The sequence below is a fragment of the Podarcis filfolensis genome, assembly GCF_964270895.1.
Source record: "Podarcis filfolensis genome assembly, chromosome: 3".
Lineage (NCBI taxonomy): Eukaryota > Metazoa > Chordata > Lepidosauria > Squamata > Lacertidae > Podarcis > Podarcis filfolensis.
In genome coordinates, this window is record NC_139606.1 from 15,763,622 (window position 1) to 15,835,710 (window position 72,089).

The 72,089-nt window shown below is 43.7% G+C and overlaps 2 protein-coding genes across 10 annotated transcripts in view; one reads left to right on the top strand and one right to left on the bottom strand.

Moving 5' to 3' along the window:
• Positions 1–8,879: 8,879 nt before the first annotated feature.
• Positions 8,880–39,151, top strand: ISM1 (isthmin 1). Its single transcript, XM_083607314.1, has 6 exons — positions 8,880–9,347; positions 28,013–28,252; positions 30,639–30,912; positions 31,551–31,694; positions 34,336–34,425; positions 36,209–39,151. The coding sequence occupies exons 1-6, from the start codon at positions 9,225–9,227 to the stop codon at positions 36,724–36,726; spliced, it is 1,389 nt and encodes a 462-aa protein (XP_083463440.1). The 5' UTR covers positions 8,880–9,224; the 3' UTR covers positions 36,727–39,151.
• Positions 39,152–71,536: 32,385 nt separating this feature from the next.
• TASP1 (taspase 1) overlaps positions 71,537–72,089 on the bottom strand; it is a 67,170-nt gene continuing 66,617 nt past the window's right edge. For all 9 annotated transcript variants that reach the window (XM_083607350.1, XM_083607351.1, XM_083607355.1 and 6 more), the window contains one exon: positions 71,537–72,089. This exon is cut by the window's right edge and continues 840 nt beyond it. The gene's annotated coding sequence lies outside the window, so the exon portion shown is untranslated.

Consider the following 72,089-nt stretch of genomic DNA (forward strand, 5'->3'; position numbering starts at 1 on the left):
ATGTCACGAGGTGAGGAAGAAATATTCTTGATGGCTACTTAGAGCCTACCATTCAGAAGGAAAACGCAGTTAACCTGTAATACATTTTCAAGCTCTGTTTATTTTATTATAGCAGGATTAAAACGTGCTTAACTTTATCTGAATTGCATCTTCCTTCTCGAAGTCTGCATGCCTGTAGGGGCACTTACCCAAGAACATCCGTCTGCAGACAGATTAGTTACCCCTTTGGTGCTGACCTTCTGGTCCAGATGTTCAAAATGGTCTTCCCCATGCAGTGTTATCAGAAAGTGATTCAGTCACATGGAGAATGTGAACTGAGCTGCCCCCCCCCCTTCTGGAGTTCCAGCTTTATCTTCAACCTCCTTGAGTAGCTTTTCATTAGTCTACGTTTTGTAGCTTGCTTTGCACTTCAGATACGTTCAGCTCAAAGCACCCCGTTCAAGTGTAACTTAAGTGCACGTGCTGAGTTTATCCAAGCATTCACTTAGCTATCCATGTGTTTTGGATGTCTCAGTTCCACTCAGTTAAATGACTCATACACTTAAGTAATCATAGAGAGAGAAAATAAACAAAGAGTTTTATAGTCAACAATAATATTGCTTTCATCATCCTTCTTCTCTCGGGGCTAGGTTCCAAAGACATTTACTTCTGTCTTCTTTCAGCGAGGAGAGGGGAGCAAAATGCGAGCTTTCCTAGTAAGATACATTTATGAATTGCAGAAGGATATTCAACTGAGTGGGGATTTCCCCGCTCTCTGTGAAGTCTTAGAGCCGCTTCATGCATTATACAAAATGATAAACTGTGGTAACAATGTCTTTATAGCGTACTGCTTCAGATTGCAGGTGGGAATGAATGTCGCATATTTCAACAGCATTTAGTTAGAAACTCCTTGCCTATATTTAAAAAAGGTAAAGGTAAAGGTCCCCTGGATGGTTAAGTTTAGTCAATTGTGAAATTGTGGGGTGTGGCGCTCATCTCGCTTTCAAGTCAAGGGAGCCGGCGTTTGTCCACAAACAGCTTTCTGGGTCACGTGGCCAGCATGACTAAACTGCTTCTAGCACAAAGGAACACCATGATGGAAACCAGAGCGCACGGAAATGCCATTTACCTTCCCGCCACAGTGGTACCTATTTATCTACTTGCACTGGTGAACTTTCAAACTGCTAAGTTGGCAGAAGCTGGGACAGAGCAATGGGAGATCACCCCATTGCGTGGATTTGAACTGCTAACCTTCCGCTCAGCAAGCACAAGAGGCCCAGTGGTTTAGACCACAGCGCCACCCACTCCCATATTAAACTAGCACAAAACGGGGAAGTGGCATTCGCAAACATAGGCCTGGTCTAAACTCAGAGCGGGGGCTCTCTTCCACACTTCTGCTTGCTCCTCTGAGGAAAGCTGCTGTTTACCACTGAATCAGATCAAACATCAATCGGGTTTCCTCTGATTTAGTGCTAAAGTGTGGGTTTTCTGGGGGGAAACAGCAAGGCAAAGGCAGAACCACTCAGACCCATACCTAGAAGCACACAAGTGGGAAACTGCCCAGACTTGTGCTTTCCAGGCACGGAACAAGAGGAAGTGTGGACGAGCCCCAAAATGAGGTGGAAATGACCAAAGCACTTTCTGCCCCTTCTCTCTGCCACCCATCTCACACACAGTACCCAATATGTTTTAATGTGTTAAAACATTTTTTTTCAAAAAATGGTGCTTTCCCATCTGTAATCTCAACTGGTACAGTCCACCTGACTACTTCATGCTTTCCTCACTTCATTTGGCTCCAGATTTAACTTAGGCCATATTATAGAACAATTGCAAATGAAGGTCATGCTGGCTTGTATAATTTAATTATTCTAATCCAAAGAGAATGTCTTCCCACCTTTTAACTTAAACCAGTTCCTGCTCAGCCACCCCCAAGTAATATATGAACACAAACCAAAACTTCTTCTTCTCCTTCTTAGAATTTATATACCGCTGTATACCCAGAGGTCTCAGGCCACTTCACAGAACAAATTCAAAATATAAAACCACAAAATATGAGTGGCTGGGGAAACCCAGCCAGATGGGCAGGCTATAAATAATAAATTGTTGTTGTTGTTATAACATATATGAACATGATCTAGATCCTCTGCAAATATTTGTGGTGACACAAGCATAGCCTCTCTCTTAATTAAGGATCACATTTTTGCACAGAAAGAATATTCAACAGGCATCTTTCTACTGAAATGATGGTGTGGGTTGCTGATGCAGCAAGCTGCTGTATTTGCAGGTATTTTGTTGCTACAGGCTATGGCCTAGTTCAGACGTCATGGAAAACCATACTTCCCCACTCTGTGAATGAGCTGCAGCTGGCCATGGTTTGCCCCCCAGCATAGTCTTCCCTCTTTTGCAGCTTTAAGCAACGAAGCTTTGGCATTTGCTTTTAAACAAATGACTGTTCCCTATAACATCCAAAATGGGGAAACTGTGGTTTGTTTAAAACAGGGTTAGTATATGATGCCCTCCAAATGTCATTGGACTCCACCTCCCATCAGCCTCAGTCAGCATGGTCAGTAGTGAGGAATGATGGGAGCTGGAGTCCAACAACATCAGGTGGTTGGTAGGGAACCAGGTCGGCTGTCCCTTGTTTAAGCAATGGATTCATAGGAAGCCATAATCTGACACCATGCTTTGATCATGGTGGCGGCATGAAATGTGTAAAGATCCGCAAACCTCTTTACTCTAGAAAGCTCACAGCTTAGCATGTCCAAAAGTAATACAGGCAGTGTAACCAGGGACATTAGAACACGTGGATTTATCTTAATTTAATCCAAGGTGCTGGACTACAACTCCCATCACCCCTGACCATTGCACATGCCTGCTGGAGCTGATGGGAGTTAGAGTCCCACAGCATTTGGAGAGCAACAGACCCCTCATCCCTTTACTCCCATTGGTTTAAGAGTCAAACGAAAGGTGATGTTACGCATGTCTTTGGATCCTGTGCTTGGGATTCCTCTGCTCAAACAAATAAGTAAAGTAACAGGAGCCGCAGAGAGCCATTGCGGATCAGGGCTGCTACAGCAGGGGACGTTTACTCATCCCTGAACCTGGTATTCACTGCAAAACCGCTTCAATCCAATACTCCACTTTAACTGGCACGCAGACAGATTGCAGCTGCAAAGAATCAGCTAAACTAAAACGGAGGGTCTCTTGGTTTTCGTTTTGTTTTGGGGTTGTTGTCCCCACCCCCCACCCCCACACGCCAGGAGCAAAGGGGCACAACTCCTTTAAACAACGGTCTCTGGTCCATCGATTTGTGTCAATGAACTCATCTGGTGTGTGGCTTTTGATTCCGAGTCAAAAGCCACCATGTGTGGGCTTCGCAATCGGCAACAGAGCAGGCTTTGACTGTTTATGCTGTGTCTTGTTGCCTAAGTGCTTTTCCATTTCTCCCCAGTCAACCTTGCAACGCCGCTGGCACCGCATCTACAAGAGAACTCTTTTTAAAAAAAAAACCCATATATGCATATAATAACAATAATGCTTTTGAAACAATGTGAAGTCATTCTTTTTCCGATCATAAGAGAATCCCGTTTCAAACTGCCTGCTTGACGCTGCCGGCAGTAGGGCTCTACAGCAACTTTACTGCTGTTGCACAACATCTTGACACATAGAAGTTAATGTTGCATCCGGAAGTGCATGCCAAATACAGGCCTGCCTCAGATGGATTAAAGATTTTATTTTTTTAAAAAAACAACCATGGCATCATGGTGAACTTACATTACCCAGAACCCAGCTGCAGCTCATATGTGTGAGGTTTCTTTCTTTTTATTTCACCATGCTGTCACTTAAGCTGGTGTGCATTAGGCTCTTTCCATCATCCCTACCCACCAATTTGTAGCCTTAAAATAAAACGTAACACATACCGAATTGTTTCCCCTCCCAGCCCAAGAACTCAAAAAAAAATCTACCTTTTACGCTTTCAGAAAAGACCTTCCTCAAGGGTTCCTTTCTGGCATGGTCTGTTTCATGGCCAAAGTACAACTATTTTGCCACTCCACAAAATTATGGAGAGTTCAATTGGCTAGAGTGTGGCACTCATAATGCCAAGGTTGAAGGTTCAATCCCTGTATGGGACAACTCTAGAATTCTACAGTTCTATGATCTCGGAGCCCTTTGGCACTAAATTCAGGAGTTGGCACTTTTGCTTCATTGCACAATGTTAAGAAGTTCCACGCTCTAGCCCAGCCTTTCTCAACCTGTGGGTCCCCAGATGTTGTTGAACTACAACTCCCATCACCCCTAGCTAGAAAGGCCAGAGCTCAGGGATGATGGGAGTTGTAGTCCAACAACATCTGAGAACACACAGGTTGAGAACCGCTGCTAGTCTAAAGTAGAGGTGGGAAGCCTTTTTGAGGGCTGTATTCAGTTGGGGAAAGGTGATCTGGGGCTGCATATTGGTGATGGATGGGACCCAAAGCAAAACATGGGCACGGCTAAAGTGAAAAGTGGACAGAGTCTCTCTCTCTCTCTCTCTCTCTCTCTGTCATATATCCAGTGTGTTTTTTCTGGGGGACACACAGAGGTATGCATACCCCATACCATTTTGTGAATCTAAGTTTGGCCTCATTGAGTGGCAGTATTTCAATATGAGTAGGAAAATGAGAGTACCCCTAAACATTTTTTTAGAAAAAAAGCACTGCATATATCCATCCTCTCTCTTAGTCTCTCTCTCACACTAGCTAGCTAGCCGCCTTCTGAGACCCTCAACATCTCTCCTTTATTCATCCATCACCCATATTTGTATAATTCATATTCTTTGTGTCACTCACAGACACACACACAGAGATTCACACAAGCACAGATACATGGGGTTCTCTCCCCAGCCAGCCAGCTCAACTCCTGTCTGCCTCCTTCTCTCCCTCCTCAGATGACACAGGCTGGTTACCAGTGGACTAAACTGGGCTCTCTGTGGCTGGCCCTCCGAAGGTGATCTGTCTGAGAATGGTTGAAAAGGCATGGAAGTATGTGATTGATTGGATGCCGGTGACTTAACAAATCAGATTCCAATAACTAATAGTGGAAAATGTTGTTTCGTAGCCAGTCCGTTGTCTTTCATTCTACGTCAATCCACTGACCGAGCTTTTTTTCCTGGATGTTGTTTATATCAGTGAACTACAGAAGCTTCATCCCTAAACCTCAAATTCATTTAAAAAAAGACACAATGCTTTGAATTGGGCTTGCATACAATTGAGTTTTTCTAGGCCTGTGTCCTTTTCAGAACTATCATAGATGATTTTTAAGCTGCCAGTGGAGCCATGTGTAGTTTCTGTTATAAAACTTAACTCAGTCAGTCAAATCTAACTGCATTTGCTGGTTCACATTAATATCTAAACATGTTAGATATTAACCACAAAGTAGATTATTTTTACTCCTCCAAATCAAAGCTTTCAAAGGGAGGGTAACATACACTGTGATCTCAATGGCTTACAGGTCTTATGTACCACAGTGCAGTAAAGATTTACTGCTGGTGCCACGAGGATTCAAAAAGCCTGGCCTGTGTTTGATAGCTGCATTGTCAACGCCATTCACACCCATGCAGCCTAATCCTGTTCATATTTACTCAGAATTAAACCCCACAGGCTTAAATGGTATTTATTTCCATTCTGAGTGGGCATCTGTAGGGTTGACCTGTGAGGCAGACATGTAAGCAACTCACGTGGCTCTCTCTGACCCCAGATCTGGCCTGATGAACACACATCCTGGGATGACCATAGTCAGTGATGAGCACAAGTGCAATATCGCACACAGCAGTGGCATCTCTAGTTAAAAGGAGCAGGGAGCTCCTTTTATTTTTCACTTTGAAATATATATTATTCTTTTCTACCCCGCTCTTCCATTATTAGTCGGCAAAGCAGAAACTGCACATGCTATAGAGGGAAATGAGGGGAAGGGGCTCATCGACCTGTAAAAGTAGCCCACCTAGAAGAAGGAAAACTCTGGTCTTAAATCTTCGCTGCCTTGCAGCTATACTCAGTCATGAGAAAGGCTCCTGGAGTAAAACCCGAGGAAAACCCACACCCATGGCCTTATGGGACAGATTTGAGAGAAGACAGCAAATTCGGAGTGGAGTCCCAAAGGCAGTTGGATAGCACCTTGTACTTCTGGCAGCTCATGCAGCCAAGCTGGTACCAAGCACATTGCTCTCCTTTCCTTTAGACCACACCAGCAAGGATGGGCAGCCCTGGGGAGCTATATCAATGTTGCTAACACAGCGAAAACAACGCAGGAGGCAGCAGCTACGAATTACCGGTCTCTGCAGCCACAGCAGGCGCTGTGATTCTCCAGCGGTTTGGTTTCATCCCCAGGGGCACAATCCACCGTCTCTTGAAGCAGGCAAATGCCAACAATAAACCCCACTCTCCACAATGGTCTCATTCCCAAGTAAATACCTTTAGCATCAGGGCAACAGAAGCAAACTCCATTTTGTTCCAGTAGTCATGATAGTGCTGCGATTCAAGTGAGTCTTTAAAATGCAAATGCAAAAGTTCTGAGTGTTCTGAGTTCTGAGTGTTTCTTTGTGTGTGTTCTGACATACATGAGGAATGTAGAAGCAACTGTAAAGCACGGGATGGTGATGTAGGGGAGGGAGATATGTTAATTGTGTGATTCACAACAAAAGTAATACACATGGCTGGCTAAAGACGAGCTCCTGTAAGACCAAAAAGCTAAGGCATCAAGCTACCCTGCTGCACCATGGCTGAGACCAACCATGTGGAACTACTGCAAGTCAGAGCAGATGGACAAGGCAAATTCCTATGTGCCTACCTTCTCTTCGCACTTTCTGTGGAAACCACCAGAGGCTACATTTTGTGCAAAGAAGCCCTCCCTGAACCCGCTTAAAATGGGTACAAAGTCATTTGAGTGACTTTGGTTTTTACTTGTACATCTGTAAATAGCTCTTGAACTTTCTGTTGACATGTCATTTCGGGAAAATCATATTTTCTCAGGAAACAAAAGGCGAAATAAGAGCTTGGTCTTAACATTTAATGGTGTCAGACAAAGGGGATGTAAACATGACCATTCTGAATTGTTACTGTTTAAGAAGAAATGTCTTGGGGGGAAACTGGTTTCTGGTTTGTTTATGGGGAGGTTAGATGATGCGTCAAAATCAAGTGCCGTCCCACATTTTCCAGTGCATTTGCCCATCGTGTTCTTTATCGCAAAAAGCCTAATCTTTTGGGGAAGTAAGTGTGTTGCACAAGACCTTTCAGCAAACTGAATTTGCACAAGGAGAAAGAAAGAAAGAAAGAGGGCATCTGGATTAAATGAAGGGAGAGATATGGGGCGGCAATTTTGATGAAGCCGATGTCGTGTGGATGCTGCGAAAAACTTGTACACACAAGCAGTGCCAATTCCACAATAAACTCCGGTCTCCAAGCACCCATAAGGCATTTCCAGGCTGTCATTGTTTTCATGTGGGATTCAATCTGGGGCAGCGAACCTACTTTCCCCAAATGTGAGCCTTTTGAAAGAAGGAGTGAAGAGAAAATGCAGGGCAAAAGTGTGGGCTAAGGTTGCTTTGAGGCAACATTATCTAACATCACCACCACCCTGCAAACCTATCAGAATCAATGCTCAACAAAAGCCTGTGTTTTCTGATGTCCAAAACCGACTTGGAGTGTCTAGTTCCGTATGACATGGTTTGCTTGGTCCGGGGTCTTCTGTCCACAGGCAACAACCTACTTCATGAAATACAGGAAACCTACTAGGGCATCGGTGTCCGCTGCTGTACTGGCCTGTAATTATCCAAGTTGGCAGTTAGGGGCAAGTAAACAGCAACAGGGAGTTAAGCAAGGAGGGGGGGGGGAGAGAGAGAAGCTGCTCTGACGAGATCAGAAGAAATAAAACTTTACGAGGAAGGGGGGTTGGGGAGGGAGAGAGACAGCAGCCATGCAGAGGAGGGAAAGAGCGCGGTATAAAAGCATGAGACCCACGCAATGAGAAAGCCTGGCGGGACGGGGAAGAGAGGCAGCCTCTTGCAAGCGGAGACACACCGGCCAGCAGACGGGGGGGATTCGCACACAAACTCTCCGCCGTTGCCGTCTTAGGACCGGGAACAAGTTCTCCAGCGAGTGGCCCCTCAAAGACTTGGACGTTTCCTGGTTTCCCTCCGAGAGGATTTTACCCCCAGGAAGGGAAGAGGTTCGGGAGCCACGCCGAAGACCCCGGGGAGGACCTTTAGCCTGCAAGACGCGCCGAAGCCCCGAGGGGGCGGCCGGAGCAGCCCCCACCCGCACCCCTCTGACAGCACCCAGCCCAGCCCGGCTCATGGGCTGAAGAAAACAGGCGCCCGCCGACCGTCCCGGGAGCCCTCGGGTGGGCTGGAGACCCCCGTAGACGCCCCTGCGAAGGCGCCCGGTGGTGGGCACGGGCGGGGAGCATCTGGGTGGCTGGAGAGTGGAGGAGAAGTCGCCTTTCCCGGCCTTGGGGGAAGCAGTAGCCCGAGCTAGAGACGAGAGAGGAGAGCCCTCCGATCGGGGCGCTCCCTCCGGCCGCCAGCAGGGGCGGACGCCGCCCCCGCCTCGCATGCTGCCTTCGAAGGCAGGCCGGGCACCTCCAGCGCAAGGCGCGCTCCCTCTCCACCTCCTCGCCTTCGTCGTCCGCAGGCGCAGCGCCGACGGCTCTCGGCTGCGCTGCGCCACGAGGGCTGCCCCGCCGCCGCCGCCGCTGCTCCGGCTGCCTCGGAAGCGCGCTCGGGGCCCGACGAGGCGGCGGTGGGCGGGCAAGAGGCCGGCGGCAGCTGCTTCCCGGTGCGCTCCTGCCGGCGGGCGCGACCCCATGCGGGCGCCGGGCTGCCGGAGGAGCAGCGAGAGCAGCGCCCCCTGCAGCCGGACCCGCTCCCTGCCACGGCCCCGCTGCCGTCGGGCGGGCGCCCGCAGCCTCCTCGCGCCGCCGCCTCGGAAGCCGCCTCCCGCCCCGAAGTGGCTCCGCCGGGGTGGTGGCGGTGCGGCAGCGGCGCGGGCTGCAGCAGCAGCAGCTCCTCCTCCTCCTGCTCCCCGTCGTCGTCTGCCGGCCCGGTTGATCCCGAGAGCGGCGCAGGGAATCCGGCTGCTGCCCCACTAGACGCCGCCGGCGCGGCCGGGGCTGCTGCTGCTGCTGCTGCTCCTGCCGCCGCGGCTCCTCCTCTCGCTGCTGCCGCTGCTGTGCCGTCGCCGTCGCGGAGCCCTAAAGCCGCCCGCTGCAAGAGGATGGTGCGCCTGGCGGCCGAGCTACTCCTGCTGCTGGGACTCCTCTTGCTCACCTTGCACATCACGGTGCTGCGGGGCAGCGAGCCCGACGCCGCCACGGGAAACCACAGCCAGCGCCAACCGGTGAGCAAGCACCCTTGCAGCAGCCTCCGCCGTTACCGGCGAAAGTTGCGGGTTTACATTCTGGGGGTGGGAAGCGAGAGGATTTACCAAGGAACCAAGGCGTCCCTCTGCTAGCCACCCTCTTAATTCGCTCCCCTACCCCCCTCTCTTCTTTTACTTCCACCCACTGGGATCGCTGCATATATGGGTGCATGAAGTTGCTCATAGAAGGCTCCCCGGGGGTCATTTTAGTCCAACCCCCTGCAGTCTTTCACACAGTGTGGAACTCGAACCCACAACCCTGAGATTAAGAGTCTCATGTTCTATCAACTGGAGCTATCAGGTTGTTAGTTCAGTTAGTGTTTCTCTCACCTGGTTCCCAAGCTGTTACTGGACTACAACTATAATCCCTATCAAGTAGGACCAGTGGTCAGGGGTGATGGGAGTTGTAGTCCAACAACAACTGAGGACCAAATTTGAGAAACACTGCAGGGAGAAGGGTTGTGGCTCGATGACAGAGCATCTGCTTTGCATGCAGAAGGGCGCAGGTTCAGCCCCTGGCATTGGTTGGGATGCCCCCCCCCCATCTGAAACCCAGGAGAGCTGCTGCCAGTCAGTGTAGACAGTGCTAAGCTAGATGGATCCAGTGGTCGTGACGCAGTATAAGGCAGCTTATAAGGTTCCCCCGGACTGGGACTGACTCTTCATTGTCTTGGGTGGAGAAAGGTCTTGCCCATCCCTTCTCATCTTCTTGGAGGAGCACACACTCTGGATGCCAAAGTTCCCAAATTTGGTCCTCAGCATCTCCAGGTAGGACTGGGAATGCCTTCCCTTGGCTGAAAACCCCGGAGAGGCTCTGCCACTCCACATAAACAACACTGAGCTAGATGGAACAAACCTCCAAAGAAATACAAACGTGTTCTGTGCTTCTCCTTTTAATTTGAGATGCTGGAGATGGAACTCAAGAACGTCCGCATGCAAAGCTTGTGTTTTTCAATAAGTTACCGTATTTTTCACTCTATAACACGCACCAGACCATAACACGCACATAGTTTTTAGAGGAGGAAAACAAGAAAAAAAATATTCTAAACGAAATAGTGGATATATGATTTTTGTGGTTCATGCTGTGGCCACAGACATGTGATCTGACAGTGAGTTTGGAGTAGCCCAATGCAAAAATCCTGAGGATCCATGTGGATCCATGCTTTGTAACCACGGAGGAGGGAAGGATGGGGAACCATGGATCCTCTGCTCACGACTGCAGCAGATCCCCTCCGCCACCCGCAGGCATTCGCTCCATAACATGCACAGACATTTCCCCTTACTTTCTAGGAGGAAAAAAGTGAGTGCAAAAAATACGGTATGTTCTTTTGGTTTAACTAAGGGTGTGTTCATGTTGCCGCTTTAGAGCACAAAGAAGTTGCCACCCCCCTGGCAGCTAAGTGTTCACACTTTGACTAGAGATAATTAGTAATGGTTCAAGGACTTGGCAGTTTGGATAGCGTTGTGTGAGCATGGATTAAAAACTCAGCGCCACAGAAATGCAGCGAGTGCACACAGCAAACAGGAGTCCTGGGAAAAAAATACCTTGCACTGTATCCAGTGTGTGATTTCAGGCTATTTCCACCAGCATTTTAGAAGACGGGGTTGGTCCTCCAGATTTTGCTGTACTCTTAACTCCCAGCACCCCTGACCACTGGCCATGCTGGCTGGTGCTGATGAGGTTCATCATCTGGAGCAGGGGTAGGCAAACTAAGGCCCAGGGACCGGATGCGGTCCAATTGCCTTCTCAATCCAGCCCACGGACAGTCCGGGAATCAGCGTGTTTTTACATGAGTAGAATGTGTCCTTTTATTTAAAATGCATCTCTGGGTTATTTGTGGGGCATAGGAATTCGTTCATTTCCCCCCCCCCAAAAAAAAATATATAGTCCAGCCCGCCACATGGTCTGAGGGACGGTGGACCGGCCCACAGCTGAAAAAGGTTGCTGACCCCTGATCTGGAGGTTCCCTATCTCTGCTTTAGAACTTGTACATTTGGCTCCTTTCATTCTTTCAGTGCCTGCATGAAGAGGATCATGTGTGAGGCCCCTGCTCCAGACTTCCACATGTTCTTCCAAAGGTCTGGATGGAACCTACATGCATAAACTTTGGGGACCTACCTCTTTTGCAAGGTCCCCAGTTTTTACAGCCTACCTGCTGGAGCAGAGACACCGGGTCTTGATCCCAATCTTCTCGTGCTGACCCCAAGGTGTTGTGCATCCTTCAGCGGATCTCAACCCATTCATCTCCACCACTTTAAAATACTTGCTGCTTCATTCAAACACCAATTGCCATTACACTGTTGCATGAGAGGTTGTTTCAGCCCGCTGCCCAGCAAGGTGTGCTCTGTGCTGCTCCCCACCCACACCTCCAGTGAATGTTGCAAAAGGTCTCTCGGTCTTTCCCCTGTGTTGTATTTAAACTCACATCCTGCCAAGTCCTTTTCCCAGTCCAGGTATGATAGGCCTGTATATTTTTCACATGTCCTATGAGCATCTCTAAACCAGTGTGGACTTGGGAGTCCGAAGAATAGAATATATCCCTCTGCCCACAACAATAATAGTAATATTCTTGCAAATACTCCGGGTGACAGCAGGTGTGCTCCACCCCAAATTCTAGAACTACCCCCCTCCTCTCTACTGAACTGGAAAAATTGTGGGAAATGCTAAGGAATAATGGAGTGGAAAAGTGGACCAGTGTGTAGGGATAAGATAATTATCATTTGCATGGATTTGTAGCAATGCTTCTTAGCATTTTCTGATAGCGTTTAACAGTTCTACTGCACGGGGATTCAGAGGGCTTCCAATAAAGTATCTTGTCCTCCTTACAACACCCCTGTGAGGTTGGCCGGTGTTGCCATGTTTCAGATGTCAGAGAGAGAGAGAATGAGAACCTATGGCCAGCTAGTAAATTAATGGCAGTAGCAAGATTCAAGATGGGGACTAACTGATTTGTAGTTAGATTTTTAGCCACGATGTTAAGGGCCACATTCCCTGCTGGGGAACTTTCCAGGGGCCACATGCCACTGGTGGGCATGCCCAGGGGCAAAAGTGGGCAAAGCAGTACAGCAGACCACATCCCATCTGTTCAGAGGCTCCATCCACGTAAGCAAAAGGCATTTTCACAGTTCCAGCCAGGCGAAAGCACTTGTAGGAGCACAGAGCAGGGCTGGTGAGAAATGTGGGCACAAGTGGGCATGGCCCAAGGAAAATTGATTTATATTTATTGGATTTGTATACCACCCTTTATCTGAAGATTTCAGGGCAGGAAGTAGGAGTCACCTGTGAGAGTGACAGGTGCTGCATAGATACTGTGGTGGGAATCTCTCTTCTCATTATAGCCTCTCCATACATCTGTGGATAGGGAATTTTGGAAATTGAACAGCCCAGATACTTTACTATTTTGATTTCTTGCCAGTCCTTAAAGTTTCGGGATAGTTTATGACATTTTAAAAACCAGCCTCAAAAACCATGTGGACGATTCAGTGTTTTCTAAACTAATAATGTCTGCTTCATCTAGGAGCAAGCAAGTTTTAAGTTCTCCCCATCCAGGTTGATCTCACCCCTCCTTTGAAACCAATAAATGCTGTCCTCATTTTGCCTTTTTCAAATTCCGGGTAGGTGTGGCTGAGTTTGTGCAGATGGGATGCAGGAAGGCCGCATTTATGTTGCATAGTTTCAGCCTTCAGAACGCCATAATGTGCTGGGACAATGACAGCTGCGTCCTGAGTATTGGGGGAAAGTACCTTTCTCTCTCTCCACGCCCCCCCCCCAGCTTCTTCTTAATAGAAGGCTGCATAGTTTCCACAACTGGTGTTTCTGCGAGGGTGCTTATTAATCTAAACGTGCATGGCTGCAACTTGAAATTAGGGTATTAAAATGGGAGCTTCCCCTTGTTTGTAAGGACGTAAAAGCCCTGCCTGTTTACAGGAGGTTGAGATAGCTGGATGGCATGAGGACTTAACCTCAGTGCAGCTTTAAAGCATGAAACCAAATTTAGGATGCCCTTCTGCATGAAGTGACATGGGAAAGAAATATATGGGGAATGGTGACACTTAGGGAGGGTTCTACTGGGCTGCCCAACAGCTGAATTCCTATTTTAAGCTGCTTCCTTATTGTTAGTCCAGCCTAAAGTTGCTCCAGGGAGGCCAAGCAGATACAAAATCCCCACCACCAGTGCCAAAATGAAGAGGGAGAAAGAGGGTTTGTTAGGAGAGAGCTTGAACGATGTAAGAACAAAGCCGGAACTGGGGAAACCTGCTGATTCCAACTCCCATAAGCCCCCCACCAGGATGGCCAGTGGTGAGGGATTATGGGAGATGTAGTCCAGCAACATCTGGAGGGCCGCTGGACTGCGTTCTGACTGACAAGAGCCATCATTTGACCCATTTCTTGTAGGCTGTCATTGTAGAACAACTTTCACTCTTGCCAACAATATCTTCAAGATGCCTAGCTATAACTTTCTTTATATGAATGATGCTTTCTTTCCTTGTGGGACCCTGAAGTGCCTTCTGTAGAACAGTAAATCTGAGAAGGATTTTGTTGTTGTTTTATGAGGCGTTTGGTACCACTGGAATAACCCTGAATTTGCCTCTCTTTACAGGCCAGTAACATAATGAGGGAAACAGCTGGGCAAATGAAAATCTAGGTGAAACTAATTCCCAGCGGAGTTGTTTATATGCTACTGAATTGAGGGGGTGGGAGTGACTTATCTGGGTTTTAAAAAAATAAAATAAGGCAAAAGGCAGATTCTGTTTAACAGCGGCTTATGTGTTTGTATATGGACTGCTGATTTCATGAAATCTCACCATTCCTCATAAAACGATCTGTTAAATTAAGTTTCTGCATTTGAGAAACACTGCAGAGCAAGAGCTTCAGTAGATCTTTTTCATAGATTCTGCCGTGTGTAGCAATACAAAGTTATATACTTCCTAACTCAATTGATTTTGCAGCTCTGGGATTTGGGATAGCAGAATCCTGCAGACATTAAAGGCAAAGAGTATATCAGATGTCGCGCTAAGCATTTAAACAGATGGAAACATAAGTTGCAAATTTACTTATTCTCTAGCCAAAATTATAGTAACCTGCCTCCGCTGTACATTTCAAAGCACAAGTAAACTGATGCTTTGGGGCCTCTGAAATGTTTGCTAGCTCCCAGTTTTCTAATATTTCCAGGGAGGATTCTGAATTCTCTTAAATCTATCCTATGTTCTTATTCCTTTTTAAAAAAGGAAGGAAAATTGCATGGAAAAGGAGTTTTTTCTTTCCAGTAGCACCTTAAAGACCAACTAAGTTAGTTCTTGGTCTTTAAGGTGCTACTGGAAAGAAAATTTTTTTTTTGTTTTGACTATGGCAGACCAACACGGCTACCTTTCTGTAAATGGAAAAGGAGATTATTGGATGTGCTGTAAACAAACAAAAGTAAACCAGGTGGCTGGTGGTTTTAGCTGGCTGGCAAATATCTGCATCTAATATTGCAGACAGTTTGGTTTTCATAGCATTTGGGATTTCATACCTCTTGCAGCATTTCTGAGGGGTTGTGCGAATGGGTGGCAGGTGCTCAGAAATACTCCAGAGCTTCTTGTTTTCAGGGTGTGCCCACAGTGTCATTGTTTGCAACCTCAGGAATGTCTTGACTTTTGCAGCCCATTGCTTTTCAGGTTATGATCGCTTATGGGGTTATGATTGCTCAAATGTAAGCTCCCCTGTGTTCAATGGAGCTCACTCCCAAATAACTGCATAGTAAATGAAGTTATAATCTCAATCAGCAAATCACCAGCCAACTGGTGTTTCAAGGCATGTTTGGCAACTTTCATATTAGTTCTGCTGGGCAACTGCTGCTGGATGAGAAAACTCCAGGGGAAACAGAGGGGCTATCCTTTAAATTTGGCCTCCACAATCAAAATGCAAAAAGTGGAAGGAACCTGGGGGGGGGGCTTTGATAACTGAATCCCAGGAGGCTACTCCTAGAATATGACTCCTAGTAAATCTTTTTATTCTAATCCATCCCAGTGTGGGAACTGTAGATGCCTTGCTCTGTTGTAGGAGTAGGAAACGCCCCCCCCCCATCAGATGTCAAGGAAATAAACAACTATCTGACTTTTAGAAGACATCTGAAGGCAACCCTGTTTAGGGAAGTTTATAATGTTTGATGTTTTATCATGTTTTTAATATTCTGTTGGGAGCTGCCCAGAGTGGCTGGGGAAACCCAGTCAGATGGGTAGGGTATAAATTATTATTATTATTATTATTATTATTATTATTATTATTATTATTATCATTATTAAGGCTACTAGTTTCACAACAGAGAAAGATTAAGAGGATACTAGGAGCAGATATTTGTGCTTTTCTCTTCGCCTGAGGAATATAATTCTGACATGGTTTATGACTTTGCATGTAACACACCCATGGCTGACTTCTTCGGAGCACTGGAAGAAAAATAAAGAGACGTTAAAAGTGTCAGAACTCTCATTTGTATAGTGATGATTTAACGTAGGAAATAGATTGTGATGATGATGTAAATACAAATTATGGAGAAAATACGGCTGTAAAGATGACCTAACCAAATGGACAGAATGCAAGATCTCTGTGTAGACAAAATACATGCAACCACTTAATGAGACACTTTTGAAAAAAATTATATTTATAGGACTATTTTATTCTGTCTCTGAGCCCTCTCTATGTAGCTTACATCATTAGTTAAAAACAATGGGTTGTTTCAACAGTTGTTCTCCTCTGAAGGCTTCAGTCACCAGAAGAAGGAGGAAAGCAATTTTCAGTGATTCCTCTGTTGCCCCTGTGCTTCCCTAAATCTGCTCTGGAGGCTCTCCCCCCCCCCCCATCCTCTGGAGCACATTTAGGAGGGGAATCATTGAAAATTGCTTTCCTAGTGATGGATGCCTTACTGTCAGCTGAGCGACACCATTGGATAGAATCCAATACAACTGACAAAATGTGAAGACATCTCCCTCTTTAGCACAAACTCCCTCCATCTGTTCAGAAAAGCTGAGCATCTATTTTTCGGGGGGACGGGGACGACTTAAAAGTATGTATTTTATCATACAGATTTTCAATGCAGCTGACAAAGTAGGCAGAACAGCAGTAACAACCACAATTAAAATACAGTTGCTACAAAAATCAAAGTCATAAACAATAATAGCAGTTTTAAAAAGCAAAGAAACAAGCAGGCCACAAATTTCTCAGCCAGCAGCAACATGGTAACTAATAATTCTAAGGCCTGGGCAGTTGAAATAGTCTTACCTAAAACTTATTAGGCAAGATGCCAGGAAAGCATCCCAAAGCATGAGGTATCACCATAGGAAAAGGTCCTTCTCCCTAGTCATCACTACCTGCTAAAGCTCTGGCAGCAGGAGTACCTAGAGAAAGGGCCTTTGATCATAAAGCCACAGCCCTGCTCTATGGCTCTCTCTGCTGCTTTTCTCCTTTCATAGCCAGTGCTGAGCTGAAAACATGCAGATCAAATCCACTCTGAAGTTCCTGCGAAACAAACTATTTTGCCCCAACACCCAGAAGGAAGTACAGGGCACCATAAATGCAATTAAGAGCAGGGCTTTTTTTCAGCCGGAACTCAGTTTTGGCACCTCACAGGTAGGTGCTATGGCCGTTATAAGAGAACAAGGGAGGTGTCCATGGTGAGTTCCAGCACCTCTTTTTCTAGAAAAATAGCACAGATTACATGCTACCTTGGCTCCAAGAACTGGATGATATTATTATTATTATTATTATTATTATTATTATTATTATTATTATTATTCTGCCACTTTCCTCACAGTAGTGACCCAAAGTGACTTACAAACACAATATAAACATTCAAACCAATTATGGCAAACACAACAAATAAAACTATTATCTGATGTTATCTAAGCCCCTCTTTGCCAGCCCTCCAAATTATGAGCTGAGGGAGCTTTGCCACCATCACCAACCCCTACTGTCTGACATTGGGAAGGGTGAAACCTACGGGGCCCAAAGGATGCCTCCCTCCCCCCCTTTGAAAGGGTTGGGGAAAAGGGGTCTATTAGGCGGCACCCTATCACCCTCCTTGAGGGTGCTCACTGTGGCAGCCTGTTCCCTTTCCTCACCACTTGCTCATTGTGGCCAGATTCAAACATCAGGTAGCCAAGTAAATAAGCAATGAGACTAGAGAGCAATGAAGTAGAAAAACACACAAAGTACACCCTTGGGCAATCATGAGAGGCATTTTAAAAAAAACCTCTTAGCCAACACTAAATGGGCATTTCCCCAGTTCTTATTTGCCACTTTACTGCTAGAAGAACCAGACATAAATATCAAAAAGATGTCTTTTTGTACAAGTTATATATACCTGTTTTTAAAAAGCTGCCTTGATTCTGGTTTGTGTGGTGGGCAGTCTTACTCTTAAACCAGCTCAGGCAGTGAATACCAACAAAATTTTGACCTACTTTGGGGGCCCATCTGAAACTTCTGCAAAGCATCTTTGCTATTTTGCCTTAGTACCCACAGCTGCCAGTCTTGGTGACTCACCCAAAAGTCTCACCCGATGACCAATAACTGAGGAATTCCTGCCTTTAAAAAAAAAAAAGGATATCTGGCAACCCAGTCTACCCTGGCATAAATTGTTACTACATTTTGCTCTCTCACACCCTGTTTGGAATTCCAGGGACAAAAATGTCCTCGCTCGTTCTCCGGTGATGCATTCTGACACACAAATGACAGATGAATGAGTGGGCGTTCTGTTCTGGAATTCCAAGTCTCCATTTTAATCACAGGAATTGGGACATTATGGAGCCCTTATATACGTATGTGCTGATTCAGTCACTTCAGTCTGTGGAAGTTGCACACCACACAGAGCTTGTTCCAAGTTTGTAAGGAGTCATTCCTTTAGTGTGTGCTTTGGAACACCCTGCCTGTTGACATTAGGGAGACACTATCCCTGTACATGGGACACAGGTGGTGCTGTGGGTTAAACCACAGAGCCTTGGACTTGCCGATCAGAAGGTCGGCAGTTCGAATCCCCGTAATGGGGTGAGCTCCCATTGCTTGGTCCCAGCTCCTGCCAACCTAGCAGTTCGAAAGCATGTCAAAGTGCAAGTAGATAAATAGGTATCTCTCCGGCGGGAAGGTAAACAGCACTTCCGTGCACTGCTCTGGTTCTCCAGAAGCGGCTTAGTCAATGACAGCGCATCCTCTTTCAAGCCCTGTTCTTTAAGGAGATGCAGGCTGAATTTTTTTTTGACAAGGTATACACTGTCACTACTATGCCTTTGAAGCAAATAAAAGTACAGTGGAACCTTGGCTGTCAAATACTTTGGAAGCTGAACGTTTCGGCTTTCAAACGCCAGCAACCTGGAAGTGAATGCTTCTGTTTTTCAACGCGCCTCAGAAGTCGAATGGCTTCCAAGGCGTGTTTCTCCATTTTTTCAATGGATTTTGCTGACCTGCAATTGAGCCTCGGTTGTTGAATGTTTTGGAAGTCGAACGGTCGTGTGGAATGGATTACATTTGACAACCGAGGTTCCACTATATTACATTGCAGGTTTTGACTGATACTTTCAGGTCTCTTAGGAATACAAGTGTTTTTCTGCATCTACAAAGAATAAAACTATACAGTGGTACCTCGGGTTAAGTACTTAATTCGTTCCAGAGGTCTGTTCTTAACCTGAAAGTGTTCTTAACCTGAAGCACCACTTTAGCTAATGGGGCCTCCTGCTGCTGCCGTGGCACTGGAGCACGATTTCTGTTCTCATCCTGAAGCAAAGTTCTTAACCTGAAGCACTATTTCTGAGCTAGTGGAGTCTGTAACCTGAAGCATATGTAACCTGAAGCGTATGTAACGCGAGGTACCACTGTATATATTTTTATCTAGAATGGGCGCATGTTCCTCAGCAGTCCTTCACCTCTCCAGCATGAATTCCTCCCCCTGCCTCCCTTCTAACACTCAACTGTGATTTATTATGGCGCCTTCCTCAGAAGGAACCATGGTTATCACTGACTTAGAGCTTGATGGAAGAGTCTGAAATGTGTTTGCATGTCCTGGTTAAGAGGGACCTAGTTTGCGCAACCTCATTTAAGGCTGATGATAGAATAGAGGAGAATTTGTCGGCGGGGCAGGAAACAGGAGGAGCCATTCCTGAAGTTTGCTGCTGGTTTGCAATCCTAGTTTATAACTGTTGTTCAGCATGCCTGACTTCTTCCTAATGAGCAATATCTGCTTACCTAAAGCTTGGTTAGTTCTAATAAGAATTAGCCCTTTATTTCCAAGGAGCAAAAGAGTTCTGGGGAGGAATGGTTTAAACATAATACTTGCTCAGGGGGAAACCATTGGAGCATGATATGACTTGTGAACCACAGCAGGGTTTCACCACTGGTGTATCTCTAGAAGGTCTGGGGAGAAATTTGATTCAGTTTTCAGTTCTAGGTGAAGCTACCTAATTTGCACTTTGTGAAACAATATGCAAACCAAAACCCACCCGTCCTTGGAAATATGCCCTTCTCTGAATTTTGCAATGCAGTTCTCCAACCAAAGGAATGGGACTTCTTTGCTCAATCTAATGGATACTAGAACTTCTGTTCCTGTTGCTGAAACCAGATTAGCCTTAGTCTACTTCCTCCTTAACTTCACCATTATCCTTCTCAGATGTATTGAGCCAAGACGATCAGCCCATTAGTCTCTGAGATCTCGGTTATTTTCTACTGTAGGAAACCATTCAGGCCAGGCCACTGAGACGTACTTCACCCAAGGCCACCTGGCTCACCAGGGCAGAAGCGTCAGAGGCATGCCAGTTTCCATGAAACACAAAGGAACGATCTCGCCCACGCTTCCTTGTGTTTTCCATTAAGACAATGGGTTGCAAACATTTGAAATTCATCAGCTGAGACGTGCTTTGGAGGTCTGTTCCTTGAGGTATTTAGAGCAGGCTCTGATGTAAAATATTTATTACGTGCCTGAAGCATCTAGGCATGTACAAGATCTTTCTTATAAAAGAGGTCCCGTCCTCTGATGCCAAAATCTAACCGTTGCGCACTCCTGTGCATTTTCTCAGTGCCTTACAGCAGATGTAGGTGTGTGTGGTGAAGATCCACAAGCTGAATGTACAATCACTGTATCCATATCTACAGACAAAATCAGCTATAAGAAGCACTGTGAGCTGAATGGGGAATTGACTATTCATCCTTCAGTAACTTCTGAAGCTACTCTTAGTTATGGCCATATTATATAAACCTGTGGCTTTTGAGCTGCATGCAGGAGAACCTGGAGGTTCCTTGGAAGCTTGCCAAGGGATCCTTAAAGTCAGCTTGCTTGCCACTGCCCATCCATCCATCCAATACAGGGCAGTGAGCTCCCTCTTAACCTGGGCAATGGCAGGTGCTCCCAGGATCTTCTCCAATAGATGAGTTCTGCAGACTATTTGGTGACGCAAAAGGAGTTCTACGAAGGTACAATGTCTTAAAACTTCTGATCTAAGTCATGTCATGGTGCCGTTCTCTTACAAGAACAAGCGGACTGCTTCTTTGGAACAAGGGCACAAATATCTGCCAAGCAATGCAGGAATGTCATGATTAATCCTAAAAACGTCTCTCTAGCACAAACATGCCCAGTGATGCTTAAAAGAAGAAGAAGAAGTATTGGACTAAGAAGTCAGAAAATGACAGCCCAACTTCAATTTCAGGTATAAACATCTCAGAAACAGCAGATGACTAATAACACTTTTTGGAAGTTTATTCTACCCTACTGGCAGTTTTGTGCAATACTGATGGGTAATTTTTCATTTATGCATAACTACATGCAGACTATCTTCTGGTAACATTTAAAGTTGTTGTTTTGTGGGTTTTGGCATTTTGTAAAATAGGGTCTAAGCACATTATATTTTAAAACAAAGAGCACTTTTGTTTTTTAAGACTGTTTGCCGGGGCCTCTTCCTGTTCTTCTTTCCCTGTATATACCCAGCTTTCATTTCACAAAGGCTAAGGCTGCAATGATACACTTCCAAGGGAGGGACAATTTGCAAGAGATTAAGGAAAGTATTTCATCCCTGCAGGTAGATAAGTTGGATCTTGGAGAATAGCAAGTCATGTTCTCAATTTGCATCCTTAGTAATTAGCCCTCCCTGGAATGAAGCCACAATAGGTTACTTTCAGTTTTTAGTATTAACAGCATTGAACAAAATTGCTAATATATGTAGCTGTTTAATTTTTAGAGTAGTAGCATGTGAAAATTAATGGCACATCCACCCAGTATGTAAGTTCCCCTGTTGAGAACAACATTTGAATAGAAACAGCTTCTTACGAACCTCAATAGTGGAATCCATGGATGGAATAGTGTGGAGTATGTGTGCAGAGAACACGTGTTTTAATGGTTTTATTATATACCGCCTTGATATATTTTATGAGCTGGTGGTTTAGAAATATTCTTAAAAATAAACCAACTCTTTCCTCTTTTTCATATTGAGTTGCCTGGAACCAAAACTGGAGCTGACTCAAAACCCAGGGGGTAATATGGGTATTTCCTTTTGTGGGTTTCACCTGCTGTAAACCTGCAGCTATTTTGCATGTGCTGAAGAATTAGAAGATTTCTTCCTTTCCTGGAGTTCTTTCATGTGTCAGCTAAGGCAGGCATGCCTTGCCCAAACTCATGTCTACGGATATCATTGCATGTTGCTTCACAAAATTCTCTTCTTCCCAACAAAATATGAACCAGCTAGATAAATGGACGTCCCATATTGTTTTACTTGGAGATGCTTTTAAAGCTATTTGGGCTGCATGAATGTGAAAGGCATGTGCAAATTTTGTTCAGACATTACATGTATTATTTGCTACTGGTATCGATGCTTAACTCTTAGGATGGCATTTGAATACTGTAACGATAGATGAAGATTTGGAGGTGATCTGCATTTGAGCTCTGTCTTCCTACCGAAGAAACAACCCCCACCCCACTTGTATTTGTATATTCCTGTCTTAGCGAGAGAGGTTTTGAGAGGGCTCCTGCAGTATGTGCTGCACATATTAATTACAATTCACTTCTGTTCTGGAGCCAATGTATCCAGATATCCTCTCTGAAGACTACATTTGGCTCTGACTGGAAAAGTATTGCACTTTTACTAGTGCAAGCAGCACATTGTTTCAAGGGCATCACAATATCACAAGTCCTTTTTAGATTGGAACCCACTTATAAAACTGAATCGTGAATTGTGCAGCCCACTCTCTTTCTCGCACTTGTTCACCACTCCTGCCACTAGACTGCCACCCCTGCAGGTTAGGGACATTAACTTTTAAAAATATTTATATTTTATTAAGGTGATTTCAGTTAAAAGAAATAAAGTGATACAGGGGGGAAAAGAAGAAAAAGTGAGGAGAGGGGGAAAAACACACAGATGCATATAAAAATGAAAATATACCCAAAAAAAGAGAGCAATATACGATATTCCCATACATTATTGTATAAATTGGTATAGTGCTATTGTCCTAGTGCTTATGTAAATGCTAATAGCCTAATAAGTTAAGGATATGAGCTTGTGGACAATCATCTTTATCCTGGGAGAAAATTAGCTTGTTCAGATTATGTGATTTTTAGAATAACAAGGCTCCCATTTCTATTGAGCAAGTCAGTCTAGCCGTAGGAGATCTAGGGCTTAATTGGCTGGCTATGTGCCAGTTCCAATATCCATTGGATGATCCTGCTGTTGAGACACAAACTACTACAAACTAAATGTGAAGGAATTCTATGAAATCTGGTTCATCTGGGCAGAAGATTAGTATCTTATTCTTCATAAGGAACCTAAAAAAAACACCCACAAAAAACCCTCAGTTTAAGCACCTGAATTTTTTGACCTCCCCCCCCCCACCTAGCCTGCCAGTGGTGCTCTGTTGGGATTTTTGGTTGGTTGGTTTTCTTCTCAAGCTTTTCTTCCCAAGGGTGGCACGAGACATCATACTATTGTGTGTTTCTCATTTGTCTCGGGCACTCTTAAGTGTGGTGCCTTCCGTACCATTTACTACACTCAAATGCACTTGCCTACAGGGCAGCAAAGCCACGTCCACCTCACCTGGAAATGCTACACCTGTCTTCACTCTTACATCATGGCAATGTAATATCTCCATTGCTCTTCCATCTCCCCCACATCCCGCTTTGCATAACGTCCAGCTTATGGAAGAGCTCTGGAGAAGATGAAAGCTTGCTCACTTACCTTGTGCCATTTTAGTTGGGCCTCATGAAGGCATTGCCCGACCGTGATTTTTAGATAATTATTTTTCCCAAGTGAACCAGCACAGCTGCCTACACCCCATGGTGCTAAAGGAGGTGAGTGGGACCCTCTTCCTGTTTTCCTTGGCTTTCCTGTTCCTGCATGTGCCTCTTCCATGGCCCTTGAAGCATGTTATAGCCCCCATTTTTAACATTGCTGTAGCATCTGCAAATGCTAAAATAGCTCCGTAACAAGGATGGATTAAATTTCCCATAGTGAATGGAGATTTAGGTTCTGGCAGCATAATGTGTAACTGATCTTAGGCTTTATTTGAACCAAGTAGCCTTCAAAACATCCACTACTCAAGACTGGAAACAAAATAGTTTTAATAGAGATGTGGATTCCCCCCGCCCCCCACATTTATTATTTTTTAGTTCAATTAGATAAGTTGCAATGAAGCATTCGTTTTGGGAGGAGGGAGAAATCTTTTTCTGAAGTGGGTAGATTTATGGGAACCTATCTATGGCGAAGAACCCAGCAAGAAGTATTGCCATTTTGCTACATTCCTAATGTTTGGGGCAATCAAGTTTAAATATATATAATTTTCAGAGCGTAAAACATGTGAAGTTATAGCCTAGCTAAAATATAATTCAGTTAGTCAGTTAAACAATGATATATCATCAAAGAGCTTTGAACTATGGCCAGAGTGTACCAAGCATTTAAAAACTGGTAACCACAGAGATATTTCTATAAGGAATGTTCACCTCATGGGGATTCTTTAAAGGTGCTTCATGTTGTTAGTTTCTTTCTTTCTCTTTTTTACAAAGTTATAGCTCTGCTTTATTGTACATGATGTCCTATAAAGAAGATCTATGTCTGCGATACCTCTTTGAAAGAGGACCACGGTGCTATCTGTTTAAAAGAGAACGCAGTCAAGCAGTAAATTTAGGGGGCCATCTCTTTTCATATTGACTGTATCTGAGCCAGCAGTGGGTCTTTGATGTTGTAACAATAGCGCATAGGCCGAGAGGAGTATTAGGGCTTGAACAATGTCGAAATGAAGCTGCATTCATTAGTTTCAAAGAGAGAGGCTTCTAATGTGTAGCAGAACTTTATTTCTGCATGCTTCCTTGCTTCTTGTAGGAAGAGATTGTGCGGCGTCTGTCATATCGTTTTTGTACAATTTCAGCCTGGAGTCTCTTGCGTTTATCATTTTTAATTATAAACCAGGTGCTGTGGAAACTTGCATTGTACACTAGGTGCTTTACTAGTTACATAAAGGCATCAAGACATTTCTTTCACCCCACGGGCCTCTCAAACCCACCAGCTTAGGCTACATAGCACAGAAGAAAACACTAACTGGTTCAGATAGTTTAGTGTCAGCAACATTTGAGAACTAGGCATGTTATTAGTTTCACAGACCAGCTAATTCTAGGCCTTAAATAGTCAGATGCTTATTAAAGACAATGTTGTTTTGTTCTCAGAAATTATTCTGAATAACCATTAGCATTCCTGGTAGTTCCCACGCTTTACTTATTCCAGACTTGAAACAAAAAAAACAAAAAAAATCCTTCCAGTAGCACCTTAGAGACCAACTACGGTAAGTTTGTCATTGGTATGAGCTTTCGTGTGCATGCACACTTCTTCAGATACACTGAAACAGAAGTCACCAGACCCTTATATATAGTGAGAGGGTGGGGTGGGGTATTACTCAGAAGGGTGGTGGGAATGGGTGATTGGCTGATAGGTGTGGTAAACCTGTTGACAACTGTTAACGACTGCAATTGGTCTTACAGGAAAAAGCAAGGGGTGAGGTGGCTAAAAATAGCTTTATCATGTATAATGAGATAAGAGTCCAATGTCTCTATTCAGACCGGGTCTCTCCATGGTTTTAAGTTTGGTAGTAAGTTGCAATACAGCAACTTCTCTTTCCAGTCTATTTCTGAAATTCTTTTGTAATAAGACAGCTACTTTGAGATCTTGTATAGAATGTCCTGGGAGACTGAAGTGTTCTCCTACTAGTTTCTCTGTCTCGTGATTCCTGAGGTCAGATTTATGTCCATTTATCCTATGGCATAGGGTATTCCAGACTGTATCATTCAAAACACTAAACGTTGATTCTCATTCTACGTAACAAGGGTGCTTGCAGCATAAACTGGGTGTTTGGAGCAGCAAACACTGAGATGGAAACATGCTTTTTGTGGGCACACATGGAGTGAACATATACCAGGAAGGCCCAACAAATGTACTTTCAGCACCTTTGCCACATAAAGTGAAAACCAACTTGCAGTTGACAACATATGATTGACATATAGCAACCAGAGAAGAATTTGGGGCTTTGAATGCTCACATCTCCTTTTAAGGCGAGCATTACCAAACCCACAGAGATTGTTTCTGAGTTGAACTCTGCCAAATGACATTGACACTTTCACAAATGAAGGAAAGAGACCACAGGTGCAATTCCCTTGACACCCAGGGCATTTGCTTCTATAAACAAGAGCCCCAAACATCTTTTGTTTACATAGATTGCCTCTCCCCAGATGACCCTGCTTTTTCAAATATAACACCCTTCTGTTACAGTCAGAAGTTAAAGCCCCAGGAGGACGCAGTGGGCAAGCGTTATATTTGAAAAGGCAAGGTTCATCCTGGGAGAGGCAATCTGCTTAAGCACAAGATGTTTTTTGGTCTCTGAATCTCTGGTGAAATCCTTGTTCCTTGTGAGCCATGTCGACAAAATGCTTTCAAGACACTAAGGGAAACACCATTTGACAGGTGATGGATACACACATATATTTAGCAAGGAGATGGTGAATGATTTTGGGGACTGGGCAGGAGGAGAGGCAAAGAGCAGAGAGCAGCTGCCTGCTGGAAACTACAGACAGCTCTGAGAAGCTGCATACTTTTAAAGCTGCAGGGTTTTTCTTCCATGTTGCAAGAATTGAAGACCCACTTGAAGTCAACGTGAAAAGGAGATTATCTAGATATAGCAGTTAACAACTCGCTGCAGACCTCAGTGTGGAGTAGTGGCTAGAGTCTCAGACTAGGACCTGTGACATCCAGGTGGAAAATCTTATTTAGGGCCTTTCTACACTTTCCATTTTTATAGCATAATGGTTGCTGGGTTTTTCAGATTTTTTGACACATTGCTGCATGACGTCAGCATGCATATTCCAGCTAGTATTCCAGAATAATGTACTTGGAAATCTGCTGCTTCTTATACCGTAAGGAATCCAACTTGGTGAAAGATCCAGAATGGATCCTCAATATTTTTAGTTGTGTGGCATGGGGACAAGCATTGTCCTGTACTTTGCGTGAAGGGTGGTGGGGGTCAATGGCAATAGTTTGGAAGACATCTGTTTCGTGCTGCTTCCCTTGAACCACTGCGAGCTGTCAGTTTGAGAGCTGAGTTCAGAGGAGAGTTGTGGCAGATAGAGATGATGGTACCGAGTCAACATCTGATCCATGACAACAATCATTAGCTGCAGACAAAATTTTGCCACAAAAACCAGGTTTGCAAGAAGCGTACTTCCTCTTCCAATTTCCTATACAGTGGTACCTCGGGTTACATACGCTTCAGGTTACAGACTCCGCTAACCCAGAAATAGTGCTTCAGGTTAAGAACTTTGTTTCTGGATGAGAACAGAAATTGGGCTCCGGCGGCACGACAGCAGCAGGAGGCCCCATTAGCTAAGGTTAAGAACAGTTTCAGGTTAAGAACGGACCTCCAAAACGAATTAAGTACTTAACCTGAGGTACCACTGTACTTCCACAAGGTCAATATTCTGGGGTACTAGGCATTAAAAATAAATAAATTAAAAAGGGCTGGCCCCCTCAGCATGCTGATATTTAATAGCTAGAGGAACACAAGGACACTTTAGGAGTGTGAATGTAACCACTGAACTTTTCTCAGTTTGGGCAAAGCTCACTATTACCGTGGAAAGGAAAACCCTTCGCTCAACTCTCTTAACATTTGTATCAGCTACAAAGTCAAGTCTTTAAAATGTCAAATCAAACAGTGACTATTCCACTATAAATGGTCAGTGTGACAAGCCCCTGAGTTGTGATGCTCATTGGGTAATCAATTACTGTCTTGCAGCCCAAGCTACCTGACAAAGCTGTTGTGATGATAAAATGAGGGGGAATCGCGTAGCTTAAAAGTGAATGTGCAAAACGTTTGTGCATGGGGCTAAACTCACGACTGCTTTGCTCATCTCCTGCTCCTACAGGGAGCTAACCCATGGTTGGCTTAGGGTTCCCCCAGGCAAATGGCAAGTGGTAATCCAGGAGCAAACCATTGTTAGAGTGGGGGAGAAGCAAAGTGAACACCATTTTTGCCAGTGTACCACCACACCTTTAAAGCATAGTTCTTAAGCGTAACTGTGACATGTAAACCAACCCACTGTGTTCTGCTAACTCTTTGTCTCTCTTCTTTGCTGTGTGTAATCTTGGTGTTTGCTTCTTGCCCCCAGGATGCCCTCCACACAGATGGTCTTCCATCACCTGAAGCCAGCTTTACACTAAACCCTGAGGACAGACGGGATTATCCTGACCACCATGTAGCTCACAAATCGTTCACCAAGCAGCGATTCAGGCAAGAGAATGGGCACACAGCTTTGCAAAGAGATGGGCCCAGACCATTCCTTCTGGATCTCCCAAACTTTCCTGACCTCTCAAAAGCAGATATCAATGGGCAAAACCCAAACATCCAGGTAAAAAACTCTTCTTTCCTATTTAGGCTCTTACTTGAATCATGGAATAAACAGTGTCTAACAAAGGTACAATTTCATTCACGAAACCTACAAGCCACAAGGAAAACAAGAAATGTAAGAAAGGAGTTTTTCCTCCCCCAGGTTTCCATTTGCCATACAGCTAAGGTGATTGGTGAATGGATTGATTGATCTGTTCAAACAGATGGATTATTCTGTTCAAAAGGTATATTGTTGGTGTCAATATGATAAAACATATATCAACATAAAGCAAAATACCTACAGACCAGTTTCTTAGCAAACCCTGCAACAAAGGTCATGCATTGAAAGTTGAAGTAAATGTGGAGAAATGTGGCACAAGTTTTTTGGAACTTTATTCATCTGACTGAAGATGGTTTGCTGCAATTAAACAGTAAACGTGTGGTGCTGAAACACTCACATAGCTTCTTTGAAATAGTTTGGACCTGTTTTGGCTAGAATATTGTATAAGAGGACTGGTTCAAATGTTGAAATGAGCCCAGAATACAAAACCTTATGGATAAACATTAGCTTGAATGGAAATAAACCACTGAACTGTGGAACAGGGACAAAACTCATAACTTGAAACAAACACTAGACTTCAAGCAAGTTCCTCCAAAATCATCAGCCAGAACATTTGCAATATTTTAGAGCAGAATTGTTTGCCTAAAAATGGCACATTGCTTTGTATATGTCACTGGTTTAATGTCAGAATCTGCTATCAGTTGCACCCAATGTTAGTTCTATCCATTGAGTGACCCACTAAAATTAAATAAAAAACGAGTAACTTGCGTACATTAATTTCAGTGGGTATACTCTGAGGAGAACAATAACGAACATGGGATACAACCATATACAGAAGATTTTCAGGTAGACCTGTATAACTTATTCTACCTTTCCCCCACATGTACACTTAAAAATAAACACTTCCTTGGGCTTTCTTACAATAAAGGTAGGTAAGTTGTTTTTTAAATGTTTACAGTACAAGACAGCAGTCAGTCACTGACAATAGCCTTGCACAAAATTTCGAGACTTGTTCTACCTAGTGCCAGTTGAAATGAATACAGTGCCTGTCTGTTTACTCATTATTTGGCTCAATCTTTCCCAGAAATGAAATATTTTTATTCAGCCCCTTTTCCATTCGTGCAATTGTTTCAGTATTAGCAAGACAAGGAGACATTTGAAAAGGGTAACCCAAGCAGCTGTTACTTTTGTGCTACGGATGCTTTTTTAAACTCTGTTGCCAAATCAGCAGCCAAATGCACCACTGCACTCAAGTAAACGAATTCACAGGAAGTCCTTGAAAATGAGGTGCTTTTTTTAAAAAAGCCAGTAACATATTTCCTTGGGGATCAGAGATTTTCTTCGTTCTTGGTGAAAAGCTCTTTTGTTGATCGCCCATTGATTTGACACATGCCAGCTCATGCGGTCATGCCAGCAGTGCAAGGCTATTCAGGGTGCAACAGCTTCACTTTCTTTTCCTTCGAAACAAAGTGAAGTCATGTGTCGAGCCAATAATTTGGCTGCCAAATTTTTTTTTCTGTGTGATGTTCTCCCCCCCCCCCCCCCTTCGGTTTCCCAGCCTATTTAAATGTGTACCAACTGTGAGGAGCTCCTGGGCTTGGATTCCGATACCTCGCCGCTTCTGTTTGTGTGAACTCTCCTCTTCCTCCAGTTTTTAAGTCACCGTTTCTCACATTTCCAGAGCACGTTCATTCTATGCGGCATAAACAAGAAAAAAGTGTCCTGTGGCACCTCTGTCCTTCTTTGAACCTTTGCTCTCTGCCTCTTCTCCTCTTTAAAAGGAAACCCAAACAAAAATGTCAATATTGGTGATGCTAGTAGTACAAACCTCCCTAGGCCTAATCTACTTGTGAGTCTTCTTCCACTAACTGAGGACCAGTCTGACAGAAGACAGCAGACATCCTTTCTGTTTGTTGCACACACACACACACACACACACACACACACACAGTGGTACCTCGGAAGTTGAACAGAATCCGTTCCAGAAACCAAGGCGTAGCTTCCAATTGGCTGCAGGAAGCTTCTGCAGCCAATTGGAAGCCATGGAAGTCACCTCAGACGTTTGGGTTCCAAAGAACGTTCGCAAACTGGTAAACTCACTTCCAGGTTTGCGGCATTCCGGAGCCAAAACGTTTGACCCACAAGGCCTTCGGGATCCAAGGTACGACTGTATATGGATTCCTTTCCCCCTCCCTTGGAAGTTCCAGGTAGCACTTGCCTTTTGTCTTGGCTTGACAAAATCTTTCACTGGCATGTCAACATATTTTTCTTTCTTTCTTGGATTGGTGTTTGGGACATAGCTGTAGAGACCTGAATACTTATTTGCCTGCTGTCTCGAATTCTCCAGGTGACTATAGAAGTTGTTGATGGGCCAGACTCTGAACCAGAGAAGGATCTCCGAAAGGAAGGCAGCAAACCCAGCTGGCCTGTCCCATCACCAGACTGGAGGAACTGGTGGCAGAGATCAGCACCCACGGTCACCCGCATGAGTAGTGGGGACCAGGATTACAAGTATGACAGCACAACCGAAGACAGCAACTTCCTGAACCCCGTTGGTGGCGGGTGGGAAAGTCACGCACCTAGTCACCGGACATTTGACTCAAAGGCACAGCCAGAGTATGGTGAGTGAGGGTGGGACCAGTCTTGTGCATCTGCACAACTTTGCCACCACCCGGCGCTGCACTAACAGGGAAGCAGGTGTTGGGAGGGCACCCACCACTACAGAGAGTGACTGGGCACCAAAGATAATAAGAGGGAAGGGAGGGTCAGGGGCACCGGTGAGAGAAAAGGAATTGTGTTTCAGTTATTTCAGATTAACTGATTCCCTGAGGTTTAGATAATATATACTATGCACTGATACCGATCTTCTCTGACTATTGTGTAGCCAAAGCACACCCACTTACACAGGAGAGGGAAGTATCAGCCGGCTCGAGGGAACCCCAAAATTTGCAGAAGCACACATAAACTTTGTGGGGAAGGGAGGGAAAACCAAATCAGCTCACTAAGGTCTAAGCATGTTCAATGAGCCTGGAATGGAAAACTGGGGAGGGAAACGATAGGATAGAGTATCCCAAGAAAAGGCCATGCTGACTGGCATTGTGGACAGCAGCAAATGTTTTGTTGAAGACACCACTTAATATCTGAGCCAGTCCTCTGATAGCAACATGTATTGTTTTCTTGCCATTTCTACCTTTATAATCAAACATTTACTTGTTTACCAGCTAGTTCTCTCCTGTTTTTTCTTGTTCCTCCCTTGCAGATTACATAGACGGGGAAGGAGACTGGAGCCCCTGGTCTATTTGTAGTATAACCTGTGGCAACGGCAATCAGAAGCGCACCAGAACCTGTGGTTATGCCTGCACAGCCACCGAATCAAGGACATGTGACAGGCCCAACTGTCCAGGTTAGGCTCCGCTTCATTGCTTTGACCTGAACGGCACAACTGCTTGCAACCCTTCGCTGGTAAAAAGTATCATATTAAAATAATAGGAGGAGATGCTACCCCATATCTGAAATTATCAGCTTTGTTGTGCCTTTAAGGCAGAGCCAGATGCTTTTCCTTTCTAAAGGGCCTTCAGGAGCACTGCTCATGCAGCGTGCCTCAGATTTCAATAGAGCCTACAGAGATGTAGGCAAAAGAGACATGCATTTCTTGCGAGATGCACTAGATGGGGTACTATAGGAAATAAGAGTATCCTGCCTTCTGAAGTTCTAATTGCATTAAGTGCTAAGAGAATAAGATGCTTTGGTGTTTTTGCAGTGACACCAGGTTTCAAAGTGTAGAGAAAGAGAGCAATCTGCAAAATGAGATGATCAAGACAACCATAGCAGTTCAAAGCCTAATACCTTGGATGTGGTACCTTGACTAAACTATGACTCTTGCACACACATCACTAGTGGGGTCAGGGAGGCCCTTCACTCAGATGTGAACATGCTGGTAACTATACTTTAGCTTAGGCAATGGAGCCCTCCCCTGATATTTCTCATTCATCCCTCCATCACGGCCTGTATTTAGATGCAAAAGTTCAACTGGAAAACACATTGAGATCTTCAGGGAATTCTTACTTGTGGAGAGAGCGTTAGCACTATTTTTTTAAAAAGCATATTCATTAATCATGCTACTACTATTATTTCATTGCTTTATTATTTCAAATAAAATGTCTCAGAGCAACATACAGATCCATAAAACTACAAACAGCATTAAAAACTATCAGTTAAAAACCAGAAGCAAAAAACCCCCCCCAAGATGCAATAAACACAAATTCAAACAATGCTATGAAAAGAAGAAATCATTCCCCTGACCTAAATGGTGAGCACCACAAAAAAGGCCAAATTCATACCAGAGAATGTTCCAGATTAATATCCCAATGCCTGGGCAACACGGAGTGTCTCAACCTGGCGCCTGACAGCTGGCACTGACGGAGCCATGTTTGTTTCCTTGGAAGGAACATGACGACACAGTAGAAATTGCCCAAGGATTTGCCAAAGAGAATGAACCCTCACCCTCATTAGAACTCCACTGAGAATTTGGAAATGTCAAGGGCAAAAACTAAACTGCTGTGAATTTTGCCTTCATGGTGGGTTCTTGGGTATCTTGCTCAACAAACTTTCCATAACTTGTAGGGAGGGTACGTGTCTGGAACAACAGCAAGGGAAAGCTCATCTGAACAAATAACTGTGTCTTCAACTTACAAAGCTAATTTGCTGATACTTCTCCAGAACCGTCATGTGTAATGCTGACATGCCAATTTGAAGATGTGCGTTGCGGAATGTGCATAGTTTTAGGCTACATAGAAAGTGCCATCTTTGCTTTATTTAAGGATTTTTTTCCACTTGATTGTTTTTTATGGGAAAGCAACCTTGATTTTTTGGTCCGCCCCGCACCTCCCCTTTCTGTTGTCAACGGGAATAGAGGCATGAAAATGGCAACCCTGTCAACCACCTTAGACAGTGCAGTTTAAATTGACTAGCCCTAGACTCTGCATCTGTGTGATGCATATTTGAGGGGAGGAAAGGCAAGGCTCAGTCTCAAAGGTGCTGCTAATATCGGCTTGGCAAAGAGGCTCCTAGCTCAACAGAGCAGCATCTTTCAGACAGAGGATTGCCTTTGTTGTCCAAATACATTTTCCAAACAATGTAAACTTTGTTTACAAGTCGCTTCCACCTGACCCAGCTGGAGCTGAAGGAGGTGTGTGGAATCAGGTGGTTCTTTCTCTGCTCGTGTGGTTAGGTCATTTAAACATGGCACCAGATAAGATGTTCCTGCATAGCTGAGAGAACATCTGCAGGCATTTGTTGTTGTTGTTCGTCGTTCCTCTCATGTTGGGGAGTTTCTTAAGGTCTGGATTTATTAATAGCCCAAATATTTGCACCACCATTTCTGTCAGTCACATTGTCTTCATCAGCCTGCAACACCAGTATGTAGCACATCCTGTTTTTTGTAAAAATAAAATAAAAATCTGCTTGCGTAGCAGTCGAAAACTTCTCTGCTCAGCACTCGTTTGCTGGCACCGCAAGCAGAAAATAATGAAAATCTGTCTCGCGACTTAAGTTTCCAGTCGCTGGCAGTTATAAGCGATTGCTGTGATGTTCAGAGAAACATAACCATTCAGAAGGTACTTAATGGCACCAGCAAGTAGTATCAAGTATTCATCTCAAGTCAATATTAAAATATTTGAGAGAGGGGATGGTGTCAGAGAAGGGTGGGAGGACATTTGTTTTGACCTTTGTATTAAAGTGCAAGACTGCTGAGGCTCAGAAGTAATTTTCATTCTCTTAGGTTCTTTCTCATTCTCTCTGCATCGAAAGCAAGAGCTTTAACCAATTTTAATATTGCATTTTTATATTGCTGTTGTAACCTTCCCCTGGGACCTCATGGTGACAGATGGTTAAGAAATCCAATAAACTAAAAGTAACAATGACGGCATGAGTGTTTATAGGAACATAAGAAATCAGTGGGGTACTAATGCAAGCCTAGTTTCTCTACTGCCTTGTATTACGTGCCGTTACTGAAAAAATATATTTATATACCCTGCTTTCTTCAGGGATTGAAGACACCTTCAGGACAGCAGCAACAGAAGTGAGTTTGCTTGCAGGAAGCGAAGAATTCAATGCCACAAAGCTCTTCGAAGTCGGTAAGCAGATAAGAGCAGGGGGTTCTCTTCCTTCAGAGCTAGATGATGCAGGCAAGCTTCAATCTGTGTGACAGTTTCCCCCTAGGACACTTCTGAGAAGGTGCTGTGAGGGAGCACTCAAATATTTCCCATCTTTGTAATGTGTGGGTTTTGACTGAGCCAGTTATACATTGTTCAGCAGCCTTTCCCAGTGGGCTTTCTAAAGGAAAAATGTTGGACTAAACGTTTCTGCCTCCAGCTGTGCCACAGCCTTCTTGAATCATTGCAAGTTCGTTATTCAAGGACAAAAGGCAAAAACTTGAATACTACAGCTGCACATAATATGTTCAGGGTGACTCTGCAACCAACAGGTAGCACTCCAAAATCTGTCCATACTGGCCAAGACATGGTTAATCCGGAGCATTGTTTATGGGATGCGAAAGCATTGCTTGGAGCAAGGCTGAGGATTTTCTTAAAACTTCCACAAAGGTTTGACTCTGTTCTTTATTCCAGATGCAGATCCTCACTTCATCATTCATGAATGTTCTGCTAGTGTCATATCCTGATTTGCACAGATATCTTGCTGTCTCCCCACATATTACAAGTCTGGAATGTGAGCCACTTATGGCTTCAGTTATAAAGGAGCTGTTTCAATATCATCCGTTAAGATTATAGTTCCAGTGTCTCTGTGCAGCTGCATTCAAGAGGCCCTCACAGAGGCAGGGGGGGTGCTCTGCCAAATTTTAACCCACATTTTATTTTTTAATCATGAGGGAACCTCATGGAAACTAGGTGCACTACAATGCACTCACTTCAGCTTTAGTGTAGCTAAAGAATGCACAGTATATTTTCAGAAGATTGATATTGATATATGGAAGGGCAAAAATACAGCCCCCTTTGGTCAATGGATAGATGATACGACAACTCTTGCAACACGTGAATGGATTACTTTCAGACAAAGATTATACATGGACAAATTTAAATGATATTTGGAACGTATTTATGAAAACCATAGTGACCCATGAGTTAACATATGCTTGAGAGAAACAATAAGTTTAATACATTGACATATATACTATACAGTTTGGTAACATTAATTATATGTTATGGTTATTATGTTATTGCTGTTTTCCTCTGCTTTAAAAAAAAATCATTTTTCTTTTTCCCTTTTCTGTTCTTTTCTTTTCATATTTACTTTTACTCACTATAATCATTTTAATAATAATAATAATAATAATAATAATAATAATAATAATGTCTTTTCTTCTGACAAGATGCACACTCCATAGGGAAAGGCTGACATATTGACATATCACACATTGACAGTGAAACTGGTACAATTCAAAGTATTGGTTCTGACCTTTAAAGCCCTAAACGGCCCAGACACTGAAGTCCTCCTCCGAAGGTCTTCTGCTTGTTCCCTCACTACGAGAAGTGAAGTTACAGGGAACCAGGCAGAGGGCCTTCTCGGTAGTGGCACCCACCCTGTGGCACACCCTCCCATCAGATGTCAAGGAAATAAACAACTATCTGACTTTTAGAAGACATCTGAAGGCAGCCCTATTTAGGGAAGTTTTTAATGTTTGATGGGCAGGGTATAAATAATAAAAAATTGTTGTGGTTGCATGTTTTCCAGGGCCTTAAAACATTTTAAAAATAATATTGGAATTGATTTTGTGATAGAACACAAAGCAAACCCTTGACTACCAGAGTGTGATGTTAGCTAAATACTGTCAAAATCCTGCATTTTTGTCATCTCTGAAACACAGTCAAGTTCTCCTTGTGTCCCTTTTCTACTGTCCAGATACTGACAGCTGTGAAAGGTGGATGAGCTGCAAGAGTGAATTCTTAAAGAAGTACATGCACAAAGTGGTCAACGACCTCCCTGCTTGCCCTTGCACGTATCCCACGGAGGTTGCCTACAGCACGGCCGATATCTACGACCGGCTTAAGCGGAAAAACTTTCGCTGGAAAGATGCGAGTGGGCCAAAGGAAAAACTGGAGATCTATAAGCCGACCGCTCGCTATTGCATCCGGTCCATGCTGTCTTTGGAAAGTACCACCCTGGCAGCACAGCACTGTTGCTACGACGACATCATGCAGCTGATCACAAGGGGCAAAGGAGCAGGCACCCCAAACCTGATCAGCATAGAATTCTCCGCCGAACTACATTACAAAGTGGACATTTTGCCTTGGATCATTTGCAAAGGGGACTGGAGCCGCTATAATGAAGCCAGGCCTCCTAATAATGGTCAGAAATGTACAGAGAATCCTTCAGAGGAGGACTATTACAGACAATTTCAGGAAGCAAGAGAGTACTAAGAAGGCGGAAGAAAGAAGCCAACTTCTTTCACAGTCTGTGGAACACGGGCGGTTGGTCTGCAAATCGAAGAAACTCTCAGCATACAGATTTAATGTCCCATTCCTCCACCCACCCCAACTAACTGTATATAGTTGTATAGAATACACATTTTTTCATAAGTGTGTTATTTATATATGCATATAGAAATTGCATATGGACCCCTGTGCAAATAGACATTTTATATAATGTTATGCATTCTGCACCAATGTAAGGTTTTGTGTTTTTAAAATCATGCTCAAGTAAGGACTGGGCTATCATTTTTTAATCTGTATGGGAAAAGCTCAGCTTTCAGTGGTTGAGGCAACAGAGCTCAAAGAGTCCATTTCTCAACTGCAAACCCCAGTTATGGGGTTTTTGCTGGTGGGTTATCCATCTAATGCATCTGAGAACTGCATCTGATAGTACTACTTTTGTGCAGAACAGCAGAGGGAAATATCAGCATCCACTGCCATTGTGCCTGTGCAGAAGTCAGGGACTTTGATTTGTGTCAAATACTATGTCTGTGTGATTGACTCTGGTGAGTAAAAGACTGTGATACCTAAAGTGTGGCTGACGCAATCACATATCCCTTATTCTGCAAAGTGTACAAGTACCTCTGAAATATTTTTACTAAATCAAAGCCAAGGACTATAACCAGATCATTATTAAACAGTTTCCATACATAAGTTATTTAATACAAATGCAGCATAATTTCCTTAGAGATATATTGATGAAAATATTTAGACATATTTAAGAAAAAGAGTTTTTTTTAAAGGGGAAGGGCAGTAATTATTCGAGAGGAGGAACGAAGCTGGTAGATACAATAATAGACAAAGCAAAACTCTCTTCATTCCCATTTTGGAGTTATACTTGCCTTGCAATTTAGCTTGGCAGGGGTCCAGTTACTAAGAGCTCTTAATAGCTCCAGGGATGTGAGCAGAAGTAAAGCACATTTTCATTACAATTATTATTTTGTGCCACCACTCAAAGATAAGGCCTGGGGAGGGAGGAACTGCACGGATAGTTAAAGTTCCTCAAAGTCTTCTTCACATACTGCCTTATTACAAGGATGTAAACACAGCAAATTCACGTATCGTATAGCCACATTTTTCTGGGACCCAGAACTGGCCTCATCTCCCTTTTGAATGCCCATTTTGTTGACTAACTTTGATTTATCCTGCACAATGTGTGAAGCAGCCCTAAGCAAAATAACCTTAAGCAACTTGGAGCAGGCTTACATGCTGTGAATAAAGCAAAAATGTGGGCGGTATCTTAAAAACTGGGAGTTGCAATTAAAAACGCACACATAACCGGATCAGTTAATTGGAAAAGTGTCAGAAATGCATTTCTGGGTTGAAGGCAAGTTTGCGCATGCGCATTAGGGTCTGATTCATGTTATGACCAATGTGTTGCCGTGTTCAGTTTATTCATAAACAACCACAATTGCTAATTCTATGAGCTTTCACTCCTAGAGGGTCTGTATACATGATACACAATCTCCATGTAGAAGCCAGTTTAATTCCTTCTCTGTACAGTGGTACCTCTGTATACAAACAGGATCCGTTCCGGATCCCCGTTCACACCCTGAAGCGAATGTAACCCACACCTGCGGGGGTCATGATTCGCCGCTTCCGCCCATGACATCATTTTGACCGTCTGCGCATGCGCGAGCGGCGAAACCCGGAAGTAACGCGTTCCGTTACTTCCGGGTCGCCGCAGAGCGCAACCCGAAAGCGCTCAACATGAAGCATATTTAACCAGAGGTATGACTGTAGTAGTGGCTTTGTTAGGAGGGCAGGGAACATTTTCTCCATACCACTGCAGAGCAAGTCCCAATCCAACCAGCTTGAGAACTCTCAAGCCTACTGAATCCTACAGTGAATTTAAGTGCACTTGCCTATGTTTACACAGGCAAACTCTACCACAACAAAAGGAATATGGCCCAATCCACTCTACTGCCCTTGCACACGCATCATGCTTTGCTAACGTGAATGGATCAGCCATGGGAGAACAATTTAAAGCAGACTCCATGTGATACCCTTGTTGTTTGTCCAAACTCATCTTCTGAAGGAACATACTGTAAAGAGATTTGTTCTTAAAATATGCCCTTGTTGTTATTTATTCTTGAGTCTATACCAAGTCATTTGGCCATATACCAAATAAATGCATAGTATTTTACGAAAGACAGTCTATTCTTTAACAAAGTTTTTTTTAAATAATCAGTGAAGGGATGGAGTGTTATAACTTTACTGCATTCTTTTGTAGTGTATTTATTAAACTGCAGCTAACATGAATTCGGCAGAGTTAAAAGTGGCAAGCAAAGGGACTTTCTAAAAGGGACAATCATGTTCCATAGAGAGCTGGTGCATAAATCCAGGTTTATCAATAAAGCCATGATGAAACGTCTGTTAATTTGCATTTTCATTATGTGGATGTTAAATACAACAGGGAAGAAATGTGAAGGAATCCTTATGGCTCCATGAAGAAGGCCTGAGCAGGTGAGGGAGGGATGCCAGAAAGAGTGAGCAGGCGACCCACCGACAGTGTCTTCTAGTAAAAGCATCTTAAAACATTTTTTGTATATGCTAATACATTCCATAAGGCTAATACGTTCCTTACCAGGAGTTTGGGAACAGATTCACGGGTTTCTGTGACCAAGAATGAAAAATAAGAAAAATTTAAATGTAGCTTCCACAGCGAGGTCTAAGAAAACATTAATATCAGCCACTGCCACAAGACTTGTCAAGGTGATGGGAGGGAATTATTTTAGAATTTGTCTCTCACCTCATTCATTAAAATCCCATTGCTTCAGACCTGCCAAGGCTAGAAACACTTTGGCAGACCACAACAATATGTTTTCAGGCTCACTACAGCTTTTCCCAGCAGCAGCCCTGGAACAGATCAGAAGGAAAAATATTTCTCCCTCTGTGGTCTTCAGGAATAGCATTTTAAAATAATAATAATAATGTTATTGTTTTTGCTTGGGGAAAAAATGAATTTTATAGCCTGATAGTTTTAGTATCCCATTGACAACTGTGACAGAGCAGGGTCCAATTTTACTTCTGGCTCCAGCTTGGAGCAGTCCATTGATGGCTACGGCTTGATTTTGTAAATAATGAAGTGTGCGTTTGTGTATAATGTAATTAGATCTTCCTTAACATAACATGGCGTGTCCCTAATCAGAAAACCATAACGCCAAGCATTGAGCAACCCGCAGAGACATCAGTTATGTGGTCTCTGTGTGTGTGGGAACTGCACAGTACATAACTTACAAGAGGACTGCCTCTTCAGCGCAGGTTTACCTTATGACTGCTCTGTTGTCAAAGAATGGTGGAAAAAGAGCACTGGGGAGGGCAGGGGGAGCTTGGGTATCTATGGCCCAAGAACATTCATGCACTGTGAACATGTGTGAGCTGCACTGAGCCAAGGTTCAGCCACCTGTGTGCTTACAGCATTTAGGTTGAAACCATATAGAAAGCAACACATCAGCTAGCCAGGAACAAAGGAAGGGCAAGCGGATGTTGCAGAGGATTATTCAGAAGTTCAAGCTGATGCCAAAAAATGGAGGTAGGATTCAAATATTACCTTGCCTCCCAACTGGTGTGAGTAATCTCTCAGAAATGCTTACCACAAAAATGTTGTGCAAACTCGAGTGAGGGGGGGGCCGGGTCGTGCACTGTCTGCAAGATTCAGTTCACACTCCAATTCAGTCCTCGGAAAAATAACCCGATTTGGTCTGAAGTGCTTCAAATCCTGCCCAGTTTGGTGCACATTTGAATCCTGATTTGGAGAAGTAAAGTTTCATGCCTCCCCCGTTCACTGTTACGGGGAAATTTTTTAAATGGCTATATTTCATCTTCTTAGTAAAATTGGATGGAATCTGCAGGCATAGTAGCCCCTCCTGAGTGGACAGAGCCTACTAACTTACAGACAAATAGAGTTTTGTGCTGGGCACCGTCAAACAAAAAAGAGAAGGGGAAATCTATAACTTAAAAAAAAAACTGAGGCAGAAGTAGATGAAATTTGCAGGCTTCTTGGACCCTTTTGAGGGGATGAAACCTACCAAATTTCAGTATTACATGCACGGACTAGTAGCAGCTCTCCAGGTTTGCAGGCAGGAGTCTCAACCCCATCTGGAGACACCAGGGATTAAGCCCAGAACATTCTGGATGGAAAGCAGAGGCCCTGCTACTGAGGTACAGGCCTTGCACCTGCTCACTCTCCCCTCTCACTTACACTGCACAGCCTATAGCCGAGGAATACAGCTGCATTTCTGTTATGTGAAGTAAACAAGTGATTCATAGTATGGTGGAAAGCCCAGAAGATGAGCAAGTTACTTCCAGGCTATTTCCTGGCATGCCTCACCAATTTATTTTTATAAAATATTAGCATTGAAATGTCCATTTCCTTACATCTCAGCACGTACATTTTCGCCCTTGTCATAAGTCTGTGCCCTTGGGTCTGCTCAAAAGGGGTACAGCAATTATAATGTTCCATTACGAAGACGGATAACATCGCACCAAGCCAAAAATGGATAGTTGTGTGTGTGCAGGGGGTAGAGATTGCTTGCACACAGGCCACAATCCAACACTTGAGTTGGACGTACTTAAACCTCTTCAAACCCATGACTTTAAGTGGCCCCTGGGCTGTGGGCCCTGGGACTGTGGCCATAAAGAGAAAAGAGATGAAGTTTGGAAGTAGATTTGAGGCACATACATCACTGCAAACCTAACACTGCCATCAGATGACACAGACCTGTTCAGCTGCATTTGCAATAACATAAAGGTGGGGGCAAGTAGGGCACAAGGGAAAAATGCCAGTAGCTGTAAAAACATAGCCATGGAAGACATTCCTCAGCATGTAAGGCGGGGGGGGGGACCTATTACAATCTCCTCCCCCTACTCCACTCTCCAATTGTACAGAAGATGATAAAAATGTGTGGCATTCTCCCTCCAAACATGTATCTGGTTATAATTTTTCAGTGGAAAGTTGCTCGGGCAGTTTCCGTTAGACTGCACCCACACGGTACAAGGCAAATTAAGGGACTGACTGGGTAATTACTAGTGCATGTGCATGCCCACAGATCTGTAAATAAAGGCAGGAAATCCCCCAGTCTTTCACTCTTCAGCTCATTCCCAGACAGTACAATTGTTAGGAACACATGGAAAACCCACCGGGTAGGTGAGATGATGCTCTTTGTACTTCACAGAAGACTGGTATTTTGTCACAGTTTCAACAAAACTCGGATTCCACGGCAGCGCTTCAAATGACAAGAGAGGGATGAAGAGACCCAGCTTTGACTCTTAAACACCCTTTTTAAAACAACAACAACATCATACAACAGGTTCGTAGCTTTCTAGCCAGCCTCACAGAATGCTATTTTCTCCCTTAAAAGGGTTTATGCAATTCCTCTGAACACAATCAATGAGACACAGTGTGGTGTCTCCAACCAAGCCCTACTTGGAGTTAGGCCCAGGCTGGCCCATCCATGAGGCAGACTGAGGCAGCCACCTCAGGCGGCTGAATCCAAGGGGCACTGCTGCCTCTGCTGGAGAAGTGGCAGCGGCGGTTTGTGGGTTCCAGCGAGATCTCGCAAGAGCTTCATGGGGCTGCGAAATCTCTCCCGAACCCAGAAACTGCAGTCCTGTGACCTTGGGAAATGAGGTTTTGGTAGGGTGGATACCAGATGGACATGCAGGGCAGCCCTTTCCTGTTTCTCCTCAGGTGGCGAAACAGGGTGGGACGCCTCTGAGCAAACCCACTGAGATCAATGGAGTGATGGGTCCAATCTGAGCAGGATTTAACCAATTGCACCTCATTGCCTTTTGCCACCTTCTGCCAGGCAAGAGCGGGACAGAACTATGGTCTGCTTTGAACTTTCAAGATGGCCAGGGCTGAAAAGGATTGACACCTTTACTTTACATCTTCTCTATGAAGGCTGCAAGTACAGGTAGCTAAATCGGGCAGAGCTTGACACAAACACCAACAGCTCCCCGGCCACAGTGATTGCTTATGCTTTATTATATACCATTGACAGGTTCAGATACCAGGTGTCCTTTATTTTAAGAAAAGACAAAGGTTCCTAAATCTTTTTTTTAAATAAAAAAATCAGTTACTTGAATACCCTTCGGCCTATGCCTCATTTCTAAGTGTGTGTTCCAGCAGTCAGTATGTAGTGAATTTGTATCCAATATTGCAGCGTATTTTCCAGACCTGCTTCTTCATACATCCTGCATTTGGAAATGCATAGAAAAGATGGCCTTTGGGAGCTATTTAAACATTTTTGATATTTAGGAGGAGGCAAGGAAAAGCGACTTTTCTTGGGGAAATTGGACATTGTCCATCCCTTACACTTTGGAGCCCTTGTGGGAGCATTATATTCCAAACCAAGCCAGCCAGTTGCAATGAAGGGCTCCTTAAGGCACCATGTGACATTCCTGGCTCTGCCTGGAAATGCAGATGCTTCACCACTGTTATGTACTGAGTTGAATAGGATCCAAACTGCAGCAGTCTGATTGGTCCTAGAACAATAGGATCCAAAAGGCAGCAGTCTGATTGGTCCTAGAACAATAGGATTCAGAATGCAGCAGTCTGATTGGTCCTAGAACAATGCAGCAGTATGATTGGTTGGCAGAAACCACCCAATCATGCTCCAGATAGAAGTGAATCCACAACCTGATTGGCTTACAGTAGAATTCCGGAATTAGCCAATCATGTGCAGCCCATTGTGTAAATAATGTATATAAAGCAGATACTTTGAGGGGACATTCATTCATTCCTCCTCACCACTATGAGCTGAATAAAGAGCATGAAATCACTTTGCGACTCTGAGTATATTTCAACCACTGAGCTACAGCCCTTCCCTAAGGAGGAGGAGCCTGCCTAGAGGAAGCAAAGAGACTTTGGCACACCAACATAAATGGGCACCTCATTTTCATAGAATTATAGAGTTGGAAGGGTCCCTGAGGACCAACTCACTGCAGTGCAGGAAGATGTAGCTGTCCCATTTGGGGACTGAACTTGCAAACCTTGGCATTATCAGCGCCACACTCTAACCCATGGGTAGGCAAACTAAGGCCCGGGGGCCGGATCCGGCCAAATCACCTTCTAAATCCGGCCCACAGACAGTCCGGGAATCAGCGTGTTTTTACATGAGTAGAATGTGTGCTTTTATTTAAAATGCATCTCTGGGTTATTTGGGCATAGGAATTCATTCATATTTTTCCCCCAAAATATAGTCCGGCCCCCCACAAGGTCTGAGGGACAGTGGACCAGCCCCCTGCTCAAAAAGTTTACTGACCCCTGCTCTAACCGGCAGAGCAAGCCAAGTTCTTTACTCAAACCAACAAGGGAGCTTCAGAGCAGAAAGGAGAGGTGGCAGCTGGCAGGGATAAAGCCTAGAGTTTGATTTCATAGGGTCAGTTATGAAATGCTTTATAGTCAATCAGCCTTTCAAGCCCTGAGGCTGTTAAGTTGCATTTGAATTTTTCAAGGTGATGAGCAAAATCATCCCCATAAAGGCTGCTCATTCCAGCTACGATTGCTGAGAATTTCTCATAGGGCACCTCCTGCCAACCTATGTATTAAGCATTCATCCTGATTTGATGGGGCAAAACCTATGCAGAAATTTGACTGTGTGTGGTCTTTATTGAGCCTTTGTTTTGTGGGGAGATTATACAACAATGAGCAATCATCACGATTCACTTCTGGAGTGTTTATAGATCTTCCCAATAATCATTATTTCACCTCACACTTTTCAGAGCACTTTCCTGTTACTTTCCTGACTACAAAAAGTTTTGTTTTGTTTTGTTTTGTTCTGTAAGTGAATTTGTTGTGCTAGGGCAACAGAGAACTTTAATTGCACAAACCTAAATTTCCAACGAAGTACACTCTTGAATCCCTCAAGCAAAGTAGTGACAGTCTGGAGATACATTGCCCTAGAGCTGTTTGCTAGCACAGAGCAAAACACTCTGCTTTGTTGAAATATGTTTACAGCAAAGAAAGCTACACTGCAAAGGACTCTGTGACAAGGCAGAACTCTTTGCCAAGTTAACAAAAAGTCTTCGCTTTGCTCCACTATGCTTGAAAGGGATATGTCTGGGTGGAAAGGGCTATAGAAACATTGCAAACATTAGTAGCAGGAAAGGAGCACACTTTTCTGCAGGATACCGGGCAATAATACATAATTAATTATACTTAGGTAAAGTACAAGAAGGGACACGGGTGGCGCTGTGGGTTAAACCACAGAGCCTAGGACTTGCCGATCAGAAGGTCGGCGGTTCGAATCCCCGTGATGGGGTGAGCTCCCGTTGCTCGGTCCCTGCTCCTGCCAACCTAGCAGTTCGAAAGCATGTCAAAGTGCAAGTAGATAAATAGGTACTGCTCCGGCGGGAAGGTAAACGGCGTTTCTGTGCGCTGCTCTGGTTCGCCAGAAGCGGCTTAGTCATGCTGGCCACATGACCCGGAAGCTGTCTGCGGACAAACGCCGGCTCCTTGGCCTATAGAGCGAGATGAGCACCGCAACCCCAGAGTCGGTCACAACTGGACCTAATGGTCAGGGGTCCCCTTTACCTTTTTAAAGTACAAGAGGGACACGGGTGGCGCTGTGGGTTAGACCACAGAATCTAGGACTTGCTGATCAGAAGGTCGGCGGTTTGAATCCCCATGACGGGGTGAGCTCCTGTTGTTCGGTCCCAGCTCCTGCCAACCTAGCAGTTCGAAAGCACATCAAAGTGCAAGTAGATAAATAGGTACCGCTCCGGCGGGAAGGTAAACAGCGTTTCCGTGCGCTGCTCTGGTTCGCCAGAAGCGGCTTAGTCATGCTGGCCACATGACCCGGAAGCTGTCTGCGGACAAACGCCGGCTCCTTGGCCTATAGAGCGAGATGAGCACCGCAACCCCAGAGTCGGTCACAACTGGACCTAATGGTCAGGGGTCCCCTTTACCTTTTTAAAGTACAAGAGGGACACGGGTGGCGCTGTGGGTTAGACCACAGAATCTAGGACTTGCTGATCAGAAGGTCGGCGGTTTGAATCCCCATGACGGGGTGAGCTCCTGTTGTTCGGTCCCAGCTCCTGCCAACCTAGCAGTTCGAAAGCATACCAGTGCAAATAGATAAAGAGGTACCGCTCCAGCGGAAAGGTAAACAGTGTTTCCGTGCGCTGCTCTGGTTCACCAGAAACGGCTTAGTCATGCTGGCCACATGAAATGGAAGCTGTACGCTGGCTCCCTCGGCCAGTAAAGCGAGATGAGCACTGCAACCCCAGAGTCGGTCACGACTGGACCTAATGGTCAGGGGCCCCTTTACCTTTACCTAAAGTACAACACATGAGATCCATTGATTTTAATGGGTTTACTCCAATAGGATGGTTTGCTTTTGTTTTTTTAAAGAACAGAACACCGTAAAACTCTGAAAAGGCAATTGGTTTCCACCTTCCCTTGCTTCCCATCTGCATTATGTGGTTGATCTCATGACTATTTTCACGAGGATGGTGAAACTTGTTTTTGTTCCCTTGTTTTCCTGAAGCAGATTTGTTGTCCCTGGAAATAATTTACAACTACTGGTGCCAAAAAGAAAAAGGAAAGAATGGAAAATGTTTGCTTGTTTCTTTTTTGGAAAGTGCCATATCCTGAAACATTGGACTGGTTCTACCCTCCAGAATCATGAGAGACATCAATGGAGGTGGGAGAATGAGGAGGGTCATGAAAAGGAGACTGGCGGCCACTAAATTCTTCCACGTGGCATTATTTTAAGTGTGTTGCTGTTCTGCATTGTGCGCCATGTTTCTGTTTGTAGAAGATGTTTGCAAAGGGGGGAAATATAATCAAAAAGAGTGAACAGCAAAGAGTTTGGTTGGTTGTGTTTGTGCCTTACACTGTGGGGGCCCCCCTTGTTGTAACTACCTACTGGAGAATGTCCTGCTACCTGCTGGAGAAGCCCAAAACAAAGCCCTGGCTCTACTCTTGAAATATGGAAGCCGGGCCATTGATAGCGAAACCCCTGAGCACTCAACAAGCCACATCTGGAAAGTCAGAACAGCTCAGTTCCTCTCCTTGCCTTCATTAGTTAGCATGGCTAGAGAGGCCCAGTTTCATCTGTACAAGCTCTCCTTTGAAGCAGTGGAAAACGCATGTCTGGATAAGAAAAAGCTCAACTGCTATGTTACCTGCTGTAATGATTCAGTCAACTCCTTTTTCTGCACTTCTGGCACCCTGGGCACCTTGAGTGAGTGATTCTGGGTCCACATGCAAACTAGAGCAGTGTTTCTCAAACTTGTGTCTCCCGCTGTGGTTGGACTACAACTCTCATCATCCCTGACCACTGGTCCTGCTAGCTAGGGCATGATGGGAGTTGTAGTCTAAAAACAGTGGGAGACCCAAGTTTGAGAAACACTGCACTAGATGTTAGAATGACTTTGTTCACCAGAGTCTCTAAGATGGGGTGAGGAACCTGTGGCCCTCCAGACGTTAGTGTACTATGATATCTATTATTCTTGGTCATTGTCCATGCCTGCTTGAGGGCCAAAAGTTCATCACCTCTCCTCCAAGACAAACCTGTGTAACAATCTCTAGGTCAGGGTTTCCCAAACTTGGGTCACCAGCTGTTTTTGGACTACAACTCCCATCATCCCTAGCTAGCAGGACCAGTGGTCAGGGGTTATGGGAATTGTAGTCCCAAAACAGCTGAAGACTAAGTTTGGGAAATTCTGCTCTCTGCCTTTGAAACTGCCTGGGACATGTGACTTTAGGACAAGCCCTCACATTACCTCACAATCTTGATACTAAAGGAATAACTCTAAATTATAAACTCTGTCGTCACACATTCCAGCCATTCTAGGAATGCAGACAAGTGGCTCAAGCCCTTCTTTAGCATCAGGGCCACCAAAGGACCTGCAGTTCTCCGAATTTTGTTGGACTCCCACTCCCATCAGCCCCAGCCAGCATGGGCAATTATCAGGGATGGTGGGAGTCGCAGTTCAACAGCTTCTGGTGGGCCACCTCCGAGGTGGAAAGATTACTGAGAAGCAACTAGGGACTCAGCTATACAGCTGCAAACAAAACTTTTAAATGTGTTGTAAAGTGCAATATACAAATGTGACACTAGATGGAAACAGTGAGCTATGCCAATTCAATGTATTTTTCAAAACTTTTTTTTTTTTAAGCATTTTTGGGTATGTAGATTCCACATAAGTATATGTGGAAGGTACCAACTATTATAATGTAGCTGATACAAGACAAGGCAACAATTTTCTTGCTGTTTCTTGCTTTGTCTGAACTGGCCCCCTCCATATTGGAAAATGCTGGTCCAAAGAGAAATTGGAAATGGAAGAGATAAAGAAAAACAGCAATATAGGGAAATTTGCAATAGCAGCAACCTTGGAATTGGGCTTGACAGTTCCAAGAGGACTTGATTGAAATCCCACTGAGTCTGGCACAAAACCAAAATTTGCTGCTGTCTGAAGAATGGGATTTACGCCTTTGCTTTCTTAACATGTACAACCTTCTAGCAGCAAATGTATTATTTTGCCACAAAATTGCTGCAGTTCTACATTCTGTAGTATCTGTGTGTCAGCCTGCAAATGCCATGCTCATGATAGTGGTGTGTTTAGCTGCCCAAAAATTGCCCTTGGTTTTTCTAGGTTCAGTGGGCCCTTCTTACCCCAGATGAGCTCATTGTGCCACAATTGTTTGAATCGGTTGATCTAGAACTCCCTGCAGCCCCAGCTGGTAGAGCCAATGGTCAAGGATGATGGGAACTATAGTACAGAAATTTCTGGAGGGCCACATTGGGGAAAGCTGACCTAGTTCTCTCAGAGTTGGTTAACCTGTGTCTGGGTTGCCCAACTTTATACCAGAGAGGCCAGTTGATGTCAAGTAGATCAATTCTCACATCTTCTCCCTGATATGGCAGTTTTTTGTGCATAGGATCTGCTGTGTGGCTTCCTTTTCCAGTGCCAGATTTAGGGCAGTGTAGGAAGTTCCCCTGCACAGGATGCCAAGCCAAGAGGGTGAAAAATTGAGAAAATCCATAACTGAGAAGATCCATTGCTTCTCTTTTTATGCTGAACTGTTCCTTACAAGGCCAAATTCCTACCTTAAGTCACAGAAAGCAAAGTCCAATAATATTAATGCCTCCCTAGTAAAATCCAATTTCCCTCTTGTAGTTTGGCAAAAATAAATTCTCGTGGCACCTACTGTGCTTTTAAGCACAAATACAAACTGCAGTAAAAATTTGTCCGAAGCTTAGAAGGGTCACAAAGTGCATTTGGTCCCCCCAAACTCCCGAATACTTATTTTGATTATAACTTTGAGACAATGAAAAGTGGTTGCTGCTGACAGCCAGTCAAACTCACGCGTGTCTTTCCACCAGCTTCTTACCTAATAAGTGTAGTAACAGCACTCTGTCTGCTTTGATAAAATCAGAGGGGTTTTAAGTTGCTGAAGTATCTGAGCATTTATGACAATCATCTGGCTCTTGATTTGTTTGCCTGAAGATGGCAGATTTCACAAGAGACATGAAAGGTTTCAGAGTGGCTGGAAAGTCACTTTTGATGAAATCATTCCTGGCCCCAGGGGCTGCATTCTTGAGAATTTGGGCATTTTGAGGATCAGTGTCCTCTGATGATTTTTTGGCAAGTTTACACCAGTGCGGAGAAACCCATCTGGAACAAAGGAGCCGAGTAAACATACACGAACGTGAGGAGAACAAAGCTGGCACAGAAGCCACATGGAATTTCATTTAAGGAAGCAAAATAACTTCTCCATTCACGGCCCTGGCGAGAGCACCAGCAAAAACAATAAAGCCCAAGGAACATTGCAACATTACTAAAAAACCTTCAGACAATGTAATATTCATGTCAGAAGTCATGTGCACTCAGCTCTTATTGTGGGTCTTCCTCAGAATGCAGTTTTCTGTACTCCTGTACGATGCAGAAAGACCAGCACTAAAAAGCAGTGCAAATCTGAAACAAACACTCAGCTGAAGAGGTGACAACTGGAAGTCCAGCTCCCTTCCTCACCAGCCTCACCCCCACCCCACCCCTAGTAAGGGATCTCAATTTTGTTGTTGTTTAGTCGTTTAGTTGTGTCGGACTCTTCGTGACCCCATGGACCAGAGCACACCAGGCACTCCTGTCTTCCACTGCCTCCCGCAGTTTGGTCAAACTCATGCTGGTAGCTTCGAGAACACTGTCCAACCATCTCATCCTCTGTCGTCCCCTTCTCCTTGTGCCCTCCATCTTTCCCAACATCAGGGTCTTTTCCAGGGAGTCTTCTCTTCTCATGAGGTGGCCAAAGTATTGGAGCCTCAGCTTCAGGATCTGTCCTTCCAGTGAGCACTCAGGGCTGATTTCCTTAAGAATGGAGAGGTTTGATCTTCTTGCAGTCCATGGGACTCTCAAGAGTCTCCTCCAGCACCATAATTCAAAAGCATCAATTCTTTGGCGATCAGCCTTCTTTATGGTCCAGCTCTCACTTCCATACACCACTACTGGGAAAACCATAGCTTTAATTATACGGACCTTTATTGGCAAGGTGATGTCTCTGCTTTTTAAGATGCTGTTTAGGTTTGACATTGCTTTTCTCCCAAAAAGTAGGGATCTCAATACCGATAGTTAAAATCAAGAAGATAAAAGCCCTATTCTCAATACTAAGGCGTTTAGGCAAGTTGCCAAATTGTTACACAAGAGGTGAACAGTTTTAGAGACAGAACTTAGCTTGGTTTGGTCTGGAGAAGCACAGTTTTGCAATTGTTACAGTTACTGGTGGAGAACATGCTTTCCATGCAAAAGTCCCAGGTGTGCTTCTATGGCTGAGCTGAGTCTGGAAGTCAGGGATCCCAGAATCAAAACCCAGCAAAACTCTCCATTTTGTTTTACAATTTGGGGAAGAGACACTTCTTGCCTCTTCCTGCTGGCACTCTCCTCCACACCACCCCCGCCAGACATGCATGTGCCAACAAGGATTTTGCCTCGGGCATGGCCGCCTTATTAAGATACACATCAGTTTCTTATTAAAGGGCATTGCATCATTTAAATGTCAGAGGCCATATCATGCCACTTTTTTTTCTTCTTCTTCAACTGAGTCCTGGCAGCCCTCAAGGGAAACAAATGCATCAGAGTAAGGCCTCAGAACAGAGTTGTCAGTGGAGCTCAGCCCACTGGAAAACCAAGCTGAGAACCACAGAACACAAGGGGCACTTGTTTGCCCAGAGCCTAGGACATCAGTTTCACTGTTTCTGGACCTTGGGAGCCCTGTGTTCGCTTTGCCACATTTCCCCCAGTGCCGCAGTGAAGACAGCATTCAGCGTGGTTCAAAATAGTAAAAGCTGAGGTATTCCAGTTTCTTCATGTAAAAACACTCAGCTGCCTCTCAGCCATTAAATGAATGAACAGCAAAGACTGTCCGCATAAACATCCAGCCAAAAGAAACCTCGGAGGCCGTGCGGAGGCTACTGCTTCATACAATCTGGGTCATGTTTCCCAAATGCAAATATTACCCTTGGCACAAGCCAGCCTTTACTTCATGAGTTATGTGGCATTTTCTTGTTGCTATATTTGAGTTGGTGCAAGAAAAAGAAAAAGAGGCATAAATAGTTTTGGATTTTTTATCAGAAAAAGCCAGGACACAGCTTGTGCTGCAGAGAACTCCATGTTCTTTAAAGGTCCTAGCATTTCCATTACAGCTGCCTGGTCTTCAAAGAAAATCACACATCAGCTAAAAAAAAAACAACATTCAAGAATGAACATCCCATTGGAGAATGACTTTCTTAATTCCTTTAGAAGGGCATCAGCCCTTTGGATCCAGACTAGAATGTTTCATCAAGGGTTGTTTTTTTAAGTCTCTATCAAAAAGAAAAGAGATTCATACAACTCATCCTTCAGTCACAGTTATTTCACATCTGTTGCCCTGCAATAACATCCACATGTCCAATGGCAGGGATGGAAAGCCTGTGGCCCTCCAGATGTTGTTGAACTGATGGGAGTTTCTGTCCATCATCATCTGGAGAGGCCCAGATTCCCCATCCCTGCCATTTGGAAATACCAACATATCTGTGTCATGATCTCTCAGCCACACGGTACCTTCGAAACATTTTTGCACAGTTTTTCATAGCAGTTAGGGACAGCTTCTTTAACTTGTTGTTGTTTAGTCGTTTAGTCGTGTCTGACTCTTCGTGACCCCATGGACCAGAGCACGCCAGGCACTCCTGCCTTCCACTGCCTCCCGCAGTTTGGTCAAACTCATGCTGGTAGCTTCGAGAACACTGTCCAACCATCTCGTCCTCTGTCGTCCCCTTCTCCTTGTGCCCTCTTTAACTTACAACTTCACAATTCAGTAAGGATATTGACAAGCTGGAACGTGTGCAGAGGAAGGCAACCAAGATGATTAAGGGTCTGGAAACCAAGCCTTATGAGGAATGGTTGAAGGAACTGGGTATGCTTAGCCTGGAAAAGAGGAGACTGAGAGGAGATATGATAGCCGCCTTCAAATATCTCAATGGCTGTCACATGGGAGATGAAGCAAGCTTGTTTCCTCCTGCTCTGGTTTCCCCAGTCACATTTGGCTCTAAGACCAAAACTGTTAACATAAACGTTGGTCCTGCCAGCAACTTGATCTCAAACAGTGGATCCTTTGGTAGAGATTCTTGTTGCACCTCTTGTCCAACGTTTTGGCACAGGTATGTGACATTGCTCAATAAATACCATGCTGATGCTGCGGTGACCATTCTAGAAATGTCCACACGAGCATCAGCTTATCTGTCTCCTTTTCAGTGCAATGCAACCATTGCAAGTGACCAGCGCCGCAATGGCTGAAGGTAGGATGGGAAGTGCTTGAGGGCAGGAGGAGGGAGGTTTAATATTTCTTCCCACTAGGAAATAGTGGCAGGGGTGGTGGTTTCTTTTATCAGATATATTATGCTGTTTAGTGTTTTATGAGCCATCCTTCTGCAAACGGCTTCTACAAATGTGCTCCAAGGGGAACTAGAGCCTTGGATGAGCGCCATCTCATGTGGCTTGCCGAAGATTAAAATCTAAATGGACAAAATAAATACAGTCTCCAGCTCTCCTTATTGCGTATGAATGAACAGCCTCATTCAGGGTTGTGTTTTTTAATGCAATGCCCCCCCCCCCAAAAAAATCCGTGCCAGAGAAGTTAAATGGAGAGAACGACTGCTTCCATTCTTATTTTGCTAAATGCACTGTGTATTCAGAGTGGAAGTCTGATGTCTATACAAAACCTTTAGGGTGAAATAATTGCTTTAAGATGAGGACAGATCTTATTGACAAGCATCTTTATAAGAGCACTTGGTTGAGGGAAGGCACAGCACTTTGGCAGAACGAATGTACGGGGAGATGGCGTTTTCAAAGCACCTTAGGGGAACAGGCTCCTGCTTTGTAAGACCAATAAGGGATAAACAAAGAAAGTAAGATCTATGGGTGTAGAGCAGGTGTAGGGAAGCTTTGGCTCTCTGCTTGTTGCTGAACTGCAGCTCCCATCATCCCAGACCCATTGGCTATACTCTCAGGGACTGATGGGAGTTGTAGTTCAGCAACATGCGGTTGTTCACCAAAGGTTTCCCAGTCATGCTATAGACTGAGCATGGATGAGCAGCCAGTGGCTTTCCAGATGATGTTGGACTCCAACATAGCCAATGGCCCAATATTATGAGAGTTGTAGTCCAACATCTGGAAGACTGCAGCATCCCCAATTCTGATCGAGGGTAACTGACATGGAACAGTCAGGCATCTGTTAAATCAGCAGCATGAGAAGGGACATCTGAATGCTGAGAGGAGTCAGGCTCAGCGGATTAACAAGTGTGGAGGAAATTGCCCAGGAAGGAGATGACCAGCAGCTAGATTCTGGAAATAGAAGATGGTGGAATGGTTGTGATGGGACAATCAAACCTAGAATCAAGGATCAGGTTACACAGTAATACATAAGTGATAACATTTGGGCTTCATTTCCTTCACTGTATTGGAAGTCCCTTTTTTTGCATTTCGGGCAATATATAGCTACTTCCGAAGTATACCTATTATGGACAACTGAAAGGCTTTCTGTAAGCAGGACATGTTGGTTTGATTCATATGTAGTCCATCACACAAGCAAAGCGTAAGCGATTTTCTACTGCCACAATTGTCCACAGAAAACCAGCATGTGGTTTATTACACACAGCACTTCTGTCCAGTATGGTAATGGGGGACGACAAATATTTGAAAACTCCAGATGTGGAACCAGGGTGGCCGCTTTTGCATTGCCAAGAAAGAGGAAAAGCATCAATGAAAAAGAGGGCATGGATTTGTATAAATTTTGGGCATGCTAATTCACGAAGAGTCGGACACGACTAAATGACTAAACAACAAAGTTAATACGTGCATATTTAGAAATAGAGAGTGGGGTTTAAATAGAAACAGGGTACCTAGTGGGCAAGACTATCAGCAAGAGACCTGTGTGTCTCCTCAGCCTGCTCTCTGGGTGCTCATTGTTGATGGGCAACTTCTAGGCCTCTCCTCTCCCCACTCTTATGTTTGCTTATCTTTAAACCAAACTTCAGTTGGGCAAGTACGGAGGACACATGAAAAGCATGTAAAGCGGGACATGTGGCCAACCTGTGTGGAACAAAGTCATCATCCATACAACCCTCACCCCATTTCCGTGAGCTAATAGAGATCCACTTCTTACATCCCCAGTCTTCCAGCTGTTACCCATTTGGAACTGTTTACATTTTTACAGCACTGAACTTGTACTAAGAGGCTGGCTTCTGGCCATCATGAACGGTTGCCAAATGATCTAAATTGTTTCTTTAAAGTCAGTAAACAGAGGTATTAGCATGCTATATAAAAGAGCAGGCACAGACTGGGATGCATCCGACTTCAAAATGGGTTTGGTGAACAGATTGAAGATGGGAGAATTCGCATGGCCTTCTTTTGTCCAATCAGCTGACAAGCGGCTGCCACTTTACAGTGGAGCAAATGTGCATCCTGATCTCTTGTCCAAGGCACAGAATGGGTTAAGAGAGTTGGTAAGCATGCCTTGTACAAAACCCAAATGCCACCTTCAAAATGCTGCAAAAGGTTTCAGGGCAGCAGAAGCAGCAGCCACCTGCATTGATTCATCTTACTTGTGTATATAAGGAGCATCAAAGTGTGATTTAATGAGTAAAAGCACATGGAGCCACAGATCAGGATTCTTTAATCCAGCCAGAAGGATCTGCCAAGTATGTACACTGTCCCTCCCCAGTCAGAAATTATTAAGAACTTTAGGTGATGGCAGTCATCTGCCCTCTGCAGATGACTGCCATCACCTCAAGAAATATATTTCATTAACTGTTCTTTGATCCTGCAAGCCATTGGCCATGTGGCATAATGAGCAGAGACACATGGTGCTCAAATCCAAGCTCTGCCACAATTCCACTGTCTTCTTTTCTCCATCTGGCCACAGTTATCCATGCTCTGGTAACATCCTGTCTGGCTTAATGCAATGTGTTATACATAGAGCAGCCTTTGAAAGGGGTTCAGAGGCTTTAGATAGCCCGCAATGCAGCAGCCAAAGTCTCTGCTCTCTCTCCTTGTGTATCTCACCTGTTTTGACAGAACTTCACTGGCCGTCTACCTGCTTCTGGGTCCAATTCAAAGTGCTGGTACTTACCTTTAAAGCACCAGATTGCTTGAAGGATTGCCTCCTCCCATATCAGTCTGTCTGCACCCTAAAATCATTGACTGATGCCCTGTGGCGATCACACACAGGGCCCCCGGACGTTTGACGGTCTATTGACCCTGTGCCGCCACTGCGATTGCTTTTTCCGCTGCCACCACCCCGTATCTTGCGGGGACACACGGAGTCCAGTCAGTTGTTAACATAAACAAATAATCAAGTATATTTTTAAATACAGGAACAAGCTTATGGTTTCAGTTAGTTTTTCTTGACAGTTTCTTAATCTTAGTTCCTAACAACTTCAAACTGATTATTCCCAACTATCTATCTGACTCCACCTAACAATTCCTCTCCCTCTCTCACAATACAACTCTACCAACCCGGGGGTGCCACTAGGGGCGCATTGGAAGATGGCCGACAATAACATCTCTCCGACCCACACGAGGTAATAAAGAGGCTGTGATGGGAGTAAGCAGCCTCCCGGGGCCCCCAAGCAAGTGGGGGGGACTGCCCTTGCCTGCTGTGCCCTATACCAACCCCAAACTTGAGGGGGTGGGGGCACTAGGCAGAAAGCCCTTGTGTGGACCTCGGCTCTCCTGGACGCTGTCTCTGATTCGCACCTCTAGCTGCAGCAACTTCAAAAGAAACAATTAGGAGGAAGCTAATGCACATATTTCAAGGAAGAATGGGGAGTAAAGACTGCTAATTGAAGAGATCTCTGATAAAGAAGACGGGTCAGATAAACAGGAATATATCATGAGAAGACACACCAAGGCTCGGTATGTCGGCAACGGGACTGGATGGGGGGGAACTTTCCTTTCTTTTCTCTATGTGATTAACCAAGAATCCCCCCCCCAAGTCAGAAATGCCGCTTAAATGACCTAAGCTGATGATTTAAGACTGTGTGGAGATAATTTTCTAACCAAAAGCATGTTTTAAGGAGATCGTGGAAAGTATAAGAGCTTTGGGATGACGCAGTAAAAAACAGCGTCACCATTTTGGCAAGTTCTGTCGAAAGACTTATGTCTGGGAGGAGGAATGGATCTGCTTTCATATTGCGGGCGAGCCTCTTCAGAGGACTAAAAGAAGGCGACAGATTTGCGAAGATTAATGATGGAAAGAGTGCTTTTATTTATGGAAGTGATGATATAGGAAACCATCTTGATATGGTGATTGGATGAACGGAAAAATTCACACAGGATTATAACTGATGTTTACTTGCTTAAGGAGATTATCAGAAGAGATCACAAAGAAAAAAGAAAAATATATGAATAAGATGAGACGTGGGAACAGCAAGATAGGACTGGATAGAAATATGAACATTATTTGGACAGATTTGTGGATATTAACGCAGCAGTAAGAAGATGATTGGAATCCCCTTCGGAACTTGAAATATGGGTACCCCCAACAAAAATTTTAAAATTCGGCTTTGTAATTCGGAATTTATGTGATGTGATTTGATTTGATTTGATTAGTCGGTTAATAAAAATTATTTAAAAAAAACACAAAACTCTACCAACCCACACCTAAAACTCCCTCTTTGTTCTTCAACTCCCAAACCTCAACTGACTTTCAAAACCTTCCACTCTAACTTTTATTCCCCCCTTGCATTCTCACTGGCCAATCACATCACACCTATTTTAACCCTTTCCTTATGACCCATCCTAGGAGGCAAACGCCACATGCCCTTCTCCAAACATGGTCTCTTTTGGAAAGGTGACGCTTGTATCTCCAGGGAACAGGGCTGTTTTGGTAGTGGCGCCTCAGCTACTGAATACCTCTCCCAGCAAGGTATGTCCTGGCACCAGCTGTATTGTTCTCTAGGTGCCAGGCAAAACAATGAAAAATGACAATTCAGTCAAGAATTTAAAGAACATTTTAAATACCTTAAATATGTTAAACTCTTAAAGCCCGCTTGCTACATTTGTTTCTTGCTATTTGACTTGCTTTTAATTTCATTTTTGTAGTGAAACCATTGTCGAAAATCAGTTTTCGATAAATAAATGAAAACAGGCAACATGGAAGTATTAGAGACCTGCAAAACAAGGTTGTTGGAAGATGGTCCCAGCACTGACCAAGACCGTATGGCAGATTATTTGGAAAGAAAAACTTTGCCACGAAGGAGTGTGTGATGGACCCAACTGCTGTGCCTCTTTGGCTAATGGGAAGAGTGGCAGCCACAGAGTTCATAACACAGCACACGTACTATTCAAACAAGACATAACTAACAAAGAGCTGAGTGGGGCCTGTGATAGACACCTCTGAGGTCAAGGCCTTCTCCTGTATCTGTCCAGTTTTTTAAGATATTCATCTGAGGTCTTTCTCTGGGTGCCTCAGCCTTCCAAATATCAGGCATGTGGCAAGCAGAGAAAAGGCCCTTTCTGTGTTGCTGCCCATCTGGAATGCCCTCCCCTGGATGGAACCTACATTTGTGTCTTTTAAATGCCAACTTAAGGCTTTTGTGGTCTCCAGAACTATGGATGGGTTGCTGCGACCTGCTTTTTTTAATTATTTTTTACCATTTCTGTGTTGACTGTACCATTAATCTCTGCTGCTGTGTCTAACAGGAACAGCTGCTTCATTTAGGTTCTGTTTACATTTTGTTTGTTTATAATATTTTGCTTTTAGGGTTATTTTATCGTGTTATGTTTTCAGTGGATCTTTATTACTTTATTTGTGATGAGCAGTTTTGTAATCAGATAAATCACACATATGCTTAACAACCAACCAACCAACCAACCAACAATAAAGTCCCATATCCTTGACATTCATTATTGTGGAATTGGCCTAGCCATTGGCCTCATTTGGACAAGCAAATCTCAGTTTAATAAGCAGATATATAAATTACCATAGCTCAAGGGCAGAACATCTGCTTTGCCTGCAGAGTGCCAGGTTAAATCCTGGCATCTCCAGGAAGATTAAAATGTCCCTTGTCTGAAACCCTGGAGAGCTGTTGCCAGCTAGTGTCGACAATGCTGAGCTAGGTGGACTAATGGCCTGACTCTGTAAAAGGCAGTTTCCTGTGTTGCTCCTATATGCAGCCACTTTATCCCGCAAGCAAGAAAACAAGTCAGGAAGCCACAGCTAACCATAGGTTTCCATTATGTTGAACTGGGAAGCTATGGTTAATGGCTTTCAAACAAGCCAGTGTATAAAGACATGGTTTAACATCTGGCTTCTGTATCAACGTTTGGAAGCCATTAGCCATAGTTCCTGATTTGGATATAGCAGGATGTGATGGCTAATTGTGGCTTCCCATCTCGCATTTACCCACTCATGTGAAGGAACAAAGTAGGCATGTGTGGATGTGTGAAGCTAATTTATATCTATTTATTAAGCTGAGATTAGATCATCGTGAAAGGCCAGCAAAAAGGATAGATATTTCTTATTTTTAATGCCAGATAAAGGCACATGTGGTGTTCTACCTCAGGTGCGCAGGGATGTCTGAGTGTGACATTTGCTTCTCCGTCTCAGGTATCGTAATGTCTTAGGCTGTAAATATTAACAAAGTTCTGGCTTCAGTTGTCCTTTCTTATTCCAGCAAACTCCCTGGGCACTGGCAACTCAATGCCATGTGAAGCAATTTACCCAGAATAGAGTTTGGTCACATTTTCCCACATCCAGACCAAAAATAGACCTGTCCCAACCGGGAAAGTCACAAAACTTGTTTATTTTGCCTCGCGACCAGAATGTAAAACCGTATCGTCAATTCCATTCCCCACACCTCCACTTTTTCTTTTTTCAGTGTTAGGCTTGATCAACGTTCCCGCACAGAAGTGAGCAATGGGCATTGCCAAATCAAATTTCTATTTCAGAACATTTAGAAGGGTAGTCAATTAATTAAATGTTTGAATCATAGAATCATCGAATCATAGAATCATAGAGTTGGAAGAGACCACAAGGGCCATCGAGTCCAACCCCCTGCCAAGCAGGAAACACCATCAGAGCACTCCTGACATATGGTTGTCAAGCCTCTGCTTAAAGACCTCCAAAGAAGGAGACTCCACCACACTCCTTGGCAGCAAATTCCACTGTCAAACAGCTCTTACTGTCAGGAAGTTCTTCCTAATGTTTAGGTGGAATCTTCTTTCTTGTAGTTTGGAACCATTGCTCCGTGTCCGCTTCTCTGGAGCAGCAGAAAACAACCTTTCTCCCTCCTCTATGTGACATCCTTTTATATATTTGAACATGGCTATCATATCACCCCTTAACCTCCTCTTCTCCAGGCTAAACATGCCCAGCTCCCTTAGCCGTTCCTCGTAAGGCATCGTTTCCAGGCCTTTGACCATTTTGGTTGCCCTCCTCTGGACACGTTCCAGTTTGTCAGTGTCCTTCTTGAACTGTGATGCCCAGAACTGGACACAGTACTCCAGGTGAGGTCTGACCAGAGCAGAATACAGTGGCACTATTACTTCCCTTGATCTAGATGCTATACTCCTATTCATTGTGTTTAAAAAAAAGAGTCAGATTACAATAATGAATAGCTCTACTTTAATGAATGGTAGATAATACAGAAAAGAGAACATAATAAATTGAAAGAAATGACAACAACCAAGTGTGTTGTTTGTTCAGAATGTAACACTGCTCTCTTTGCCTGGAATTTGCTTGGATGGGCCACATATAGAAGCCTCATCTTTCCAATGTTTATTTTCACTACCAAATATCACCACCACTCCTCTCTCTAAAATAAAGGCCCCTTATAGCAAGAAGTGGCTCACAGTTGGAAATGGGACTTGTATTCCTGAAAGGCTAGTGCCTTGCAGAGGTGCAATGTTTATTTTCCATAGGGAGAAAGCTTTCGCCCACCCCCACAGACGCCCATCTGGGCAAGGCCCTGTGTAAGCAAAAGGAGCAAGAAAGCATGTCCTTCAGCAATTGCACCCTTGGCAAAAGTTACATGTCAGAACCTGGTGACTCAAAAGCTTTGGCCTGCTGCAGCTTTGAAATGGTTTCTTGCACAGATCTGCTTAACATTCTGGTCGTCTGTGAGGTATTATGAAGACTTGGTACAGAAGGAAGTTCTACAGAAATCAATGGGGCTTACTCCCATGTAAGTGGGTATAGGCTTGCTGCCTAACACCATGCTGTGGTGATCACACAGGGTCCCCGGACGTTTGACGGTCTATTGATCCCTGTGCCACCACTGTGATTGCTTCCTCGCTGCCACCAACCCGTTTCTCTCGGGTACACACGGAGTCCAGACAGTTGTTAACATTAAACCAAATAAACAAGTTTATTTTATAAGCATTAACAAGTTTATGGTTTCAGATAATTTTTCTTGTCAGTTTCTTAATCTTAGTTTCTTTACCGGCCAATACCTTCCTAATAACTTCTAACTGATTATCCCAACTGTCTATCTGACTCCTCTTAACAGATTCTCTCACTCTCTCACATCAAACTATCCCAACCCACAGACTTATCCTCCCTCTCTCTTTTCTAACACCCGACTGACACCTTAACAACACTAACTCTAACTCCTCCCCTTGGGTTCCCACTGGCCAATCACTTCACACTCATTTAACCCTTTCCTTATGACCCAGCATGATGTCACACACCCAGAAGGGCAAATGCCACACATGCACTCATGCATTCACTTGCAGTCCCAGAGATCTTCCAAATCCCTATCCTTACTTCCTGCCCTATATCTTTGAGAGTTGGAAATCAAGGATTTATACAACGGTGGCTGTGCACTAGTGAAATGTGACCTGCTTGCACAAGGCACATATCCTCCAACATTTCTCCAGTGAAAATAGGGACATCCTAGGCACCAAATTTTCCTCGGTCCTGTCTACCTACTGCAAGTCCTCTATGCCTTCTTATCCAGAAGGTCCCCCAATCCTCAGGAACCACCTTTTAGGTGAGACAGAGGCTGCAGTGATTAAGAGGGATCAGTGGACATTGGGTGCTCTGTCCCGTCCAAGCAGAAGTGCTTTACATTAAGGAAAATCCAGAATTGGATAAAACCCTATGAAAGTAGATGGGAGGGGGGAAGAGCCAGGGAGATCTGCAATCAAAGGCAAGGAAGGTTAGCTCCTTGCTTTCTCGGTGTTACAGCATCATTGCTCTTCCATATTTTTTAATACATATACATATACATATATGCACATTTTTTATAAGCAGGCCTCCATGCATCAAGGACCATCTACACTGAGCTGGCAGGGAAATGATGTGTTATAAACATGAATTAAAGTGACCATTCAATTTCCTCTTCAATTGTTCATTTTAAGCTTGACTTTGCTTATGAATTATTTACAAAGAATGCTGTTTAAACTTTTGCTTTGTATGCTTTCTCATAACCTAAGGCAGATTGCCTAAAGCAATTTCTATCCTGTTCCTTTTTTTAAAAAAGCTGACCTTAAGATGGCTACTAATTATTACTGTGGAAGCAAGCAAGAGGGACATCAAATTTCCAGAATAGGCACATATCCCTAATCTGATTTTTACCTATAATCAAATAACCTATGATCAATTCTGAAATATATATTTTTTTTATTTTTTTATTATTATATTACCATTTATTACATGCCCTTTCCCTAATGTAATAGGGTGAATTACAACAATTAAAACTCAACATTGAATTGTTTCTGCCCTGTCCCCCTTTCTACAGACACCCATTAAAGTCCTCAGGGTGCATTGACACTTAATTTCATCTGTCCTTTTGGAAGACCATGAAGTTGAACTGGGTCATTGTGGGACAGTCAGTTCATTCAACTCCTCAGCTAGCATCACTATTGATATTTGAAAGTGATAAGAAGAAGTTACCATAGAAAGATAAGTTAACACAAACCCAGCACCTGCAGGCACAATGAACCCATGAAGACTGAGAAAAAGTAAGTCTCTAGCCCTCCTAGGATGTTATGGGGTAAAGTGTGGAGGTACCTTCTAAGTGATTCATGTAAAATGAGTGTGGTGTGGTTACTTTGTCTATTGTTCCTTGTACGTTACTGAGGAATGCTCCATGATGGTCATAGACACCAATAGGATTAGTCATTGAGTGTACGTGAAAGAAACCTTCATAATGAGGACCAGCTGGATACAGCTGACTTCCCATGGTAAGCAAACGGTCACTTGGGGTGGTAGTCTCTCTCATTTTGGGTTCTGTCCTGCTCCCTATGGCAGCCATTTTGTGTTATGCCGCACTCTGCAGCAGCCATCTTGTGTTATGTGTGCCCCCAGGACTATCAACATTCAAAACATGACCATTATCCAATAAGGTTGGTGATCCTCAAGTTAACCTTTATGATTGCTGCAAAACAATTAATTTGCAGGTCAACTTGAAAGAAGCATATGGGGTTGACCTTGACTTCAGAGAACAGCAGTATTGGTTCATTACCTTTAAAAGCAAAGGAAGACAGACTGTTGGCACCACCAGACAAGCAAGAAAAGGCTTATTGAGTTAATAAGGCATAGCATGCTTGGGACTGTGTGATTATGCATTGGGTTGTACTCAGTGTTGGAATCAGGGAGTCGAAGGGCCAGCTGGCTTGGCCCCAGCTGGAGCGTCTCCCCTCAGCCTTGCCACTGTGGAGATCCATCAACCTCTGCTCTGATGTGCATCAGTGACTCAGGCTTGCAGACTTGAGCACACTTTACTCAGCAGTGTAAGCTGCGCAACAGAAGAGGCTTGAGGCTGTAGACACATACTAAACTACGCATTTATTATACATAAATCAGGACAAAGAAAACATGGCATCTCTCCTTGCCGTCTTCTCGGAGAGACTAAAAAGCAAAAGCAATACAGAGCGGAAGGTCCGCTCACGCCAGCAATCTGTGCTGGAATGTAAACAGACATGTGACATGTAACAAAGGGTGGAATGGAATTCCCAACACACAGTGCTATTTTTCTTGAAAAAGAGGTGACAGAACTCACCATGAATGCCTCCCTTCTCAATATCACCCACCTGAGAGGTGCCGGAACTGAGTTCCAGTGAGTTCTGGCTGAAAAAAGCCTTGGTTGTACTGTATGTGTTTTCTTTGGTTGGTGGTTGTAACTGAAAAAATGAATAAAGAAATGCTAAAAAAGGGAGAGGTCAGCATTATTTGACCTACAGGAGATATTAAATGTTGCACTCTCCATACTTCCTCCACCAAAATAGTTTTTGTATCATGGCAGGAACTATTAATGTTTTAGATGTTAGCATACTCAGCATGGAATACAGAAGATTCACTCAGCATTTCCAGAAGTATGAAAAAGTAGCTGGTTTTTAAGCAGCAATTCAATCCAAATTAAAGCTAAGAGCCATATCATCTACAGTGGTACCTCAGGTTAAGTACTTAATTCATTCTGGAGGTCCGTTCTTAACCTGAAACTGTTCTTAACCTGAAGCACCACTTTAGCTAATGGGGCCTCCTGCTGCTGCCGCGCCACCGGAGCCTGATTTCTGTTCTCATCCTGAAACAAAGTTCTTAACCTGAAGCACTATTTCTGGGTTAGCGGAGTCTGTAACCTGAAGCGTATGTAACCTGAGGTACCACTGTATATAAAATACAAATGTGCCGAAGGAGCAGAAGTTTGCACCAGAAGAAGGTTCTCAAAGTTTCATTAAAACTTACTTCCCTGAATTGGCGAGAATAACTGCTGACATCTAATGAGAATATGTTGAATATGGGAGTTACTGGAGAATATGGGAGTTACCTATTCCAAGAAATCAGGGCTGCAATCCTGCTGAGCTGTAGCTTGGGCAAAGTCTGGGAAAGGGTGTAGGGCACAGGGAAGACATGCAGCCAGCTATGTCTTGGAAGTTTACACTAGTTAATTTATACCTATCTCTGTGGAAATAGTGCATCTCTAAAATTTATATTGTGCTGATACAAAATGCATCGCAGCCCAAGCATGCTTTGGAGAGTTTGCTTATACAGTACTCATTTCTCAATATAATGTACGGTATTTCTCTCAGCAGTGCTTTGGGCTACCATTCTACAAAAAGAAATGACTTGTGTAAATGTGGCGTAGTGTTAAGTATTTCCTAGGGTGGCAGTTTCAGGCAACTATGTTATGTACAGGTTGAGGAACCAAACTAGAAAAGAGCTCCAAGAAAGACAACCTCACTCACCTCTCACACTGCTTTTGATGCCAAAACTGGGTGTTTAAGGATGTGGCTCCATTATACAGCTTTAAACATGAACAAGCCGTCTGCTTGCATTGCCATTAGTCATACCCTACATGGAAATATATACATTTTTCAACACATATGAAAACTTTATGGATTTCTTCGGTATGACTTTTCAGGACTAGTGAAAAGGCTAATGGCCAACTGGCAGCCAGTCATTATTGCTCTTGGCACTTGGCTGGCAGAACAAACCAAAGATGAGTTTGCAATGGATGTAGGTTTATGAGACAAGAACTCAATTCGCCGTCCAGATAAATAATTTGAATATTGTAATACTGGTGACAATTCTTTCAACATGTATGGAGCTGATCAGACATGATGAGTTTTGAAAGCTTTTAAGTCAAGGATTGTTCTGAACTCCCTATCATGGTCAGGAATTGCCAACTTGCAGTCATCCATGTTTCTAGACAAAATGTTATTTAAATACAATAAAATCTGTAATTAATGATGCAGAGGTACTAGAAAGCAGGAGGTCAAAATGACAAACAGAGGGATACTCTCTTCTTCAAGGCTCAACAAGATGTTTCAAAAGGGGCAGGGAAATAGATAACAAGGCTTCAATAAAACACCCATTACCCAAGGGTGTGTCTCATTGAACTCAGTGGGGTTTAGTTCAGAGAATACACATATAGCAAGTATTGCAGGGTAAATGCTTGACCTGTTGCAGCTGGCTATGACTAGTGATAGAGCAAAAGACAGACACATCTGCAATAGTGGGCCTATTTGCATCCTCAACAATGCCGTTCCTTAGCAAAGCCTTCCTTCTTTCTGGATAGCAGCAACAGAATGCAAACTAATGGCTGGAACCAAGATACTTTGACAGTGCTCTATGTATATTCTTTCAGGGAGGGTGAATAGGGAGAGGAAGCTTTGTAGAGCTTATTTTTAAACTTTTGAGTTCACTCTAAAATTCAGTTAACTTCCTTGAGAGTCACAGACGTCTGCCTCTATGCAGTACATTGTCGTTAAATGCAGTTTGAGTAATAATGGTTTTGCCAAGCTTAATGCTTTCCAGGAAAGAATTAGGTAAAAAGTCGGTGTTTCAATTTGGCTAAACTTTGCAAGCCACTTTAAGATCTCAACACACTGAAGAAGTTGGACACTTGTAATTGTTTTACTGAATTCTGTTAAAACCAAACTGAGTGTGTGTTTTAGAGAGCAAGAGAAAATGGGGGAACACTGGGTTGTACCCATTGCTAGTAACACCTCAATTACATTAAAATTAATAGACACAACTAACTTAGGTAAATGAATTTCAATGGGATTGACTGAGAACTTAGCTGGATGCATCCCAGTGCCTCTCAAATACATCTGAATCCAATAACTCATCCAGTGATTAAGAAATCTAGGTCTGCATCTTTGCAACTTGCAAGACCGCTCTCAGAAAGAGGACATGATGTGCTTCAGGGGAAAGCTCAATCAAGCATAGTCAACCTTGTTTTAAAATATTAGCTTCCCCCTCCCGTTAATTTTTCTTTTGGATGTAACAAGAGCAGAACCATCTGGAACGTAGTTAGCGCTCTGTGATTTGTTTCTTACTTAGTTGTGAGAAAAAATGTTTCAAAATAACTCACACGAAAAAGGAGTTCGGACTGACATGACCAATATGCTGTAAGGAATCAAAATTTGGAGAAGGGTTATTTTCCCCATCACTGGTGGGCTAAGCGTATCAACACTGAACTGGTCTCAGGTTATGTCCTCTTTAACAGAAAGAAAGAAAAAAGAGTGTTTATAGTTTTTATTCATTAACAAAATCAAGAATTTTCCCTCGTTTTGAAATCACCTGATTGTATCTTTGTGAGCTGGCCTCCCAAGTGTGCATGAAAGCGTTATTATAAAGTGATGACTGCATAATCACATAGTGTTTTATGACTACACTAAGCAGTTTCAAAACCATAACATCTAAACATCATAAAACCAACGACAATTTGAGAGGTAAATGCGTATTGGTGGAATCCCTAGCTGCTGTAGATGTCAGTATTATATTGTTCTGTAGTTTATCCAAGGCCTTGTGAAATACTGCTGTCAATTACCGCCCTGAGAAAATACTCTGCTTTTTCAAGGCATAGTAAATGGCTAGCCTTCATTTAAACAGGCTTCCTTTACTATAGTTTCAGCAACTGCAGCTGGTTTCCCTCCCATTGTGGTAATTTCCCCCACAGTCATTACACACTGGTCACAGTGAACCACCCTCAGCTTGGCTTTCTAGAGCATTGCAAACACCGACATTACAATCCTTCAGTGTGGCTCTTTGCCAGTTTTATATTTAATCCTTCCTCCTCTTGTAGGCTTTAGAGCCTGTCCTTTTTTCATGCTGAACTCCCGTGTGGCAAGAGTCAAAGGAGAGTAAATTGTGGCATTGGAGTAGAAGCCTGGCCTAAAGGCCTTTAACTACACTGTTGTGAAAGTGAAAAGACTGTTGTTTTTTTAATTTAAAAAAAACCAGAAGAAGTCTGTGTGTGTGGCTGGGGCAGTGGAGATAAATAAAGAATAGATTTGTCCCAGGATTCTAGACCTGTCAATGCAGTCATAACGGCCTCGGCCCAGTATACCTGAAGGAGCGTCTCCACCCCCATCGTTCTGCCCGGATGCTGAGGTCCAGCTCCGAGAGCCTTCTGGTTCCCTCATTGCGAGAAGCAAAGCTACAGGGAACCAGGCAGAGGGCCTTCTCGGTAGTGGCACCCGCCCTGTGGAATGCCCTTCCATCAGATGTCAAAGAGATAAACAACTACCTACCAGATATTTAGAAGATATCTGAAGGCAGCCCTGTTCAGGGAAGTTTTTAATGTGTGACATTTTAATGTATTTTTAATCTTTGTTGGAAGCCGCAGAGGGGCTAGACAAACCCAGCCAGATGGGCGGGGTACAAATAATAAATTACAGTGGTACCTCGGGTTAAGTACTTAATTCGTTCCTGAGGTCCGTTCTTAACCTAAAACTGTTCTTAACCTGAAGCACCACTTTAGCTAATGGGGCCTCCTGCTGCTGCCACGGCGCTGGTGCACGATTTCTGTTCTCATCCTGAAGCAAAGTTCTTAACCCGAGGTACTATTTCTGGGTTAGCGGAGTCTGTAACCTGAAGCGTCTGTAACCTGAAGCGTCTGTAACCCGAGGTACCACTGTATTATTATTATTATTATTATTATTATTATTATTATTATTATTTCATTGACAACAGCCATTAATATTAACACAGATCGTCTAGTGCAGTAGTTTCCAACCTTTTTTTTTGGTCATGCCCCACCTAAGCATCTCTAAAATTCTGATGCACCCCCCATGACATATAATAATTATTATAATTCTTATAAATATCATTTTCAAATTGCCCACCTTAAAAATCAAATTGCCCCCCTGTGGGGAATGTGCCCCACGTTGGGTACCATGAATCTAGAACTACTCCTCACTCTAGACAGAGCTCATGAGAAATGCAAGCTGATCAAATTGTAAGTTGATGGTATATTCCAAAACAACAAACCCCATAAGGCATTATAATTTTAAAGCTAATGCTCCTTGCAGCACAGCATCAAGGAGCAACTCACCAGCTAGGAATATTTTGGGCAATTGTAGTCTTTCTTCTTCCAGTCTTCTATATGTTGCATATAGCTGAAAAGAGCTGTAAAAAAATACTCCCAGACCACTTGGAAGTAACTGCATTCTCTTAAAAGGTTCTCCCAAACGAATACAGTAATCTTAAAATGGGCTGAAAATAATATCAGGTCCCCTCAGACACACACCTGCATTTCCCCACAAGTAGCATACACTTATTATGCAAACCTCGAGGAAGCTCTTAACAGTAGTCTCCCTATCATTCACATGAAGGATTAATATCCATCCTAAAATTCTCTTAGCATTCTATATTACTTCCCTTTTATAATACACTACATCATTATTATTGTAGATGTAATAGTATACAGAGCATGGCCAAGCCTTGTTAAGAAAAACCAGTTGAAATTACGGCTCCAACCTGTCTAGTGCGTGACTAGTCTAATTGCGTGTTTGATTAACATAAATCAACAGTTTACAAGCAATTTGTATTTACATGCACTTCATCTATTGCCCTTCCTTTATAATTTCAACCAACAAGTGTGTAATTTCTCCTTGGACAATATCAGTTACCGCCGAGAGCCAAAATTACATGGTGCCAGGGACTCCAGAATTCATTTAGTTGGAATTCATTTATCTTTGATAATCCTTTCTTGTTCCTAAAATTAAAAGGCACACTCTGGGCCCATTTCTCAAGGGAAACGAAGCCAATGGCAATTTACCCAAGATGCTAGTAGGAGTTTAGGTGAGGAACGCTGGCCCATTCATTAGGTTTAGTTCACGCCACACCCTCATTTGACATTCTAACAGTGGCAGTGAAATCAACACTTGCAAGGCTTTGTCAGCAAGCATTTAGTGTTCAAATCTCATCGTGCTAATAATTCATTTTTATTTCTCAGAATGCTACACAGACCAAGCTTTTCAATCTGGATCACTTACTGTCGTTGTTGTGGTTTAGTCGTTCAGTTGTGTCCAACTCTTCATGACCCCATGGACCAGAGCACGCCAGGCACTCCTGTCTTCCACTGCCTCCCGCAGTTTGGTCAAACTCATGTTGGTAGCTTCGAGAACACTGTCCAACCATCTCGTCCTCTGTTGTCCCCTTCTCCTTGTGCCCTCCATCTTTCCCAACATCAGGGTCTTACATAAAACTAAAACTTACATAAAACTAAAATCCCAGAATAAAGTAAAAAGAGAGAAGGGGTCCTTGGAAGCCAAAGCATAAACAATAACAAGACTCGGCACACTTAAAAAAAGGTAATCAAGGTAAATGACACCTGGACAGTTAAGTCCAGTTAGAGGCGACTATGGGGTGCGGCGCTCATCTCGCTTTCAGGCCGAGGGAGCTGGCATTTGTCCACAGACAGCTTTCTGGGTCATGTGGCCAGCATAACTAAACCGCTTCTGGCGCAACGGGACACCGTGACGAAACCAGAGCACACAGAAACACTGTTTACCTTTAAAAATAAGTATATATTTCACTCTATGCTATATTGTAGATATAATGAAAGAAAACCAAACAATATTAATCAAATATCTACCTTCAGTTATTCCTTGATTAATAGTGTTAGTTTTGCCTCTCTGTATCTGCATCAGCATACAATATATGGAGTACAATATAGTACCTTATATTCTGGATCTTGTAACTGTTCATGCTTTACATATACAGTCATACCTTGGGTTACAGACGCTTCAGGTTGCGTTTTTTTGGGTTACGGACCGCTGAAACCTGGAAGTACAGGAATGGGTTACTTCCGGGTTTCAGCGGTCGCGCATGTGCAGAAGCGCCAAATTGCAAGCCGCGCATGCGCAGATGTGCCGCTGCGGGTTGTGAACGTTCATCCCAAGCATCCCTCTATAAAATGGACAAGGACAAAACCTTGCTAACTTTGTGCTATCTTCATCCATTCTCTACGTATTGAATGTAATACTTAACATGGTACCAGGGATTTTTTTCGGCTGGAACTCACCAGAACTCAGTTCTGGCACCTCTCAGGTGCGCATCACTGCCATTCTAAGAAAACAAGGGAAGTGTTCATGGTGTGTTCCGGCACCTCTTTTTCTATAACTACATGGTACTTACTAGAAACCCATCACATCAACTGCCACCAAATGTGCTTTGTAGACACTCAGATCATGAGATGGTAGTGCTCAGACAGAAAACAGGTAGATTGATCAGCGGTTGCTCAGTGGAATTCAAGCCACTGGTCCTTTAAACGTGGCATTATACAAAGCAACACCATCAGTTCTCTTCAAACCTATCTTGAGACAATCCCACATGCAAGATTATTTTGTAAATAAATCTGGAGTGTGGTGGAGATTTCTGGGATAAATGCTCTAATTGGTCCTAAAGTGTAAAGGGGGAAATTGCACCTAATTGCACTTGGATGTAATTAAAGCACCACACCACAGGAACAGCTTTGAGTGGCTGGCTACCCCAAATGAGGGTAGTCACACCCTCGGTGAGTTAGGGACTTACCCTGCATGTAAAGACAGTCTCTGTCAGACTGAGTGAACGAGACAGGCCCTGTGCGGGTTGGTAGCTGGCTGAAGAACAGAGAGCAAAGGGTAAACTGACAATTCTTACAATAGAGGAAAGCAAGCAGTAGTTTCCTATCTCCCATCCGTATGGATCTCTATTAGAAAACAGTCTCATGAGGTTATCGCAAGAATGAACAAAAAACGGTGCTTTCTGTATTAGAAAGTTTAACAATGGAACCAATTCCCTTTTTTCACAGGTTTGATGTGACCAATTTGCGATCTCTGCTGCCGGGCATCTGACTACTATGAATAAATAGTATCTGGAATCATGAGTGAGAAACAGATTGTGCTTCCTTTGTCTAGAAGCAGGAATGCTGGGGGTAAAAATTGTGAACCTGCAAAGAAGAATGTGGGTTCCCCCTACCCCCCTGGTGCAGGGTGAGCTTCCCAAACATTTGCTTTTCATTATCTATGCAATCTGGTTCCAGGCTGAAACCTGACTATCATTCCCTCTCTTTGCACCTTAGGCAGGCTGCTCACTTTGAATTTCATTTTTTATAGTGCATTATTTTTAAATGGCGTTCCACTTCTCCTTTCATCAGGCTCCAGTGACCAACACAAAAGCCACCAATTAGCACTGTAACACAGCCCTGATTTGAAGAAGGGAAGTTAGCTGTGTGATTGACAGAAGGTTTAGCAAATCAGTGCTGTGAAAAACTGGCATTTTTCCAGACCAGACAAAAATGGTTCTCCCCATGCCTGTTCTGGATGAGAAGATAAATGTGTAGCATTGCTGCATTGAGCCCATTTCCAGATAGGCTTAGTGCTAAAGTTTTGTGCATCTAGACATACCCAAATGCAGCTATTGTGGCACAACTTGTAGCCTCCTGTGATGAAGTTTAGCAAACCAGCAGACATCATGTTCAAATATGTAACTGAAATAAAAGATCAACAGATATTTCTTACCACTGAGATTTCATGCTTTACATATCAAATAGAATGAACCTGATTAAAATCAGTTTTTAATGTTTCCTTTCATTTGTGAAGTTAAACAGAGTGATGGCACATCAATTTGCCAAGGAAAGTTGGTTGTGGGATTAAGAATAAGTTGTATGAAACCAAGCAATTATTTCTAAAGGCGGCATATAACATCTTTCAACACAATATAAAAAATCTCCAATAAAATTCCCTTAGACTATTTTGACAGCTCATCAAGTACTCAATAAGATTGTTCTAAGCCATTACATCCCTGTAAACATGCAAATAATTAAACAGCTGAAGATCCTGAAACAATAAGAAAAATGAACTCATATCTAAGAATCAAGTATATAAAATGATGCAATATCATGAATTTTGGCTGTATAAATTCTTCAAAAGGCCACTTGTAACTCTATATTCATAACATGTAAATATAATTGCAGACATTTATATACCTTTACTACAAATTTGGAATTTAAAGAATTGACGAAGAAAGGTAGAATTAGGGTCTTCTTCATCATCCATTTAATACACTTTACATTATTTATCCAGTAATATCATGTTTATTTCTACACCATTCT

Coding starts and splice junctions, on each gene's coding strand:
- ISM1 (XM_083607314.1), top strand. CDS start 9,225: ATGGTGCGCCTGGCGGCCGAGCTACTCCTGCTGCTGGGACTCCTCTTG. Junction 9,348..28,012: donor ACCACAGCCAGCGCCAACCG/GTGAGCAAGCAC, acceptor TCTTGCCCCCAG/GATGCCCTCCACACAGATGG. Junction 28,253..30,638: donor GGCAAAACCCAAACATCCAG/GTAAAAAACTCT, acceptor CGAATTCTCCAG/GTGACTATAGAAGTTGTTGA.